Here is a 58076-nt window from a genome sequence, read left to right on the forward strand (position 1 = left end):
ATTCTGGAGCTTGACCCTAATCCGCATCCCTAAGCATGTGTAGGCCTAACCTTCCACGAGATGGTCAATATCTCCTCCCCCAAGTAAACTGACTGATCCTCCGTCTCCTAGCTTGCCAAGTTTCAGATGAAGAATGTTGCATTTTGAATGTTGTCGAATCAAAAGGACATGCCGATATCATCAGAAAAGGACTCGACAAGGTCATCCGTGTAAAGGAGGTGAGTAAGGGGTGCTGGGAATTTGTGCTGAGGAGGTGCTGGTTGTTAACCTTCCTCTTTGCTGAGCAAAAAGCTATTATTATTATTATTATTATTATTATTAAGGTTGATATCAGTGCTATGATTTTTGCATTCCTAAATAGTTCTACATCAAAACACAAAACAAATTAAAATAATGATATTGTTTAATGTGACGTCCTTACTTCCAGGTACAATGGCGTCTTCAGGAGTTCTTTGGGTAGCCATTATTTTAAGCAGCGCCTTCATTGCGGTTCAAATGATTCACCGGCCAGTGGAAACAAGAGATATTACAACGTCCATTACATGTGAACTCAAAAGGAACACAAAGGAAATGTTTGTTGGGAAATCATTTGATGAAACTCCCTTTTCAATGTACATTCGAGATACCGACCTAACACCAAATGTGCCTGACAATCTGGTTCAATTTCGTCATGAGTTCTTAAAATTGCGATTGTACAACAACTCTCTAAAGACAAACATACTCTCACCACATTTAACTACTTCTGTTGATGTCATAAAGGAATCACAACGAATACAATTTAACATATTCTCTGATCTCCTAGCAACCTATAGATATGCCATATTATTTGACGTGGCTGTATATGAAAACAAAGGAGACCCGGCAATTAGTGCAGGTGAAATGTATCTTTTACGTAGGCTGGGCATTACTGTTTTACATTATTGTCTAACAGGATTATGTAAGGATATTGATTTTCAATATGCCAAGAAACTCGCATCACTTCATTCCAAAAATAAAGTGGTGATTTTGATGAGTGGTGGAGGAAATCTTGTCGGGTATGCTTACAATGATTATCTCAGAAAAACTATTCTCAAAAGATTCCCTGAATACCACAAAGTATTGTTTCCACAAAGCATCCTCCTGAGAAAAGGTCAAGAAAAGCATTTGCAGTTTTGCCAAAGTTTGTACGGGAAGAAGTCAGATTTTACCATGATACTCAGGGATCGTCTTTCACTCAGATATGCGCTGGACAATTTCAAGGGTCCAAGTCGGTTCATCCTAATGCCTGATATGTCGTTTCAAATAGGGGCAATCCAAAGATTTATGTCGCCAGTGTTTGACATTCTTTGGCTAAAACGTGAAGACGAGGAGGCACCAGGCTATGTGGTGCCGGACGCTCCGCTAGATGTTACTATGCACTGTGCTGATTGGCGGGCCTGGCCAACACCTAAAGGTTCTACTGGCATGGAGACAGCTTTCCTGATGGCCTACAACGGACTGATCTTTCTCCAACGTGGTCGTGTTGTCATCACGGACAGATTACACGGACATATTCTCTGCACTTTACTGGACATACCTCACGTGTTGATTGACAACTCATACCGGAAGTTGTCGTCATATCACAACACATGGACAAGTGGTCTGGCTAACGCGGTGATTACAGACAACGCCACACACGCTTTGGAACTGGCTGTACAATTATTGAAGAAATATGGCGACATTCTGCCACCCATTGGTCCGTTTGTGGAAGAAGAGTTTATTTACGGAAACAAACAATGATGTCTTCCAAAGCGTGAAGGAAACGAATGAACACCCCAATTTTCTGTCTAAATTCGTTTCATGATAATGATTTTCACTGATCTATTCACATAATTTTCGCTACTATTTTGTCTTTTACGCCCAATGTTTCTGCAAATAATCTAGACTGACGTTTCACATTAAAGGACATTTCTTAAAAAGTTTCAGATCAAATTGAAAAATAAAAATCATGGGCCGTGTTCGATTTTGGACCTATACAATTTCAACGAATTCGATTTAAGATATTTCCAATGATGCAAAGTTATGTGCAGTGGCCTTGCACAAATATATTAAAAGACCAGTTCTACATTGCCGATTTTCATTCTGTAACCAAGTGTGTAATTGTTTTGTTGCTGGAGCGGTATTAATATAAGCATGGTGTGCTTGTTTACCAAAATGTTGTTTACTGAAAATAAACGTTTGAGCCAATTGCGTCCAATGTACATGCATGTCTGAAATGTATGTTTATAATAAATCATTTTAACAACCTGATACTGTCCCAGTCGACATCTTTTGTTCTTCCACTCAGCACGCCTGACTGCACCCACCCTGAACAACAGATGGTTGCAAATCGAGGAGTGAGTGAGTTTGGCTTTACGCCGCTTTTAGCAATGTTCCAGCAATATCACGGCGGGGGACACCAGAAATGGTCTGCACACTTTGTACCCATGTCGGGAATCGAACCCGGGTCTTCGGCGTTACAAGCGAACGCTTTAAGCACTAGGTTACCCGACCGTCCCTGCAAACTCGCATATATACCACAACCTATTTGCCTCTGAAGCAGAGACTGTGTACATTAGGTGATAAGTAAGAATGAAAGATGAACATAATTTCCTACTGGATTGTTCATTTTAATAATGATCTGATCCGTCTTTGTTTACTGAAACCAAATTTACTTTAACAGTCGGCACAAAATAATATTCCGACGCATCGGTGACGAAAAATACGTCCGATGCAATTCACAGTTTGACTTCTAACAACTATTCCCATGCTTTTTTCAGGGGAACAGTTGACTTGCCTTTGCATGTGCTTGTGGCGGGTGGCACCAATGGGGCAAGTTACGCCCAACATTTCGCAAACACTGGTATCATCACTATTTGAAAGAGATTTATAAACACATGCTTATGATAAAGTCGGAATCGTACAATCAACTCTGGTTTCAGCAGAGATTTCCTATCACAATGGAAAGGGTTCAGTCGCTTTTATTTCCATATCCAATAATTATCAACTCGAGAGCTCTATAAAAAATATTCATTCAATAGCTTCATTGATACATAAGTCGAACATATATATGCGGAAACCTGAGGACGGACACCAAGAGATCATTACCATGTACATTTGGCAAATGATATTGCAAACAAATATTGGTTGACATGCATATATTCTCAAAGTACGTCATCAATGTTCATACCACCCATTCTGACTCTAAAAATCATAACCAAGGTATCGTACATTTGGCAAAAAATATTGCAAATAATTATTCGTAGACATGCCGTAACATATATTCTCAAAACACGCAATCAGTTTTCATCCCACCCTTACAGACTCTAGTCATCATACACTGACCGCAGCTCGGGTATCGTGTAATGGTCAGTCCATGCTGTCCGCGTGGAAGGGGCAGTGCTGACCCTTCGTGGCCGCTGGATTCCAATGTTACTACCAGATAAGGGTCGAGACCCAGGGGGTCGGGATATGGGTTTCACCCATGATTTGTTGTATTTAGTATTCATATACAAAGCCTCGCCCATAGGGCGCCATGTTTCCTCGCCTTCAGTGTGTGGGTGTTTTCCACAGAACGTGTCAACCTTATTTGATATATCTTGGAAACGGTCTTGTTCTTGCTTTTTCCGAAGGTGCAGGAGCTGTGAATAAAAGGTTGCTCGATCCCTTATTTCTTCATCTTCGTAATAGCGAACTTCTTTCTGACCCGTCGATATGCTCGCCCCACGCTTCGATTGCTGACGGATGCTCAACCTAGACGGACACGTGACCGCAGTACTGGGTCGAAGGTCAATTTTGGTCCGACGTCTGTCTGTAAAAGCATCCATGTTGAATTGTTCGTCGTCTTTTTCCAATTCTGCTTCATTTATTAATTTGCTCATGCGCTGAATTAGGGGCGATGAAAGTGGACGACAGGTGATTGAAGTTTTTAATTTCTGTAGTCTCATTTGTCTTTCGAGAAATTCTTCCATTGTGATCGCCAGTGGACCGTCTTTCTTCTCGCTTATCTCCCTTTGTCTGTCTCTGTATTTCTGGAGGCGACGTCGCATTTCATTCTGTCCTTTGCGCATGTCCGCGGCGACGACTTTGCTGGCAGCGTTGAGAGTAGACACCTGCATTGCACATCTTCGTCTTTCGAGAAAGTTTTCACGAATGGATTTCTTTTCGAATTCATTGTCCATTTCTGAGATATGCAAATGATTTGAATTCCTGTAACATAGAGAATAGATCATACCATTGAGGCAGTGAACTCATAAAAGAAAGTTCAGGCATTACATGAATAAACACATGTAGATGCATAAACAGAATAATTGAGTACAGTGTCAATAGTAACAAAACCAGTGGACATCCTTTTGAAAAAATAATCATGTTATGTAAAATATTAGAATTCAATGGGTCTTTCCTATGTATTACAGCTGCAAAACCAAATATATTTTACATCAAACCTTGAGCCTAAATGAAAAAAAACAATTCCCGAAAAGCAACTTGAAAGGCACCCTGAAACAATGTCTTTGTGGTGGCAGACATTACACATTCACCGGTCTGAAACATAATCATATTTTCAAGCAATTTCGATGACCATATCTCAGGATATATTGTGTTCACTTAAGGGCCTGATTTAGCTTATTTACCCAGAGAAACATCACAATATAACCAAATCCACACAATACAACACATACAAAATATATGTCTGGTACAAATTGGTATCGAGTGGGATCCGATGGGTATCGAGTGAGTTCAGATAGGTATCAAGTGTGTTCGGATAGGTTTCAAATGAGTTCAGATAGGTATCAAGTGAGTTCAGACAGGTATCAAGTGAGTTCAGATAGGTAGCAAATGATATCAGATAGGTATCAATTGGGTTCACATAGATATCAAATGAGTTCAGATAGGTATCAAATGAGTTCAGATAGGTATCGAGTGAGTTCAGATAGGTATCGGGTGAGTTCAGAAAGGTATCAAATGAGTTCAAATAGGTACCGAGTGAGTTCAGATAGGTATCAAATGAGTTCACATAGGTATCAAATGAGTTCAGATAGGTACCGGGTGAGTTGGGTAGGTATTACGCCTCATTTAACACTTTTCCAGGCATATATTCTTCTCAAGGTTTCATAGTGTTCCCATGTTGGGACTCGAAATCAGTCTCCTGCTTGACAAGTCAACGTTTTAACCACTAGGCCACCCCACCCCTGGTATTAAGGTTGCTTTTAACAGTGTTTCAAATGTTAATTAACGAAAACCTGCAAAAAGATTTGCACGTGTTCCATCCGACAAAAGACACTTTTCAGGTGATTTACATTTTAATCCAATAAATCTTCATATTTCTTCCCTGGAAATGAAGTGCATCTCTTGCAATTGTGGATTGTGTGAATGAATTGTGTGAATCAACTTGACATGGTCATACTTATACCAACACATACGTATAACAGTCCTAGCGCTGAGAATATTTTGTGAAAAGGGACCCTGTGTTTAAGGTTTATTGCTTGGATATTTCCTTATTACTTTGGAATATACATGTTAATGAGACAAAATCTAAAGTATAATTTCATATTATTTCCTCCAATGTATAATGTCTCATAATCACGTTATACATAACATATTGATAAATAAATGTCAAGATCTAAGTTCAACATTGGTCTGCTAAACTTTATGGCATAAAAAATGAAATTGCGACCCCCATGTTTCTTGAGACGTCACCTGTTCTAGAATACTCATTGATAAGATGCATGTAATATCGCCTATCAAAAACATCACCATCGAATAACCATTTCTTGTGTTCGTTCCATGTTTTACCACCATCAAACATGGATGTGTACCTTCTTTTGCCCGGCAGTGTATTATCTAGTAGTGTAACTAGTAGTTTGCTCTGAAATATTCGATCCCCAAGGGCTACTAGGGCCATTGTGGCATTACTAGCAAGTTTGATTGAAATTTAATCTTTATTTAGTCTTTAATTTAGTCTGTAAAATTTAGTCTTTAATTCAAGATTTCTTACATATAATCAAAACCTTAATTTTAAAATAATCACGATCATAATGTATCAGTTGCACAAATGTCTTTAATAACTAGACTGCAAATGGGTACCAACTTGTGAGTCATAGCCCCTCTTAAAATACACCCATAGATCCAGATATACATGTACATCCAACTTACGTGACAGCTCAGTACATAACCATCCTAGCAGGAAGACGTCCAACAAACTTCAAAAATACAAATCCGTGCGTCACTAGAGGCGGAGTACGTGACTTCCTCTTGCACATGTTCGCCGGGGATTTACCCCTGTGGGGGAAACTAAGCGTTAATCAGATTTCCTTCACAGCAATCCTCTCATGAAGAGTCGGATCTGGCCATATTATACGGCAAACATCTTAACAATAACGCTCTAACAGCTTCGGGCGACGTTTCTGCAATACGAACAATCATAACATATTGTTCGGATTACTTCAACTTGCATTTCGTCATGCCCTAATGCTATTAGTCTGGTTTAAAGATTCCAGTAGTTAATGTGTTAATCCCCTAGCTGTAGCCCAAGGCTAGCGGGGTAGGGCGTGCTTGGTTTATTCAGTGGTTACTAGACGATGCATGACCTAGTAAAAGGACCCTTGCGGTGTGTACACGCACGGACGGAGCATGTTCGTATGGTCATTCAATATAACATTGATTTCAACTATCGGAATATGAAATCAAACATCACCATTCACCATATGTTGTGTTGTATTGATACGTCAGGGTCGTTGTTAAAGGGATGTTTTGCTCGTTACTGGCGAGGGTGCTTTGTTGTAGTCACGCCTTGGGGTGCTTGTGGAAATGTGCTGTCAGATAGACTTAACTCTCAACTTAAGTTAACCATTAACTAGTTTTCACTTAATGATGTGAATGATTACAAACACTTTACATAACATTTGCGCTTTTATCCACATACAATTGGTGTTATGCCTTGGTTCAACGTTGCTGAGATCAGTTAAATAATATGTCTAAGAGGTGTAGGTTTATTGAACTGGAGAACTAATTTTGCCTGTTGGTATCCAGTTGATCCAGATATGAAGGATAAAGATCGTGTATGGTGTCCTAGTTTTGTTTGGTTTGGTTTTTTCTTGTTCAACGCCGCAATATTCCTTCTATAGGACGGTCTGTAAATAATCGAGACTAGGCAATACAGTGATTGACATCATGAGCATCGATCCATGCAATTGGGATACGATTACATGATCAAACAAGTCACCGAGCCTACCACCCATTCCATATGATCGCCTCTTACGACAAGCATGGGTTGCTCAGGACCTATATTATTACCAGGAATCCCCACGGGTCTGTTGTTTAAGACATCCTACTAATTTTGGAGGTTTCTTTGTTTGTTTTACGCCACTATGCCAGCTTTATGTCGGCGACCGGGAACAAATCAGTAAACTAGTGGTTAATATCATGAGTAAAGTCCCACGCTGTTGGGGTACGATGACACACAGACAACCGCTGTCACCGAGCCTGACACCCGATCCACACGTCTCTTACTACACAACTTTGAGTTATGTCAGCTGTCCCCTGCACATAGAAGCGCTGTGGCCAAGTTTAGATGTGGAGTGGCACCCCTCCGAATTGAAACCGGACGATATGAAAACATTCCTTTAGAGAACAGACTGTGTTTTAACTGTATGAATACCATTGAAGATGAGAACAACGTCCTCTTAACACGTCCTCTTCATACAGATCAGTGCAGGGGTCTCATCAAGGTTAGCAGGGAAGTGTGGCCAGATTTTGACATTTTAACAAACAGAGTAATATTTAACTGTATTTAGCCCACCATGATCTTAACTTTCACACTGCCATGACATTTTAACTAAACGCAGAGGCATTTTATACTGTTAAACTTTGCTGACTTTTATATATGTACATATGTACTTTTTCGCACATTTTGTATGTTGTAATTAATGTCTCATAAATCGCTGAGCGATTGGTTGTTTTACATGTTACATAATGAGTATGCATACACTGTGGTATATGCCCATGTAAAACAAGTGAGACAGCAATAAACTTTCTTCTTCTTCCTCTTACGACAAACACCAGAACCCATGGATCCTTGTCGTGAGATGATCGGGGTATTATAACTGTAAGAGGCAGTAATTGGAGATCTACCCCTTTCCAATCGTTCATTTATTGCTGTTGAATAGAACTTAAAGAATATTGACACGTCATTTACTGAAAACAGTCTTTCAGTTTGTTTTCTGTTTCTCAGTTTTTTTATGATATATTTCTCAACGATGACTGCATTTTCGCAATAAAGTCCAAGTCCGTAACACAAAATACACACAAGTTGTTTTCAACGAGAATGCATCTTGAGCGAGAGGAGCCTTGGTGGTTGCTGGTTGTGTGATAATTGACTCCTCACTGTCGTCAACTTCATCTTCTGTGTTATCGTCAGGCTGCCCGCGAACGAGGTCAACGATGGTGTCGGTATAGTCAATTCTTCTTCGCATGGGGGGCGGTCGCGTAGCCTAGTGGTTAAAGCGTTCGCTCGTCATGCTGAATGCCCGGGTTCGATTCCCGACATGGATACAATGTGTGAAGCCCATTTCTGGTGTCGCCCGCCGTGATAAAAGCGGCGTAAAACCATACTCACTCACTCTTCGCATGGGATGGTGTAATGTCTGATTTTCAGTGGTCCATTCATATAATTTTCTCCGCTATTTTGCCCTTTTCGCTCAATGAAATCTGTTTCGGCGGATAATCAAGACTGGTTATTTTCTGGCGTTGACGTTTTATATTCTACCAGGGGTCAACATGGATGTTTGTCAGTTTGATGTAATATACACAATACAACACATAGACATGCGCATACTTCTGATACACGTGGTCTCGTGGATAGAGCGTCTGCCCAGAGAGCGGAAGGTCAGGGGTTCAATCCCCGGTCGCGTCATACCAAAAGACGTTAAAAGATGGTACATGTTGTCATCCTGTCTGACGCTCGGGGTTAAGGGGCTAAAACAATTACTAGTTGACTCGGAGTCTGTGTCTTAGTGAAGTATTAATGTTAAACAGCGGCATGGTATCTCATTGGGTTAGTACTATAAAATCGACATTGGTCCGGACCCCCCATTCACTGATACACGTGAGATGCAACAGCTGCTCAGCATTCGTGACGACTCGTATCATTCCGGGACAAGCTGATTGCAGATGACGGAAGGGCCAAAAGATAACGAGTGTGCACGCCATCCTAAAATCATGCATTGTGCACATAAACCATGCAAAAAAGTAGGGAATATTTTTATTTTGAGGTGAAACTACAGGAAAATACACCAGCGACAATGAAAGTAAGTGATTTATGGGGCAAGAACATTTCCGATCAGTTGTCAAGGCGCTCAAAAACGACAGTGTGTATAAACTAAGTTGATATGGTAAATACTGATGGTATGACAAATTCTCAATAACTTTTTATCAACCTAAATTTACTCAAATGTTGAAGCATATATGTGCCACAATGATGAATAGATTTAAAAGAAATACGTCTTTCTAATTGCTGATCATTTTACCCAAATTAAACTCCGTAATACACATTGGATCGGGGCGGTCGGGATGATTAGCGGTGAGCGTTCACCCGTCACGCCGAAGACCAAACTTCGATTCCCCACATGGGTACATTGTAAAACAAACCATTTCTGATGAGCGAGTGAGTGAGTGAGTGAGTGAGTTTGATTTTACGGCGCTTTTAGCAATATTCCAGCAATATGTAGGCGATGGACACACTTTGGGGGGACATAAATGGGCTTCACACTATATACCCATGTGGGGAATCGAACCCGGGTCTTCGACGTGACGAGCTAACGCTTTAACTACACCACTAGATTAACATTGCGAAACATAGAATGTTTATTTCTGAAAGGTTACCGTGAGAGTAATCTATGTATATATCAACTGCAATTGTTAAATTCGTTGTGTTTATTGTGCATTAGTTGTTTTCGTTGTTGTGTTCGTTGTCGTATTGCATTCGTTTATTTATTGCTATATTTGTTGTTAATCTATACTAGCATTCGTTGTTGTATTTAGTGTCTTAGTCGACATTGCCTTAAACTTCGTAACTTGACATAAGCCAGACTGGGTCTGTTAATTACCCGGCATAGGTAACTATCATGGGTCGGGCTCGTCTCCCCTCCCGTAATTGCATTAAATATTAAGGTGAGTTTTGATCTAATTTGGTTACCCACGCAAGCCGTATCATCACAAGCAGGGTAGAAACAACAGGTAAATATACGATATTGCCTGGACACACACAAACATTGCCCTGCAACAAGGGGAGGAACGCCTCACACATCGCATCAAGAAGTCGACATGGATGAAGGTCCAATTTGACCGTCTACATCTGACAGGTTAGAAACTGTGCTGTTTCCTTATTTTACAAAAAAAAATTTTTTGTTGATTTGGTTACGAATTTTAGTACAACATTATTTTCCGTTTTAATACATATCTGAAATTAAATGTCGAAAACAGACAGTTCAAGTATGCACGTAAGCACAATTAAGCATATAATAAGCATAAAATACGTATAATTATTTTGTATTAACATTTTATTCTGGCATTTGTTGGGGTTTTCGTCGGGTTTTTTTGTCTTTGGAAATACACAAGTTATTTATTTCTATATGTTTCCACCTATATACGGGGCGGTCGGGTAGCCTAGTGGTTAAAGCGTTCGCTTGTCACGCCGAAGACCCGGGTTCGATTACCGACATGGGTACAATGTGTGAAGCCCATTTCTGGTGTCCCCCGCCGTGATATTGCTGGAATATTGCTAAAAACGGCGTAAAACCATACTCCATCACTCACTAACTCCATCTATATACACATGTGTATGGTTCACGATCGGTTCATAAACGCTAAGATTGACAAGAAATATACATAAACGCACCAAACATGTTACTGTTTACATTATGTGAAGTTTGTAGTTATTATTAGTTACAGCAGTTTTGTTTAGTTCGTTTCACAGAGATGAACCTTTGCCTCTGAATATAATATTCTCACAGGATATAGTCACCAGTTCTAAATTTTACTTGAATTTTTGGGACGTTAAATGTACTGAACAAAAGACTAAAAAACATGCATGGTGTATACTGTACAAAACAAGTCAGGGATTATAAATAAAAAAATGATCCCTAACTTGTTTTGTACAGTATATACCATGCATGTTTTATTGTTATATTTAATGAGTCAGTCAATACCGTTATTGCACTGCAGAACAGTTGCCCGTGTCCACGTGCACAGAAGGCCTTCCCCCAGAACAACATAAACTGAACATTCCAGTGTAAAAAGTAATCAGTGTTTGTTTGTGGCGGTCATTGTACAGCAAGCTACTAAAAATTCCGATCAGCTTTGTCTGGTACATTTATTGCCAGGATTGTTGTATATCATAACATAATCACTGCCGAATGTGTTTGTTTTGTAATTAAAGCCACAGTAAGAAACTAATTCTGTTGTGGTTTGGTTGTAAATAAGTCTGAAACGTCCTTTGAGTACATTATTCAACAAATCCACGTTAATATTGACATAGGATAATACGAATATCGGCTGTATCTACTTTTCACAGCCTTTGATGCAGTATGGAGACGGGGTATGAAGACCCGAGAGTCCCACCCCTCGACATATCTGATGATGTGGGGGAGGAGTTTTATCAAAGTGACGAGGGAGAGGGGCAACTCAAGATCCTCTCAACCATCCCAGATATCAGGAAAGAGGCAGGTATTTTCATCAGCCCAGATGGACATAAAAAGAGTGCAAAAGTTCGGAAAAAGAGTTCACGGGTTCATTTAAGGAGTCCGGATTTAACTCAGGACCCGGATGGAATGACAAATAATCAAACTGAGTTTCCACTTATCGAAGGAAAGAATGTGACCAAGAGACCGAATGTGGGCGGGGCATCTGATCCCGATGTGGGGTTTTGTGGGATGGGTGACCCCAAAAAAGGAAAGGTTGTTGATCAAGAGGAACCGTCTGATGACGTGTACATATCGGTGCCATCAACGGCAGGACACACCTCAGTCAACGAGGATGACGGCTACGACACTGATCTGGGGGACAGTAAGTACGGAGTGAGAGAGTGAGTGAGTGAAGGAATGGCTGAATGAATGGAGATTAACGCCACTTTACATACTGACGCGTTACAAAAATCCAAACCGGATTTCCAGCAAGTTTGATATTCGTTTATCCGCTGTGTTGTATCATATCTTCCTGTGTTTTAGGTGAACAATAGACTTGCCTTTGTATGTGTTTGTGACGGGTGCCACCGGTGGGGCAGGATACACCTTGTGTCATCATTATTTGATAGTGATTCATGAACACATGCTCATGATATAGTCGGAATCGTACAATGTAGTCAGAAAAGGTTTCTTATGATTTTGGAAGACTCCCTCCGTTGTCTAGTTGAAGAGCGTCCGCCCGTAGAGCGAATGGTCCGGGGTTTGATCCCTTGCCGCGTCATACCAAAAGACTTTAGAAGATGGTACTTGTTGTTACCCTGCCAGGCGCTCGGCATTAAGAGGTTTAATTCAGGACTGGTCGGCTCGGAGTCAGTATACTGTGTCTGAGTGGGGTATTCATGTTAGACTGTGGCATGGTATCTCAGCGGGCTAGCAGTATAAAATCGGCATTGGTCCGCGGACTAGTACAAGCAGCCACACACACACTCACACGTGCATGCACATCGCTATATCAGTGCAATAATTTTGGACGCGACGTTAAACCATATTTCACCTCACCTCACCCATGAATATGGAAATGGTGTTCGCTTTCACTGACATGTTCTACTGAGATTGAACAGCTTGCATACCTATGTTTGTTTGTTGTTTAACACTGCACTTAGCAATATTCCAGTTTTATGACCCCGGTCTGTACATAATCGAGTCTGGACAAGACAATCCAGTGCTGGACATCATGAGCATGGATCTAGGCAATTGGGATACGATGACATGCATCAACCAAGTCAGTGAGCCTGACCACCCGATCCCGTTCGTCACCTCCCCGCCTTTTACGACAAGCATGGGATGCTGAAGACCTATTCTAACCCGGATCTTCACGGGCGGGATGTATATGCAATCAATGAAATTTTACACGTTGACAAGATGCTGACCTATACCATTTTCATCAAACGTAGTTTTATCATCACATTATATATGAAACCATCACATTAAATATGAAACGTACTCCCTGGTACTCTTTGAGCTGTTATTCTTTGTTGCACCAAACGCTCTCAATTCAATATATTTCACCTCACACGCCGGTGTGAAATGTAACCGGTCATGTTCTGAACTGAAATGAACTTTATTTACACTCAGGGCTACATAACATAGCAAATTGAGGTTAACAGAGAACATAACCACATTATAAGTACAATGATGATCTATGCTTATTATATATATACAATCATAGGACCGCCTCCGTGGTCTAGTGGTAGAGCGTCCGCCCGGAGAGCGGAAGGTTCGGGGTTCGATCCCAGGCCGCGTCATACCAAAAGACGTAAAAGATAGTACTTGTTGTACTGTCTGGCGCTGGCATTAAGGGGCTAAAACAAGGACTGGTCGGCTCGGAGTCAGTATACTGTGTCTGAGTGGGATATTTATGTTAAACTGCGGCATGGTATCTCAGTGAGCTAGCACTATAAATCGGCATCAGTCCGGACTAGTACAAGCAGCCACACAAGTGCAATAATCTTGGACGCGACGTTAAACCCCATTTCACCTCACCTATATACAATCATAGGTGGGAAAGAGCATTTCATATATCACTTAAATGTCTTAATCATGATTTTGCAGAATTTTGGAAATTCTCAACATGTGCTGATCAAGTAGGTGAACATAATTCCAGTACAGTTTCCTCCTGCCCCTGCTCCCTGGGACTCGAAATCCAGTCTCTGGTAGCCGTGACGCCCTGCCCAACCCTCCATTCATTCCTTATCTTACTCCAATGCGGTGTTGAAACTGGAAGCCCTTGTGCTACTAAACCCACGACTGTGTCATTAATAATGAACGAGCCTGGTTAGCGTTTTCTGATTAACTTGCTTACTTAAAAGTTAATTAGTGCGTGATGTGACTGAACAAGAAGCTAATCACACCATATAGCCACACCACATCATAGACTTTGAAATGAATTTGAAGAAGACATAATTGGAAGGAAATATATATAATTTGCTGTTTTCTACCTATACCTATTTGTATCTGCAGTGTTGCTTGGATGTCGCGAACATTACGTAGTAATGGTTAACTTCGGTGTAAAGGTTAGCGATTATTATGACAATTGGGAAACAGTATGAAACCATTCAGTAACATTTTTCTTTGATAAAATGACGTCTCAATTAATTCAGCACAGTTATTTTGTAGAACGAAGTTGATAGTGACAAGCAAATTGTTCTATTTCTTTAACAGAATAACAATGCAACAAAGATACGGTGGAAGGTATTGCGTTAAGAAGTAGGAAGTGATATTCAGTTTCAATTACACCCATAGATGACATAATCTCCTTGCATAAGGGAGTCGTTCCCACCGTCATGTATTTATTGTGTTAAGACCTGTTATATCCTGCAGATGAAACAAATTCACAGATTAAGATTGAAACTTCGGTGATTGGTCTTTTCTGAGCCCTCTTATCTCTGATCGTACTATAGGATTGGTTTTATCTGTACATTGAATATCTTAATTAGTATGTTTGGCTGGATGTACTTGAAGCTTCTTTGTCACGATTTAATCGTGAAGATTGTTTACCTTCAATGCTATAATGTTGACAGCTTTGATAGTCGCGGCGAGAAAAAAACCCATCTAAATCATTGTAATAAGTGAAAACCTTCATGTTAATACCGCCGTATTTCCATTTTTCCGTTCTTTTCACGATTCACTTTTTTGTATAAGTTGATTTCTAGTCCCCATTTTTTAAGAGAGATATTTCTGCACAAGGCTTTGTACAAATATGTTGTCAATAGTATTATTTAAGTTGAAGGTGAATTATTTTGACAGGTATGTCTATCAAAGGACTACCTCTATACGTGATCCTTTCTTGTGTGGAGGTTTGATGAGTTTAGATGATCATTCCTCGGGGAAACACCCAGCACTGAATAGTCCCCTAGTCTGTCACCAGACCCAAGAGAACAAATTAAGGATTTCAAATCAAGTCTAGAATCTAATTTGCCTCAGCTCTAGGAATTAAGGATTGTTTTGGGCTCCATTTGAATTGTATTCTCTTTATTAGTTATATATATTTAAATAAGATAACTTTATTTCTGGGACTAAATGTCAGTCTAGCCGACATGAGTTGTTGAAGACCAATTCTAAGCGGCATTTAGGGAATTAAGCAGATAATTCTCCTTAACTTGTGCAAACAAATCTTTACAAAGCTTATTGGCATTACCTTCAGCCTGATTAAACACCTGTCACTTCGACGAGGAGTTTCCATTCATGTGCTTCTGAGAGAGGTGAGGTGAAAGGGGTTGAACGTCCGGAGTAATGCCGACTTTATGGGGCTAACCCACTGAGATACCATGCCGCAGTTTAACATGAATACCCAACCCAGACACAGTATACTGACTACGAGCCGATCAGTCCTTGTTTTTTGTCCCTTAAAACCAGGGCACCATCTTTTTGTATGACGCAGTCGGGGATCGAATCCCGAGCCGACCGGTCCTTGTTTTAGCCACTTAATGCCGAGCGTCAAGAAGGGTAACAACAAGTAGCATCGTTTAGCGTCTTTAGGTGTGACGTGGTCGGGGATTGAACTCCCGACCTTCCGCCCTCCGGACAGACGCTCTAAAAGAAGATAACGGCTTCTGAGAGAATCACAAAGTATTAAATAAGACCATAATCATAGCTGATGAGAGTAGAGAAACAAATAAAAGAAATCAATATAATTAGTAAAACAAGGAATAATAAGGGAGAACAGCATGTGAGGATTGAAGTAAGGTACCGATATTCGGAGGATGGAGGTTTTTAATGGTATTTGCATCTTTTAAGCTACGACTGCAAAACCACATATATTTTTATTAAAACTATGAATGTTAGGCTTTTCATGTAAAACAATTATTATTATCATATGGTTTTGGTTCTGTCTGGTGTAATCAAGATGTTTCAAATGAAAATAAGTTTATTGTTTGTTTTAAGCAAAGATGTATAGATATAAATCAGCAAACTTGGTTAAGTTATTAAAAACATTTTCCAAATTACAATGTATTTACAAATTAAACCATGCATTGTATTAGAAAGATATTTAACATCAATACCTGTTAGAGTATATCAATTTGCTCCTAGTTCTTTCCGTTGTTCTAGCCATAACCTAATGCTTGAAGAAGGTAGAAAAATTGGTCTTTCAAGTGATGAACGCTTATGTCCATTTTGTGTAGTCCGTGTAATTGAAACTGAGTATCATTTCTGCATTTAATGTCAATTTTACTCAGATATGAGAAATAGCCTCATACCTAAGTATTACCATTCACAACCTTCATTTGATAAATTTTGCACTCTTATGTCTTGCCAAACTGGACATGTTGTTAATAAATTAGCTAAATATATTCTTCTTGCTTTCAAGAAACGACAACAGTTTTTCAAATGTATGCAATAATTCAATTGTTTCACTATGTATATCACTTATATTATCTGGCGCCTGTTATTGTTGTAATCCACTGTATCCATATTGTATAATGGGCCGGTGGCCTCTTTACTTAAGTAAACTCACTCTCTTACTCAAATTAAAACTATGAGCCTGAATATCTGTTTAAGAAAAACACACTTCATCAAAGCAGCAATGTCATTTGTATGGCACAAGAGGGTCATATGATGTTGACCTATGAATCAGCGTCCTGTTCTCGAGCATTGGCTTGTAAGGAGGAGATACCACACTGCTGGTGTCAAGCTTTAAAAACACATTGAATTGTCTTGTAAACAGAAAGAGCAGTCGCGTGGACCAAGCAGCTTCAGCGGCTCAAGAGAGTTGATTGATTTATCTCCCTCTTTAGAAAATTATCTGACGTCCCTACCCCTAAATAAAGCTATCCCTCTACTTTTATTTCGTACTTCATGCCACCACTTACCAATTGAAAAAGGAAGATGGAATGGGATACCTATTTGTGAAAGAAAATGTAAACTGTGTTTTATTGATGATATTGGAGATGAATTTCACTATATTTTTAAATGTCCATATTTTACTAAAGAAAGAATTTTGTATATCCCACCTACATATTCTAAAAGACCTAATATGATTAAATTTCAAAGACTTTTCACTTGTAAAGAGATATCTGTTTTAAAAAAACCTTAGTAAATTCTGTAAATATGTAATGCAAATTGTAAAATCTTCCGGCTAACCACATATCCGCTATTATAATGTGTATTTTGCTGTCATTTTGTACCTCATATGCCGAGGATCTCGGCCTGAGCTTAATAAAGTTCTGATCTGTTCTGTTCTTTTAGAGGACGAGTTCCGCCACAAGGAGTTGGAACAACAGCTCCTGATCTGTCGAGAGAACACAGACATCGGCCACCTCTCATACGAGGAAGCATGCAAGACTCATGGGGCCACGCCCCTCAGGAGGGTCGTGTCACAGCTATGGCTTACGAAAATGCAACTGCAGCACGTGGGACTAAACGTCAAACAGGTCAAGGCCATATGCGCGGGACTCGTGGTAAGGTGTTAACGGTTAAAGACTGTCTGACTCCAAGTTTGAACAAGATTTGGCTAAACAGGTTTATGCGTTTATAAACATTGATAATAAAGAGTTGGTTAATGAGTATTTATGTGCTTTTAGCAATGTGTCCCGCCTTACCACGGCGGGGATTACCTCGGATGAGCTTCTCACGTAGTACTACTAGCGGTTTACTGACGCTGTAACTTCAGGGGACCATGACTCCCTACTTTAGAGAGTGAATGACGTTTTACGAACCTACATCAACTGACAATTCCCGACCCTATTTCACATCCAGTAATTGAAACAAAATGCCTGTGTTAAAAACATTTCGGGAATAGCAAAAGCATTTGTGGGCCTTTTGGTGATTTTTGGAGCTGGCTGAAACCAGATACATTAGAAGCGAAAAGTGTCAACGGATATATGTACTTAACGTGATGGATGTTACATTTTTACATGTTTAAAAGCTACGTGATGATATAACAATGGTACAAGATATATGTCTACATATTTATTTATCATACCTCCATGTCAGAATGATGACATCTGATTGGTTCAGTTGATCTTGATAAAATATTATGTATCCCGAAATAAATTTCTCAGCGGGAGAATAAATCCCTTATACCCCGCCACGAACAAGACAAGCTGCGCGTGGACTTCTGAGTGGCAGAATAAATCCCTTATACCCCACTTTGAAAAAAAAGCCTCACGCTTGTTTCAAGTCAATGAAAGTCACGTGACATAGCACAAGTTAACCTCAGCTCAATCGAACAGCAGTATTCTTTCAATTTTGAATTTGTTTTAATTCATTTAGATTGTCCCATTGAAACATGTCAGTAAGATAAATTCGTTGTAGCAGAATCACTCGGGGTACACGCGATTTTAGGTGTTCGAGGCGAGTGGTATAAAACCTACGAGGGACGCACAAAACCCAATGTACCCCGGGTGATCCTGCTACAACTTACAATGTACTCGGGGTGCCTGTTTGACACAAACTCGTCCTCTTCCATCCAGGAAAACACAAAAGTAGAGGACCTTGACCTTGAAGGTAATGGTATGGACGGCGCGGGCATCGCTCTCATCTCGGACCTCCTGAAAAAGAACACGTTCATCTCCCGAGTGGTGAGACAGAGGACCCAGTTTCAGCCCTATTACAATGTTCAAACATGTACAGTGAGTGAGTGAGTATGGTTTTGCGCCGCTTTTAGCAATATTCTAGCAATATCACGGCGGAGGACAACATGAATGGGCTTCACACATTGAACCCATGTCGGGAATCGAACCGGGGTCTTCGGCGTGACTAACGAACATTTTAACCACTAGGCTACCCGACCGACCCTCAAACATGTACTGAACAGATTTGAGATCATTGACGTTAACCCGTATCTTCAGTATGTTAAAGAAAAGTTTTGTATTAAACCAAATCTGTATAATTTCAATACGTTTTAATAGAAAAAAATTATCATATGGGTAATTTATGCAATATTATTGCATTGTATAATCATAATATTTACACTGTTGAAATTATAGATCTGGATGTCAAACCGACATTGTGATACTGTTTCTCTGTCACGAAAGTCAAACAAGGAACCGTAAAAAATAACATTGCTTAATACTGTCCACGCCTTGATATCCTGATACAAAGAGCCTGTTCATCTCAACAAGCATGGAATGTTGTGTTTCCCAGAGTCTGAAGGCCAACACATTGGAAAACAAGGGTTCAGTGGCGCTTTCAGATCTGCTACAGTTGACAACTACCATCACACAGCTTAACTTGCACAGTAAGTAAATAGTTCATGCTATATATTTCAGATATTTTTTTCTACGAAGGGCAATTTTGTGTTTGAATTTGTCATTTGGGACAACACATGAAGTACTAGACAACCGACAATTTGAAGTCAAATAACCATTGGTGGAATTCGCCGGGACCTCGCAATCAGTTCGACATTACCGAAAATTTGACTTATCACATTTCGACACAAAGGTGTCCAGCTGTTGCACGTTCTCAGTGGACTTACGAAAAATATAATTTAAAAAATTCATGATGTCCGCATCACTCATTCAAATCTTAATCCCATGTCATGTTAATGCACAACTGCGTGTGTTAGATTAGCCAGGACCCGTGTTCTTTGTGAGTTCGAATCCAATATTCATACTGACTATGGTTCTTGGTTTGTCGTACCAAACTAGGTGACCCGTGAAGGTCCTTGGTAGAATTGGTCTTCAGCGACCCATCCTTACCGTTAAACCGACTATGCTTGTCGTAAGAGGCGACTAACGGGATCGGGTGGCCAGATTCGCTGACTTGGTTGATGCATGTCACCGTTTCCCAATTGCGTGGAACGATGCTCATGATATCAATAACTTTATTGTCTGGTCCACACTCGATTATTTACAGACCGCCGTCATATAGATGAAATATTGCTGAGTGTGGCGTAAAACAATAAACAATCAAACCAACTCAAAATAGGCCATAGATTTCAGCAAAGTGGTAAATAAACGTCTATAAACTGAGCCAATTGGGTTCTCTTCCAACATGCTACCTCAACGTAAGGTCATGCGCGAGGATGACTGCTCACGATCTCTGCTAGTATGTATTCTTTGCTATTCACAGGTTGCCAGATAGGTGACCACGAGATACTCCACCTGGCAACAGGCATACAGGTAAGTGATGACACGTGGTCCCATGTACACGTTGGCCCCATGTGGCACAGGTCATAAATCAGGCCAGTTAAGCAGAGTTGGTGGCGGAGAGTAGGTGGATGGGTGACCGTGTTTCGCAGGTTTGACTCCTGGGAGCTTATAGGGATTCGGTGGTGTCACCTTAGACATGCCCTAGCAATATGCCTCTGTTCACCCAGCAGTAAATAGGTACCCGATAGAATGAGATGAGATGTGACTGTTAATTTATTGCGTCCCAGAAGGCAGCTAGGATTGTATACTCACTAGGAAGAAAGAAATTCGAGTGCACACTGATAATGTAGCCTTTTGAGCATACGGGGTGAAGTTTACGTCTTTTAACGCCTGATTGACGTGAGGTCCCAGTCATTGTCTTATACCCTACCTTAATACCCTCTATTGAGCTGCGACTGAGCCACATTGTGATGTGACAGGTGAGGTGAAATGGGGTTTAACGTCGCGTCCAAGATTCTTGCAGTTATATAGCGACGTGTATGTACGTGTGTGTGTTTGTGTGGCTGCTAGTACTAGTCCGAACTGATGCCGATTTATAGTGCTAGCTCACTGAGATACCATGCCGCAGTTTAACATGAATACCTCACTCAGACACAGTATACTGACTCCGAGCCGACCAGTCCTTGTTTTAGCCCCTTAATGCCGAGCTCCAGACAGGGTAACAACAAGTACCATCTTTTAACGTCTTTTGGTATGACGCGGCCGGGGATCAAACCCCGGACCTTCCGCGCTCCGGGCGGACGCTCTACCACTAGACCACGGAGGCGGTTGTGATGAGACAGTGTAGTAGCGCGATGAATAGTCGTGTAAGGGTCGACTAATATTATGATAGGGTGGTTGCAATGAAATCTGCGTCATTGATCCATTGGTCATACTGGTTTGTCTGGACTCTACAGGCCGCCGTGATATAGACGGAACATTGCTGATGCGACGTAAAACAACATCAACTCACTCACCATAGACGTTCAGTAAATTGGATCATGATGTAAATATAAAAATTACTTCGGAGTTATGGTTAAGTACAGATGGCTGAATGTATTATGTTGTTTGGTGTGGTGTTTTTCATATTAGAACAACGAGTGTATTAAATGGCTGCATGTTCCATGGTGTACGATGGTGTTTTTTAATCAATTTCAGAACAACGAGAGTATGAATTGGCTGTCTTTGAGTCACAACAAGATCGGCATCCTTGGAGGTATTCAACTTGGAAGAGCGTTGGGTATGTATGGAAGACCAGATAGATGACACCCAAAAACATGTATGAAAACATTGAAGTTCATTGTTCGTGGTGGAATACATTCGCCGTAATCAATTTCTCTGTTTCACACTTATGCATATCAAAAGGCTGGTAAATAAACATGATGTAAGCTGACCTAACACTGGCCTGAATAAGGTTCCCTTCAGGTTCATTGAGAGAACTGACATGTTTTTGTTTTGTTTGTGTGTTGTTTAACGCCGCACTCCAGCAATATTCCAGCTATATGACGGCGGTCTGTAATAATCGAGTCTGGACCAGACAATCCAGTGATTGACATCATGAGCATCGATCTAGGCAAATGGGATACAATGACATGCATCAACAAAGTCAGGGAGCCTGACCACCAGATCCCGTTAGTTGCTTCTTACGAAACGCATAGTCGCCTTTTACGTCAAAAAGGGTTGCCAAAGACCTATTCTAAATAGGATCTTCACGGATAAAGTGACAACGTATACCTGAATATAGCAAACTAACATTGGCATACTGTTAATCATGATGGATGATGAAAGTTGAAAGTCTAAAACTCAATAGAAATGTCGGGGCGGTCAGCATGATTAAACATTTATAACGACGCCACGATCCATCAAATTAATCTAATTGAGAGAAAAATACAATTTGTGATACGCTGTTGGGAATATAATTCCTGAATCGTGATTAAACAAACATTTGCCTGTAAGTGTTTTAATACGACTTTGTGATGACCACATTGAACATTCCGACTACTTGTAAATGACCAGTACATTCCAACACTCAGAGAGTGGAATTAAAACACGTCCAGCCAATCTTACCTTATTCAAATATTCTTTTGATTACCAGGTGTGAACAACTACCTGGAGTATGTTGACGTCAGTTGGAACCAGATCAGAACAAGCGGTGCCGTGTCCGTCTGTAAGAGTCTGCAGGTACGCCATCGTCTTCACGAACAACTTCATCAACGTTCCATCAGTGATAATCCTTTCTATAATATATCCTTTGTATGCCATCACGCCAGTGTTGTCTATCTATTCCTGTTGATTTACATAGTGTTCACAAAAATATGTAACCAATGTTTGAGCAGAAAAATCACACTATTCGGAAACTGGACGTATCGTGGAATGGTTTTGGATTTGAAGGCAGTCTGGCCATAGGGGAATCCCTGAAGATGAACAGAACCCTGAAGGTGCTGGATATGGCTAACAACAGGATCAACTGGGACTGTGTGCCTTACATCGGCAGGGGGATCCGAGCAAACAGGTGTCTCGAGGTGCTTGACGTGAGTAGACTCTTGTGGCACAAGATCACTTCAGAGGAAAATAAATCCGATGTTCAATTCTGGTTTTGCTGTGTCGGTGTAAGACAACTCGTTAATGACAATGGGGAGTAACAGGATGCCTCAATAACTGCCGTGTTGTGCTGCAATAGCCGCATCTTGCTAAGAATGACAAATAAAACTACGGCAATGGTAATATTTTGTATGATCTGTTCATTGTGCTAAGATAAGACTACTGCGCTATGTACGATAAATCTGATAAAGTCATGGATTTGGAGAGGAATAGTCAATCACACTCAATCACCGTCTTGCTGTGCCAGCACAGTCGAGGTTGGGCCAATCATGTGCCCCATATGCATAGTCTTGCTGTGCCAGTATTAGACAACTGTCAAACGCCATGGACATTACTGGGTTAATCATATGCTCCAGGCATCGTTTTGTAGTGTCAGTATTGTTACGAGTGAAACAGTGTCTCAAGTAACTAAAGGAAGAAAGAACTTAGTTACACTATTAAGAATAGTTATTATTACCAAAACCAACAATTATGGCATGGCATGAGGACGAGAGCGAGGTCAAGCATGTGCTGCAATTGTCACTTTGCGGTGCTAGTATCAGGAAATGCGTGAAGCTTGATTAAGAGAATTTGGTCAAGTGTGTGCCGCAATCATCAAATTGCAGTGTCGAGTTCAGCTATCAGGATAAAGTTTCATAGGGCAGCTTTTTTAAGACTATTGCAGCCAGCAAGGTCATGAGTGTACGATTGTTGTTCCAGCTCGGCCATAACCCGCTGTCGATGGAGGGGTGTGACGAGCTCCTAGATGCAATAGCTAAACCAACCTGTTGTCTCAGACATCTAGGATTAGAGGTAAATACGCTCTTCTGTAAAATAATCGTACGTAAGTCTAAATGAAGCTTCATCAAAGAACACATATAATCTTCGCATGTACACTTGTGAATACATTTCACAGCCTTTTAACAATGACCTAGTCAGGCAACCTGTCCATACAATGACATAGTCAGGCAACCTGCCCATACAATGACATAGTCAGGCAACCTGCCCATACAATGGCATAGTCAGGCAACCTGCCCATACAATGACATAGTCAGGCAAAGTACCCAAACAATGACCTAGTCAGGCAACCTGCCCATACAATGACATAGTCAGGCAACCTGCCCAAACAATGACCTAGTCAGGCAACCTGCCCATACAATGACATAGTCAGGCAACCTGCCCATACAATGACCTAGTCAGACAACCTGCCCATACAATGACCCAGTCAGGCAACCTGCCCATACAATGACCCAGTCAGGCAACCTGCCCATACAATGACATAGTCAGGCAACCTGCCCATACAATGACATAGTCAGGCAACCTGCCCATACAATGACATAGTCAGGCAACCTGCCCATACAATGACCAAGTCAGGCAACCTGCCCATACAATGATCTAGTCAGGCAACCTGCCCATACAATGACATAGTCAGGCAACCTGCCCATACAATGACCTAGTCAGGCAACCTGCCCATACAATGACCTAGTCAGGCAACCTGCCCATACAATGACCTAGTCAGGCAACCTGCCCATACAATGACATAGTCAGGCAACCTGCCCATACAATGACCTAGTCAGGCAACCTGCCCATACAATGATCTAGTCAGGCAACCTGCCCATACAATGACATAGTCAGGCAACCTGCCCATACAATGACCTAGTCAGGCAACCTGCCCATACAATGACCTAGTCAGGCAACCTGCCCATACAATGACCTAGTCAGGCAACCTGCCTATACAATGACATAGTCAGGCAACCTGCCCATACAATGACCCAGTCAGGCAACCTGCCCATACAATGACATAGTCAGGCAACCTGCCCATACAATGACCTAGCCAGGCAACCTGCCCATACAATGACATAGTCAGGCAACCTGCCCATACAATGACCTAGTCAGGCAACCTGCCCATACAATGACCCAGTCAGGCAACCTGCCCATACAATGACCTAGTCAGGCAACCTGCCCATACAATGACATAGTCAGGCAACCTGCCCATACAATGACCTAGTCAGGCAACCTGCCCATACAATGACCTAGCCAGGCAACCTGCCCATACAATGACATAGCCAGGCAACCAGCCCATACAATGACCTAGTCAGGCAACCTGCCCATACAATGACCCAGTCAGGCAACCTGCCCATACAATGACCCAGTCAGGCAACCTGCCCATACAATGACCCAGTCAGGCAACCTGCCCATACAATGACCTAGTCAGGCAACCTGCCCATACAATGACCTAGTCAGGCAACCTGCCCATACAATGACCTAGTCAGGCAACCTGCCCATACAATGACCTAGTCAGGCAACCTGCCCATACAATGACCTAGTCAGGCAACCTGCCCATACAATGACATAGTCAGGCAACCTGCCCATACAATGACATAGTCAGGCAACCTGCCCATACAATGACATAGTCAGGCAACCTGCCCATACAATGACCTAGCCAGGCAACCTGCCCATACAATGACATAGTCAGGCAACCTGCCCATACAATGACCTAGTCAGGCAACCTGCCCATACAATGACCTAGCCAGGCAACCTGCCCATACAATGATCTAGTCAGGCAACCTGCCCATACAATGACCTAGTCAGGCAACCTGCCCATACAATGACCTAGTCAGGCAACCTGCCCATACAATGACCCAGTCAGGCAACCTGCCCATACAATGACCCAGTCAGGCAACCTGCCCATACAATGACATAGATAGGCAACCTGCCCATACAATGACCCAGTCAGGCAACCTGCCCATACAATGACATAGTCAGGCAACCTGCCCATACAATGACCTAGTCAGGCAACCTGCCCATACAATGACCCAGTCAGGCAACCTGCCCATACAATGACCTAGTCAGGCAACCTGCCCATACAATGACCTAGTCAGGCAACCTGCCCATACAATGACATAGTCAGGCAACCTGCCCATACAATGACCCAGTCAGGCAACCTGCCCATACAATGACCCAGTCAGGCAACCTGCCCATACAATGACCCAGTCAGGCAACCTGCCCATACAATGACCTAGTCAGGCAACCTGCCCATACAATGACCTAGTCAGGCAACCTGCCCATACAATGACCTAGTCAGGCAACCTGCCCATACAATGACCTAGTCAGGCAACCTGCCCATACAATGACATAGTCAGGCAACCTGCCCATACAATTACCTAGTCAGGCAACCTGCCCATACAATTACCTAGTCAGGCAACCTGCCCATACAATGAGTATATCAGGTCCATAACCAGGGTCACATCGCGTGAGTCAGTTGGGTTTAACGCCACTTTGATCAGTATTTAATTAATATCACGGAATATCGGTGAAATCGGGAGACGCCTAAAGTGACGCTGGTATGGACCGTTATAATACTCCTTTGTGATATCCACGATCGCAGCCATAGGACTAACATAAAAGGGATCATAATCACGGCGAAGATTGGATTCGAACCCACTACTAAACGGATCCTAACAGTCACGCACGACTAAGGGAAGCAACTCTGCACCGCGAATTTCGGCTCCTTAGACCTGCTGGCAAGCCGTATACCATGATCTGGTTGAGACAAAACATAAACTTGTCAGCTGGCAACGTTTGAGTCATCTTATTCTACCCAAAGTTTAGAAGAAAAAGAAAATTCCGATAAGTTACCCGATATGATAGACGGGCTCTTTTAAAGAAAATGTAGTTATTATAGTCGTTGCCGTTGTTTTTCAGAACATACCAATCAACTCCAAGGTTGCCTTCAGTGCAACGGAGATCTCCCGCACCCGGAAGTTCACTCTCCATCACGGGGGCATCCTCAGCACTCACGACATCATCGGCATTCAGAGAGGTGAGGGTTGTTGTCACCGTCATCGTTAAGCTCAAATATAGCCATTTATCATGTATTTGTGAACGCTTTCCTTTGTAATATTTATCGTTCGCCATAAGGTTAGAAATTTTAACATTAGAATTATTCTTACAGTACTGATAAATTGTTAAAACTGCACAAGAATATCAAAAATGTTACTGTAAATGAGTTATGATCAACATTTTGTCTCATTTTAAAAATCTAATATATGACTAATGATATCAGTTTGTTAACAAAGATGCATACATGTCGGATCCATTAACAAGCATTATCATTGCTACGAGCTGGTATATAGCGCACAACAGAGAGCCCTACACTTCTCATAAGGCCATGGACACATTAAGTGTGGTGGGGTTGGGTGAGGTGGAATATATTTTAAATGGCTTTGTGAAGGCTCCACATTGTTAATCTACAAATGGAAAATGTCACTGATACAGAAGCTTTCTATATACGCTGTAATGAGTGTGTGTTACATGAACCGACCAATACTTAACTGCAAAACTACTATTTTTATGACCAATATTGATAATGTCTTCTTTCCTACTACAAAAAGACCTGAAGGAAGGTATGTTTGGATTTGTTAACAATAGATGTGACAGGAATGATATTATTTATATTAATATTATTATGAATTGTGATTTGGATCCATCCTTCATCGCACATATCGATACTCCAATCAGAGAACGTTTCACAAAATCCTCGACTGATACACCTTCGGATGAAAGTGATTTACCACTGCCTGTCTTTGTTGACACGAATGTGTCTCTTTCATCTTTTAACATCTTTTTGTGGCTGCTTGTACTAGTCCGAACTAATCCCGATTTTATAGTGCCACACCACTGAGATACATGAATACTCCACTCAGACATAGTATATTGACTCCGAGACGATCAGTCCTTGTTTTAGCCCCTTAATGCCGAGCGCCATGCTAGGTAACAACAAGTACCAGCTTTTAGTGGTTTTTGACGCGGCCGGGGATTGAACCCCCGACCTTCCGCTGTCCAGGCGGACGCTCTATCACTTGACCAAAGAGGCGGTCTAAAAGTTTATGGAGAGTCTGTAACAATATTACGGCAAGGCGATGCTTATGAAAAAAAGGGGATCGGACCCCCAACCCCCCGCCGTCCAGGCAGACGCTCTACCACTAGACCACAGAGGCGGTATCAAAGTTTATGAAGAGACTTTAACAATATTACGTCAAGGCGATGCTTATGAAAATAAATTGCATGATTTTAAGGGTTCTGTGATCGAGTAGCTTGTGTTGATCAAACAGGAATAAAGAATTACATGTTCACATCATGTTGTGAGTGAGTGAGTATGGTTTCACGCCGTTCTAAGAAATAATCCCTCACTATGACTGCTGGAACACCAACAATAGGCTTCACGTATCATGTATCAAACTCGGATCTTCGGCGTGACAAGCCTACACTTGAACAACTAGACTACCCCATAGCCCGAGTTGATAAGTCAGGGAGAGTATGGTTTCACACCGAACTCAGCAATAAATTCCGGCACGGAAACGGGACGTTTTAAAGGATGTGGAAAGGTAGAATCATTGATAAATATGACAACAAAAACCTATTGTCTATAAAAAAAATAGCTGTAATTTATTTAAATTAAATAAATGATTAGATTTAATTGTTTTTAAAGGAGATAAATCAAATGTTTTGAGTTTGATTTTCAATTTCATATTTAAGAAAAGAAATGTCACTACTATGTACACTACAAAAATAATCTTTGATGTATAAACAACGTTGAATTGTAAACTACCATCTAAGGCAAAACGTAAACATGCGCTTAGCATATGGCATGGTATACATTTATATACGTACCAAATAACTGCGATGCTGTTTTCCACACAACTGAATGCAGTGAAGGAATGCTTGGTTGTCACTTGTGATTTTATCCCCATTTTATCTTGAGTGCAGTGTTTTTGGCATGGCAATGCATTTATTTTTCTTGGCGCTGTTTTTGATTGTTGTTGTTCAAATGCTTGTTTTTCCCCCGTAAAATCTTGTGTGAAATTATTTAATGCTTATAAATTTCTAAATTGTAATACTAACTGCCTTTCAGTGAAGCGCCAAGACCCCATGTCGCTGCTAACAAGATATTTAGGCACAATTGGGATCCGAGTCGTCGATCTGTTTCGAATGTTCGATACGGAAAATAGGTTTTACGTGTCGAAAGAAAAGTTTATCCGAGGGCTTAAGGTAAGCGCGTTGTTTCACTGCATTCTTTCATGACTAAAATATAGAGAAATAGTCTAATACAGTGGGTATTCTAACTTCACATATTATTGTTAATACAGTTAAGTTTGTCAAAGACATATATTGACATAAAAATGGGAGATAGTATACGTTATTTTCAAATATTTTCGTTGAAGTATTTTTTATATAAAGTTTGATTGGCTGCCTAGTACAATCTTTGATGTCTACTTTTTGTATTAAAATCATCAAAACACAAACATCTTGTAGCAGTAACAAAAAAGGTTTTGACATTTTAAAAACGTGTTGCCATTTAAATGTAACAGGATGTGTTAGGTTAGTGAGATTCGATAATGTATTGCCTACAAAAATCTAATTTTTCATAAACATCTAGCTCAATGATTAACGATAAAAATGAAAGGCGAATAGGACCTCCCCTATGTGTCTTTAGATACAAAATATACCAGAAAAGGGTACAAAAGTCTAAAACCTCCTCGTCTGGGTGAACATCCTCTAACACCATCTACATTTAGACTCCCTGACAAAGATCAGTTTCTATTCAGTGTGTTCTGGAATGCATTTGGGGGACAGGGTAAAATATAACGTGACACGTCCCAAGTTTCCGTGAACGCAGAGTAGTCAAGTTAACATGTGAGAAGATCTTATTAGGCCCAAGGAACTTAAATCAAACAAACATTACCCTAAAACGATCGTTGATGTTCCTGCAGGCACGGGTGGCCCAGTCGTGTAAGGCGCCGCAATTCGCTGTGCAGAGTTGCGTCCCTTGGACACGCCAGAAACCTATGATTGAGGGTTCGAATTTCTGTTCACCCCGATTATGTTTCTAGATTTGTCAGCACCATACCGTGCTCGTGGGTTTCACCAAAGAGGTAAACGTCTGAGACCTGCATCACTTCGGTGTTTTCCTCCCACATGATTCTGACATGCCGTGATATAACTGAAAAAAAATGTTGAAAGTGGCGTTAAAACCCAATTCACTCACTCGCCATTTTTAGCATTCAGTTGATTTGGAAAGTCTCTTTACATTCGTAATACCCATACGTTGACGTTTTGGTAAAGTATAGTATAGATACTATATAATGCACAATAATTGGGTGTCAAAAGATGTCAATGTTCTTGAAGATGAGGTAAAATGGGGTTTTACGTCTCGTTCAAGATTATTGGACTGAAATGGCGACGTGCATGCACGTATGTGTAGCTGCAGCTGCTTGTACTTGCCCTGACTAATTCCGATTTTGTGATGATAGCCAATTGAGATGCCGTGCCGCAGTTTAACATGGATACCCCATTGTTGTTTAACAGGGCACCCAGCAATAGTCCAGACTAAAGCCCGTTTTAAGTGCTAGCCCGCTGACATACCATGTCTCAGTGTAACATTAATACCCCACTCTGACAGTATACTGAATCCGAGCCGACAAATCCTCGTTTAAGCCCCATATTTTAACGTCTTTTGGCATGACCGCGGACGGGGATCGAACTACCGACCTTCCGCTCTCCGGTGAGACGCTCTATCCGCTAGATTGGGGGCGGTCCTCTATTCTTGAAAGCATAGTTCTATTCTCTTTAACCTCGTAAAGACGTTGCACAATAATTGGGATTCATTATACCAAGATAGTGAACGTAATCAGGTTTACACGACCTTTCAAAAAGCGTGGCGAATATGTTGTATAGTTTGTATTGGTGAGATGAGGTGAAATTGGGTTTAACGTCGCGTCCAAGATTATTGCACTTATATAGCGACGTGCATGCACGTGTGTGTGTAGCTGCTTGTACTGGTCCGGACTGATGCCGATTTATAGTGCTAGCACACTGAGATACCATGCCGCAGTTTAACATGAATACCCCACTCAGACACAGTATACTGACTCCGAGCCGACCAGTCCTTGTTTTAGCCCTTTAATGCCGAGCGCCAGACAGGGCAACAACAAGTACCATCTTTTAGCGTCTTTTGGTATGACGCGGCCGGGGATTGAACCCCGGACCTTCCGCTCTCCGGGCGGACGCTCTACCACTAGACCACGGAGGCGGTCAGTTTGTATTGGACTTTGTTACATCAAGATGGAGACTGTAGTCTAGTTTTGCTTTATGTTCTTTCTAGTGAATAGGACAGCACCCAGACAGACTTTCAGTAAGAATTATGTTGCGTAATAAATGGATTGGGCAGAGATACATTTATACACATGCCGAGTGTATTTGGGTTGTTCTATCTTTTCTATATCGCGTTTTAAGCATGTTGCATAAACACTGGGTACCGTTATATACAGTTGGTAGATGTGTATTGAAGTTCTACTATCTATTCCCTATAGACGTAAGATAGTCATTGAATAGCGTTTTACCTAGATGGTGACTATTCGGCTTATAAATCATCATCATCATCAACATCACCACCACCATCATCATTATCATACTCAGGTTTTACGTTCTGTTCAATGGGAGGAAATGATTTACATTCATGGCACTAAACATGGTCATGGTTGAAATATTTGTCGTTCAATTGCAAAAGTTTGTGACTTTGTCTTTGATTTCTGACACACTCGGTAATAGCTCGATTACAATTTGAAGGGATGGGTGGTGGCATCGGATTTCTGTTTCTGCACAAAGTGTCTGTTCCGCACACCTTCCAACAAAGAGCGTCTCACTGTCTTGCCAGGATGAGCGTTGATGGTTCGTGTGGTATCAACAAAATCGCTGGACAGTTCATTATTACTCGAGAAAGTGTATTTGTATCGAGCCATTATACTGTGGTTGAAATCACACAACCCAACACAAGTTGACTATTCTATTGCAGCGTGTACGAGCGCCCTTAGACGAAGAAGAAATGCAGGCAGTTGTGAAGAGGATCGGGATGAGCAAGGGAGGGCAGATAAACTACCAGTACGTACACCAGTGTCCCAGTTTAAGACACCACTAAAAACCCATCGGTTCCACCAAGCATTTGACAACGTACTCTGACTTTTAACATGTGTTTATTATATTTACAGCGCGACTTAGTACCTATTGATGGTTATTCGGAGCTATATAAACTCAGTAGTAGTAGTAGTAGTAGTAGTAGTAGTAGTAGTTAGTTAGTTGTTAAACGCCGCTCTCAGCAATATTCCGGTCGATCCACGCAATTGGGATACGATGACATGCATCAACCAAGTCAGCGAGGCTGTCCACCCGATCCCGTTAGTCGCCTCTTACGACAAGCACAGTCGCCTTTTACGGCAAGCATGGGTTGCTGAAGACCTATTCTACCCTGGATCTGTAGTAGTAGTAGTAGTGGTAGTAGTAGTAGTAGTAGTAGTAGTAGTAGTAGTATGTTGTTAAACGCCGCTCTCAGCAATATTCCAGTCGATCCACGCCTTTTACGGCATGGATGGGTTGCTGAAGACCTGTTTTACCCCGGATCTGTAGTAGTAGTAGTGGTAGTAGTAGTGCAAGGCACTAATTACGACAGTGAGTTGGGTTTGACCCCGCTTTTAACAGTATTCCAGTTACATCACGGCGTGTCAGCTCAATGTGGGATGAACGCCTGAAGTGATGCAGGTCTTAGACATTTTCCACTATGGTGAAAACTACGGGTATTGTGCTGACAAACCTAGAAAGATAATCGGGGCGAAGCTGGATTCAAACCAACTATCACAGATTTCTGGCGTGCCCAAGGGACGCAACTGTACATAGCGAATTGCCGCGCCTCAGACAACTGGGCCACCGGTGCCCCTAGACATGTCTGGGTATGGCAGCTCACCGCAGAGCCTATAGTCTTCCTTTAAAGGGACAATGGCTCGGGTCAATTGGCAGTTTTATCAAGTTTGATTGCGGCTATTTCTGTTGGTTTGCCTGATTTATTATTTACAGGCCGCGGTGATATATCTGGATTTTTTAGTACTGCGGAGTGAAACATGAATTAACCAATCACTTACTCACCTGTCTGTCTGTTGAAGGTTACTCGCTGCAGGTGTAAGGAAGCACATTCGTGACGAGCGAAAGGAAGATATGAGACAGGAAGCGTTGGAACGGAAACGCCGTGAGGATCGACGGCGCATCTTACAGTCAGATGCCATCATTTCCGCGCCTGAGTCTGGCTACTACTTCCCTTCAATGTACAACATCTATGGCACGCGGTTTATTGGACGCCCTACGGAGGGCACTTCCAGCCTCAGCAGACAGAACTCCTTTGCTAACGTTACAACCCCTGGAAGCTTCTTGCCCAAAATCTTCTCTGAAAGTCCTCGAAGTCTGATCGCTGTGAGCGAGACCGAATCTCTCCGCCAAACACCTGCAGAGACAATGAGGATAAACAAGAAAAAGAGGACCCGGTCGAAGTCGGTGACAAGTCAGAAATCAACCAAGTCAGAAATGAGTGGAAGTAGTGGTGGTGGATACCTGCCGCCATTGTCTAGTCTCAATCTCAGACATGATAGTCCCTGAATGTCTCGTACCTGCTACTGGACCAAGAGTCTTTGAGAACAACCTGATCAACACTGAACCTTCCCAGCTATCGCCTCTGTCATGGTATATTCCGTCTGGGGTGAACTAGAACCGTTTTTATTCAACTGTACAGACCTTGATCTGACTCAGGACAGGTGCTTCCGGTAAAGCAAGATGAGCTCTCCATTTTTCGCAGACACCTGGTGTCATTGTTGGACAATGATTCTTGGGTTTGGGGCTAAATATGTGACTCTATTTAGACATGTGGCAGGATTACAAACATGAATACCACAGAGACTTTGATGTTTAGATTTTCTATTACTGTCTGTGATCAGCATTAATAAACTTCTTTTGACTAAGGAGAGGTTATGAACTGTATATGTGATATTCATATTATAATAATTGTTCAACAGAAACTGTTCATGTTTTTTTATAGTTTTAAGAGTATATTGTTTGTTTGTTGTTAAGCAGGGCACTCAGCAGTAGTGCACCTTTTAGACAGTGACCTGTTAATAATCAAGTCTGGACCAGACACTCTTATTCAATGAGATACCATCCATCATCTATCAATCTAACTTAATAAGGGGGAACACTCATTGTAAGAATGAGTTTAGGTCACCTTTCCAGTATAAAAGACACACCAGGATTGGGATTAGCAATGTAGGTGAGGTGTAATTGTGGTTTGAGGGCTTGTTTATTGCACTCATAATCAGTGTTTGTGGGGGGTGGGGGTGTTGGGGGGTGTTACTAGTCCAGACTAATGCACGTATTAAGTGATAGCCCCCTGAGACACCATGCCGCATTTTAACATGTATTGTACACGCCACTCAAACACGGTGTTCTTTGAGCCGACCAGTCCTTGTACTCTCATCTCAATGTTTAGCACTAGTCAGGGAAATGAAAAGTCTTTTAACTCTTTTGTTATGAAGCGACCAGGGAACACACCACTGGTCCTGCTCTCAAAGCAGAAACAACAGCACGGATGTGGTCCCACACATTGTATCTCTCTAGGGGTTCGATCAGACTTTCACATGATGAGTCACCCTTATCACTTGGTTGCCTCACCATCCCTCATTCTCCTTGACTGGTAGGTACCCAAAACTATAGGAAATAGGGAGTAGTGAGTGAGTGAATGTGAATGTAAGCAAGACAGTAATAATCCAGTCATAGTAACAACACTAGCCAGTAACTTATCGCAGGCTCGCTGACTTGGTTGATGCATGTCATCACATCCCAATTGCGTGGATCAATGCTCATGATGTCAATCACTGGATTGTCTGGTCCAGACTCGATTATTTACAGACCGCTGTCATATAGCTGGAATATTGCTGTGTGCGGCGTTAAACAACAAACAAAGTAACTTATCGGCCTGTAAATAAATAAGGCAACAAAGGCAAGTAACTTATCAAGTCTAGACAAAGCAAACCGTTGGTCGACAGCATGAGCCAAGATCTGCAATCACAGACACACAAGCATCCAGTCCCACATCTTACGCATCCAATCCTCATTACTTGGATCTTGAGACAAGGTGTGAGGTGAGGTGAAATGGGGTTTAACTTTGCATCAAAGATTATTGCACTTATATAGCGACGTGCATGCACGTGTATGTGTGTGTGTGTTGCTGCTTGTACTAGTCCGGACTGATGTCGATTTATAGTGCTAGCACACTGAGATACCATGCCGCAGTTTAATATAAATACCCCACTCAGACACAGTATACTAACTCCGAGCCGACCAATCCTTGTTTTAGCCCCTAAATGCCTAGCGCCAGACGGGGTAACAACAAGTACCATCTTTTAACGTCTTTTGATATGACGCGGCTGGGGATCGAACCCCAGACCTTCCGCTCTCCGGGCGGATGCGCCACCATAAGACCACGGAGGAGGTCGATCTTGAGACAAGAGTGGGCTACTAACTGATCATTCAGCCCCTGTGTCTCAATGGGGCTTACAAACACACCAAGGCAATGTACGATAAACATCAATTTATTGCATTGCAAGTATCATCCAACTTGCTTGACAAGTCCAGCTACAAATACCACAAGAACATAAGTGTCAAACATGTTATAAATAGACAATTTGGGTTTAAAAATAAATATTTCCATCTCAACATATACTTCACAAAAACACAACATCGACAGTGTTTTAAATATATAATCTCTTTCACAACTTGTCTGTATACATGTAAGAAACAGCTTTCTAAAGCCTACACTTCCAAGGTCATCTGAAACATTTTTGCCAGCAATGCTAGAAAATATTACAACTGGTTACAAGTGTAAACACTCTTCCTAAACTCGAGTCTTAACCGTGCAAAAAAACAGTTTTATCAAGTTTCTAAAACTGTGGTAATGTTTTACCGTATATTCTCATTCACATCTCCAGAACAATACAAACTAAAAGTTTCTTCAATTATCACTAAATGTTATCAAAGATCACAGAACTTATTATTTGAATTCTTCCAACAGTTTTCTCTCATCATGAACTAAAAAACAATGTTGCTGTGTCAGAGGCAGATCACGTTTTTTTTAAACAATAGTCATCAGGAGATGATATATCTTCCAGGTCTGGTGCAATTCAGAAATGGAGTTTGGCTACTTTTTTGGCTACCCCACTTTTGGTTCATTGCCACTGGATACCATCAGTTCAGTGAAGAAAAAAATAATGCTGTAAAGTATTTTTCTAAATCCAAAATCATCAAAAGGCACCAGTTCACCACTAGACCTATCTGTATTGCAAGTTTCAGCAACGGGTTTGGAGTTCTGCTCGGGAAAGAAGCACTACCCTTATTTTTAGTCCAACTTATTATCATGAAAACATAAAAAATATATATACAATTTACATCCCAAATCATGAAAAAGACACCAGTTCACCGCTAGACTGATCTGTGTAGCAAGTTTCGTCTGGAATTGTTGAATGGTTTTGGAGTTCTGCTCCAGAAACGAGCACTACCCTCATTTTCAGTTTAAGTCCATCCTGTCATGCCCCCCCAAAAAGCCCAAATCATCAAAAGGCACCAGTTCCCCACCAATAGGACTGACCTTTAAAGAGAGTTTCAATTTTTTCACTTTTGTCTAAACCTACTGATTAGGATAATTTAACAAAAAAAATCTTTAAACCAAGGTCTGGACCTATCCCAAATTTCTTCGACCCATTGTCTTTCCAGTTTTTCCTGGTCATTTATGAAAGAAAGTGAACACCGGTAAGTTGTCAGACTTAACTTAAAGCTTATTTTCCACTTGAAATTAAAGTTAAAAGAGCATTTCATTTACCAGTATTATTATTATTTTACTTGTGTAATATTTTGGCTGGCTAATCCGTGAGCTGAGTAAAATATTGTTCTGGCCTAATATGCATGTTAGAATGTTGTTTCCTACAACAATAATGAGCATCAACAAAACAAATAATAAAATATTCAAAAATGTCATATTGTCATGATCACAACAGAGTTAACTTGATAGTCATTTCAACATAATTATAAACAATAGTTATCAACAGGAAGTGGTTGTTTTATATAGAAGCATTTATATTCCAAAATTGTCAAAGAGATTAACACAATTATAAGACTTTATTGTGAACAAAGTGCTTCCATTATCCAATATGCAAAGCATAACATACACTTGCTCCAAGACCTATACTGCTGACTTACAGTCAGTGACCTGGCCTTGACCATGACATAATGGTCAGGGAGGTGGCCTTGACCTTGACATTAACAACAAATCAACCAATCACAGAACAGTGTGCATAAAGGGAGGTTCCCAATGACCTCATTATTAAACATGTGACAAGGACAAATACACCACGCTACTCGAAACACTAAGTGATTGTGGCCGATTCAAACACCTCTGTGTCGTGTAGTTGTATATTGACATGTTGCCAGCGTATATTTTAGCATTGGGATACTGCTTGGTAAATATATGTATGGTCTGTATCATGATATTCAAAGCTCGAATATGATACAAATATTTGTTATTGCTAAAAATTCATTGTGAAAGCAGAATTTTTTTCTTCCATTCATGTGAAACAAATTCACAAATTACAACCATAAAAAGGTGAAAACTTTATGATATATTCTCCCATAAAAAATTAAGATACTTAAATGACATTACAAACTGGTACTGAATACAAAAAAACTTAAGCCATACCCTAACATATCTTTGTTAGACTGATTTTGTCTTCTGGATCTTTTTGCCCAAAATACCTGAAAAGGGTAAGGGAAAACAATCTCCTTCAAAAATAAGAAAACCAATAAAGCATACCTGAATTAATTGTGCCTATTACAGTATTTTATATATAAAACCACCAATATTTTAGGGTGAAAAATGCTGTTGATTGTCTAAAGGTGAAATATTTGTTCGAGCAAGTGGCAGAGAACAAACATTGTCTAACTATCAATCTAACAACCTTTTCAATATTAAAAATAAATTTAATACTTCCTGTTACACGTTTTCTTATTTTATATATGTTTTTTTAAATGGTAAAAGCTTAAAACAAGTATTTAAAATGGTCTGGCCAAATAAAAAATCTGATAATATTTTGGTGAAATAACTTTTTTCACGATTAAAATATCTTCTGAAACCTACAAGCTGACGAGTCTGTCCTTGTCACATGTCACAACTGGAGGTTATTAACACATGACTAGTATTCAAAAGCAACCACTACAACACCTTAGGCTACAAGCTTTAGTCACATTAATATTGTTGTTATTTTATCAAAATTTATGCATATAAAATCATGTGTCATCTCACAGTACTCAAAACATTAATTTGTAAAATGGGGAGAATTTTGGCACAAGACCTCTGTCACTACAATTAAAAGTGTGTGTATATAAATATCACTTTCCCGTCCACACATATCACCATATGTACCAAGATCAAAACTGAGTCATTAAGAATTGAACATTCTCACAAAGCACAAAGTATATTTAAAAAAACTCTTCAAATACTACTCTTGAGATTTCACAGATGATCACATTCACACTGAAATGTATCCCATTAATATGGGATCATTCAAAAGCACAATTACAAAAATTATTTCTCATGTACAAATGTCCAAACTTCAGAAGAAATTAGAGAATATCAACAGTGTTGAATTCCATCATTAGAAAACAAGTCTAATGAAATTAATATACTACATGGTATGGAAGTTTTTCGTACACATAATATCTGGATTTGACTGTTTCTCCAAGAACAATAGCTGATCAATTCATATTAACAGGAAAAATATTTATTCATTAGCTGTATTTGTAATTTACAAATAAAAAACAGAAAAAAACTGATACAGATGGTCTTTTCTTAAATCTAAACATTGGAAGAATGTATTATTCATGTACAGCATACCATTTAATCATAACTTAAAAATTCATATTTTATAGAAATAAATTATAAAATATCACAATACTTTTAAACTGATTCTTCTCAAAAGTGTATAGAAATCCAATCGACAATGTCATTCATAGGAAATAATTAAATATTCTTAAGTATTTATATGTATATGAAATAATACAAAAAATGCTATTGGTTACACCAACACAGATCACAGAGCATTCGGACCCAACAACCACACTATATCAGATACATGTACACAATTCATGTAACAGAACACTCACCATGTACACACAACAGTGATCATATATATTTCACATTCACTTATAATTTGCTTATTTTCATTCACACAAATTATATCAGTCCCTAAATGTCACACCTGAAATACACTTCTTCACAAAGTAACAATTTTTGGCATAAGATATTCTTATTGTTAACATATCGCACATATTGATAGTAACCCTCAGAGATATTTCACGAAACAGACAGATGTCCCGATTATACATGCTTCAATTCAGTTTTTTTGCTGTAAGAACCTGTAAGAACCTGATCACATGAACAAGAAGGGCCCAATGACACCAGATACTGACATACATTATAGAATTGTACTAATGTTTTCACTAATACATGATGGTGGAAATAAATACTGAGCTGTAACTGAAAGATACGAGAAACATGAAGCCATGCGTATACCTCATAATATCTACTCAAAACAAAAACAAAAAAGATTTCCAAATCTGTTAACAAATGGCCAAATTCCCAAAACAAATGCTAATTATTAACTGGGAAAGGTGCTCTTCTTAAACTGCCGACAAAATGGTAAAAGCATTAAATAGGTACAGCGACAAAGACTTTTGAAAAATATTCATGTCTGCTGTTACAGTTTACAAAATATGTGATACATGGGGGTCATATTTTTCCTTTTTTTTCTGGAAAGATAAAAATACTTTCATGATTTTTTATTCTGAATAAAATTATTTTTCTAAGTAATAGTGCACAATTTACTGGCCAAAGACAATTCAAAATATTATTAAGTCAGTTAGGGATAAAGTTGGATTATTACCAGCCTTTATTCAAGTGTGAATTGTTATAACAAAACAAAATATATAAAAAGTCATACATAACATGCTAAAAAAGCTAATATATAATCTGCCAATTTTTCAGCAAAACTAACTGTAAACTGTGAACATATGACAACAAATCATAAACACATTGACAAAACAGGCCAGATGCAATATCATGAAATGCAAAACAAAAACAATTCATATCAAAATCATTGAGCAATTTATGAGACATGGGGATGTCATTGTAAAAAGTGTTTTCTTTTCAAGGAATCCACATGCTGCAAAAATAATGTGCAATCCACTGCAAAAGTTCAATCTCATTTAAAATCAGATCTTAGCATGCTTAGTTCTCACTATCGCTAAACAGAGATCTGAGGACATCCCATTATGGGTCACGTCAGAACGACGTTCGATCCGACCAATCAAAGCGTCGCTTACCAGATCGTGAAAGTGACAGTCAGAATGTGTTTCCTAATCTTGCAACCACGAAAGCGTTAACACGGGGTATTCCGAACAACAGTAACGGCCCGTGAGACTGATTCCGTCAAAATTATCGTCTGTCTCTCGCTACCGTGGGATAAACATTTCAACGGAGGAGGTGTTGCAAAGTACGTGGGAAGCACTGCCATACATCTCAACCATATATTAGACATTCCAGAATGTTCGTTTGTTCAGTTTTCAAAATTTTAATCGAGAACTGTGTCAACATATTTTTCAAGCGTAGGCTGAAATGGAAGTCGCCAGGTTGAAACGAGTGCCGTAAAGCTCGAGAAAACTGCTTTCTAATTGGCTGATGTGGACTTCTTGTTAGTCATTTCAGTAGTCAGTCAAAGTTCACAAAAGGTCGTTCTGACGTGACCTGTAATGGGATGTCCTCAGATCTTTGTTCAGCAGCAGTGAGAACTCAGATCTGATTTTAATGAGATTGTGCAAAAGTTTAACCAAACAGCCAATAATTGTAAAAATGTGTGACTATAACCCATCTGAAACAACCAATGTTGTATAATACCATCAAATATGTATTGAATTTGAGATTTCAAATACAGTGAATCCAAATACGAATTTGGCCCAAATGTACACAATATAAAATCTCATATCAGGGTGTTCTCGTGTATATCTGTATATAGTATATATTCTTAGCAAAAGAATTCAAAGACCACCCAATTTATTCATATTACAACATTAAAATGAAAGAATCAAGTGGTCCTTAACTTATTTTGAGTTGTATATTTCAAAATTATGAAACCTTGAGCCTCAGTACGAAAGTATCCCAGAACAAATGCCATTTAATCAATGTGACACACACTGAGGTCGCCATTTGATGTAGGAAGTTTCAGTGAACTCAAGCTGAGGTAATCAGTCATCATCCATGACCCAGATATACAAATTGTGTCAACCATCTGTCAACCATCTGTCATTCATCTCTCACACATCCACTGCTCATAGACCTGCACAACCACACACCAGTAATATCAAAAGCAGATACGTTATCACAAAATAGCACTGTGCAACCTTCATATCAGCCTTAATACCCCATGATGGTAAAATGTGTAAGTGTGACGACCATATTGTGTTACCATGGTAACAATATGCTGCATAATCAGGGGCAACATACAGCATCTTCCTTTCCAACTGTGCGACAACCGGGTTCAGTTTGAACTAGATTTTAGTTCGATCTTCAGATCTTATGACCCAATCAACACATTTTTCAGTGTAGTGTAACATGAAAATTCATTGTCAAGAAACGAGCCACGAAGAACTCAGCATACATTTCAAATTACCCATGAATGTCTTCTTATGAAATTACTGCAAAACCGACTTGACAGATAAAAGCAAGTGATTCATTTTGGCTGTTTTGCCACAGCAATTAGGCATGGTAGCTAGCCAAAAGCTGTGTCTGAAATAAAACTTCTCCTCTGAGGAAGTGCTGAAATACACAGAAAATATTACCGGGTTCAATCTCGTAACAATATCCATGGTATATTTCTCCATAATCAACCGACGTCTGGTCCCAACATTGTACCCAATCAATCTGTCGTAGCCCTAAGAATTCGTCTTCAGTGTCATGAGCCTTAAACTTCTAATTTTCTGATCATGTTTTGACTGAGAACCAAAAAGTGACTGAGAGACTCTAGTGTTGTCCGCCTGTAACCGCTGACACTTGATCTAGACTTGATCGTGACAAATGATGCAAACAGTAAGTTCAAAGGCCATTTTTCAAAATGGTTGAAAGATTTCAAATGGCAAATAGTAAAAAATTCTATCAGTTTATGGAACTTTTTATACATACTGCTTAGCATTAGGGCACATACATTTACTAAAAAATAACAAAATGTTATCTCATTGGCGCCTAATCAAACCTCAGACAAACTGCTGATGAAGACAATAATTTGGAGTTACTTCCCTTTGAAGGTGCCCTGAAGCAGTTCTTATGATGTTTCTGTGCTAGATACAGGATATGTAGGTGATGCATTTCCATGGTGTTATTCACATTTCTGATGACCAAAGTTACTACACCTCACATACAACAGGTTACATAGTCAACATACTTGGCACTCAAATTGCTCTTATCATACAAAGGTGCTTGTTAGAATGCCATGTCACAGGTTGTGTCACTGGCGGTTCCAGCTTTTTTTCAGACACCTTACTGGTAATCCAGGATAAGTTGAACCAACTCACAAAAAATGTGTTTGAGACAAAAAGCAGAGAGCAGAATTTTGGCAAACATATTTGGTCTGTTACAGGTAGAGAAGGTGTACGCATGTAGTGCACGTGCAGGTCATAGCAATGAAATTGACAATGCTCCCATGGACACACGAGACTACTAAGAGGTCGGTGTGACAAACTGATACCAGAATTCGCTAAAAGTTGTTTGATAGAAGTTACTTAGAAACAAATAAACATGTCACAGCTAGGTAAGATTGACCAAATCATACATTATCAGGCTCGGGAATTGGCCTATAATGTCATAAATTACATGGAGAAAGAATGTAAACATATATCTCAAGCATTGTCAGAAGCTAGCATTGTCACTGCTCTGTATCTATGCTCTATCAGGGCAGAAATTATCGCTCATGACCCTTTCTTCACAATGGTACGTGCTAGTGGCAGGACCTCATACGTAGTCATACAGGGTTAATTGTCGGTCACAATTCAACTTATTCTGGCATACCAGTACATGTTATCTGCTCCCTCGGACAAGTCACTTTGTGACTTGGGTACAATGTGCATCCCCCTTTGTCAAAATCTTGGATCCGCCCTTGTGTGTGAATTGGTGCTGAATTTGATTACAACTCTCCAATGTCTAAAAGAAACCATCTGTCTACAGCATTTATCTCAGTAGGAAAACATGGGCACAAAGTCACTGTGGGAAGCAATAACTGAGCTTGCTGAGGATGTATCAAGAACATGGTAGGAAAATCCCCTAAGGGTCACTTATCTTCATAAGGTTGGGACTAAATCAAGCATTCAAAAAGTCCAGTTACCACCCTTGCCTAACTAGGCTGGAATTTCTGGGATTGATTGTAGCAGCACCAGTGGATATTACGAGTTATGTCCCTTCTATGTTCCTCCTATTGACCAATCAGATTCACTTCTGACATCGCATGCTATTGCTTCAAATGGCCACGCCCAGTCAAGACGGTCAGATCGATAATCAAAACCTATGATGTAATGAAACGGGTCTTACTTAGCGAGCACCTTGATCAAAACATGAAAATTTGGAAAATATCTGTTGACGCTAAGTAGACGGTACACATGCATTGCAAATCCTTCAAACGACCGAAATCTGCATGGCAGACTATGAACCGGATGTTGATTGCATTACGCGATTTTGATTGGACTATGCATCGTCAGTACAACCAAAATATAACTCCATCATTGCAGCCTAGTTATGCAAGGGCGGAAACAGGACTTGGGAAGATGTAGAAATACAATTTACATGTCCCAAACCCCCAACGCTATAAAATGCAAGAGTTGGCTATGACTCATATTAACCACGTTCTGAGTGTATACATCTGTGATGTAAAACTACATGGGGCGCCATACGATATATACGATATTCTTAAATTATTTATGATATATATGTCACAATACACTATGTATAGATATTTAAGGGTTTACAAAATTACTTTTGAATTTGAATTGCTCATTGAATAACTCTTGTAAATTTGTTTGATTGGGTGACTATTTTCTGTTTCATGCACATTATCTGGCTGTCCGAAATTCCAAAGTAATTAAAGCAGGATATTTGTTCATATCAGTTTGATATTATTTTATAAAACAAATTCCACATAATAGAGCAAGACCAACTTAATTACTTGGTTTACAGACCTGTGTGACCTTTTAGCTATTTCCCCAAAATGTCCATAAAGAAAACAATTGTGTCAGTAACTTCTTTATCTCAAAACTCCTATTTACACTGACATTAAATTATATGTGTTCTCTCCCACCTGTTCCAGAAAAAATAGACTCTTTACCTGAAGCTAAAACATAGCATTATTTACCAAAATAATTAACCCAAAAGGAAATATGGTAATCATAGGCAATAGGCACAATATAGTCACCATTTGGTAACAAATTCAGTAATTGATATGTTAAATAAAAAATATGATTTTTTCCATATTTTTTTCCCTCCTGCTTCAGATATTTTTTATAATAGGTCATCAAAACAAGTAATTATATTGGTCTGGCCTTGATATACATTCAGTAAAAAAGATAAAAATTATTTGTACATATCATTTGTATCACAACTCAACCCCAACTTATCAATGTTTGACATGAGCAGCTGTGTTCTGCAATACAACATCATACCTCCTGTATCATAACATAACTAGCATACATGTGCAATGCAGCTGTGCCCTACGACTATACCACCTCTTCTAGTTCATCTATGATGGGAGAGTTGGGGTTGCGTGGAGCCTGCAGGAAGCGTGCTGCAGCAGAGGGGCTGGTGGTGCTGCTGGGATGGCTGCTCACTCCTCCGTGATGAACCCTGGGAGGAGAATTGCAGCCCGCAATAGTAGGCATGGGTGTGGTGGAGGTCTTCATATTCGAACCTGTGACACCAATACCCGTCAGACTGGAGGCCGCCATGCTGGAGTTGGGCAGACTGGATGACGTCACGCAGCAGACTTGACTTGATGGTGTCTCAGCAGAGCCAGGGAGACTGCAGGTGGTGAGACTGGAGTTTGGGAAGCTGGAGTGTGGGACCACTCCCTGTTGGTTGCTCTCCATAGGAGGCAGATGGTAGGTATCGACAGGGTGGTCTGGTACCATTGGATGAGCAAGAGAGCGGGACTCATGGGGACTCTGTACCCCTAGGTGATCTTGTGGGGGACCAGGCTGGTTGCCTACACTCATGGCTTGAAGGTAGGTGAGAGGGGAGCTACCGGTTGTGTCCACTGCCTGGTAGGCTGGGGGTAGCTCCCCAGTCATACTTGCTGCAGGGTCTCCTCTCCTATTGGCTAAAACTCCTAGAAAATGTGGAATTAGAAAAAACCTTCCTGAAGAAGACCAAGGTCCATTAGCGCCCTGAGTGAGCTCTGCTGTAGTAAGTGTCTGGCCTGTTGCGAGAGATGTGAGCTGGTGTCCTCCACCACTGGTTTCTATTCCGGGCTGTGTAGGGAATGTGCAGCGACGGTAACACTGGGCCACCTGCCCTGGGATAGTCAGTGTATTGCTGGGGGTGTCTACGTTACAGCCTGTTGGGGAACCAAAAATGTTTGTTAATTGGGTTTAATGTCACAGTTAGCAATCCTACAGCAAGAAAGTGTAATCAAACTGGAACATAAGTAATTAGTGGCTCATTGTGATAAAGTAGTTGATGCAGGATAAATTTTTGATATTTGGCCTATCTTGTCCCTTTGATGTATACAAGATATATGGTCTACCTGGTGCTCATGATGTATACAAGATATATGATCTACCTGGTGCTCATGATGTATACAAGATATATAGCCTACCTTGGGCCCATGATGTATACAAGCAATATAGCCTACCTGGTGCCCATGATGTATACAAGATATATGGTCTACCTGGTGCCCATGATGTATACAAGATATATGGTCTACCTGGGGCCCATGATGTATACAAGATATATAGCCTACCTGGTGCCCATGATGTATACAAGCAATATAGCCTACCTGGTGCCCATGATGTGCCCATGATGTATACAAGATATATAGCCTACCTGGTGTCCATGATGTATACAAGATATATAGTCTACCTGGTGTCCATGATGTATACTAGATATATGGTCTACCTGGGGCCCATGATGTATACAAGATATATAGCCTACCTGGTGCCCATGATGTATACAAGCAATATAGCCTACCTGGTGCCCATGATGTATACAAGATATATAGCCTACCTGGTGCCCATGATGTAAATAAGCAATATAGCCTACCTGGTGTCCATGATGTATAAGCTGGCAGTGTAGTTTCGTCAGTGTGATTGTGAAGAGAAGAGCGATTGAGTGTGGATGAGGACAATTCTACCCCAACAGCCTCCTCGTATGGAGGTGGTGGTTCATCCTGATCCGGGTGATGGTGGCCAGGGGGGATTGTACTGGTATTTTCCTGTGTAACCTCACTATATGATGGAGGTGCACAGTCTTCCCCTGTGGACGATGCATAGCTTCTGCAACATAAAGGAACAATGTGAGTATAATGACCTTTAGAAGCCTTTTTCATTCAATAGTGTGTGCGTTTAACACCACTTTAAACAGTGTCTCGGTTCACAGGGCTTCACAGATTGTACTCGTGTGGAGAATCGAACCCCAGGCATGAGTCATAATTACACCTAGCCATTCTTAGGGAAAAACTTACATAGCTCTTGCCTGCTAGCCAAGAATTATCCTAATCATACTCATGTCAAAGGTATTGTGTCGATGTTTCCTTCAAGGGTGGTAGTATCAATATCCAATGTCAATGTGGTTAATATGGTTTAAAAAAGAAATCAAATACTGGACACTTTTTTGTAACAAAGCTTATCAATCAGAAATGCACTGTGATGTGTTGCAATGGTTTTGGTCTATGTTCAAGGCAACTTAAACTATTAAATTGTCACAGGCGTAAGCATGTCAAGAATGTTTCTTTATGTGTGACCCACCAGGAGAAGGGGACCTTGTGGGTGCTAGAATATAATTGTGCTGTGGCATCATAAAGACAGATGTTTGATGTCAACCTACTTCCGTAAAAATTGCCATGTGTGCAGACTGTACAAAAATATCCTATTTTTCTCCCATTAGTTCATGATGTAATAAAACCATTTCAAAACATTTCAGTATACATGTCTACTTTCAATTACGCAGACATATTAAGAAACTGCTACCATTACACAAACAGTTATCTGGTTATAATTCTGAAAATGAGTCCAAATGTTTAATGACATGCATCAAGATGCATCTAAGTAATACAGATGAGCCGAAGCTTGTGAATTGTATTTTAATGGTCCTAAGATACATATACTGTAGTTTCAATTCAAGATATGTGAAGAAGTCAAAATGTGAGCTTTCAACCATTAGGTCCCTTATCTCATGGTTGGTCATCACATTTGTTGATTTTCTTATGCTTTAAGCTTGTGAAGTATTGTATTGATTATGTTAAGCAAAAACATGTTTTACCTATGTGATAACTGATCTGCTGATAGATTCCCTATATGTTATCATTTAACAAGTGAGTGTTAACACATTACAGCAGTTTTTAATGGATGCAGACAGAAAATACTTCATGCAAATTTTGATACCTATTTAAATAGGTCCATAGTATATGATTTAACAGATGCTTCCATCAGTGATAAACCATCATGTTGGTTTAACGGAACCTCATTACACCTATTTGATAACACTGCAACTTAAACATTGTTAAAAGATCTAATTAACAGTAAAACAATAAACTAAGAAATAAGTCTGGTGTCCGTCATATTACTACACCCTTCAGTGTAGCCTCACAACTATATTCCCAAGGCAAAGCGTCCACTGGCCTTTTTATCAAAGTCGTTTCCACCCTTGCCACATTAAGCTGACTTTCCTGCGCTTAATATGATTGGACTATTGCACATATCAATAATCCAATCAGAGAACGTTTCACAAAATCAACATCCACGACTGGTACACCTTCATTTGAAAGTTATTTTACCGCTTCCTGTCTTTGCTGACACAAATCTTTCATCCTTAAACCACCCAACAATTGCCTATGTTTTTGTGTCGGGGATGAAATTGTGAATTTTTTGTTATCTGATCGCCTATAGTTGTCACCATCTTTGTGGAGCTATACAAGATGAGAACAGCGAGCTGATTGGCTATCGCGTTTTCATTACAAGGGGCACAACTCGGGATCTACGTGAAGTGGCACCAGGGTCGAGAAAAGAAAAGTCGACTTGATGTGGCAAGGGTAGAAACTAGGCTTTGAAATAGGCTAGTGGACACGCTTGCCTCGGGAAGATGTAGAAACTAGGCTTTGATATAGGCTAGTGGACACGCTTGCCCTGGGAAGATGTAGAAACTAGGCTTTGATATAGGCTAGTGGACACGCTTGCCCTGGGAAGATGTAGAAACTAGGCTTTGATATAGGCTAGTGACACGCTTGCCCTGGGAAGATGTAGAAACTAGGCTTTGATATAGGCTAGTGGACACGCTTGCCCTGGGAAGATGTAGAAACTAGGCTTTGATATAGGCTAGTGGACACGCTTGCCTCGGGAAGATGTAGAAACTAGGCTTTGATATAGGCTAGTGGTCACGCTTGCCCTGGGAAGATGTAGAAACTAGGCTTTGATATAGGCTAGTGACACACTTGCCTTGGGAAGATGTAGAAACTAGGCTTTGATATAGGCTAGTGGACACGCTTGCCTCAGAAGATGTAGAAACTAGGCTTTGATATAGGCTAGTGGACACGCTTGCCCTGGGAAGATGTAGAAACTAGGCTTTGATATAGGCTAGTGGACACGCTTGCCCTGGGAAGATGTAGAAACTAGGCTTTGATATAGGCTAGTGACACGCTTGCCTTTGGAAGATGTAGAAACTAGGCTTTGATATAGGCTAGTGGTCACGCTTGCCCTGGGAAGATGTAGAAACTAGGCTTTGATATAGGCTAGTGGACACGCTTGCCTCGGGAAGATGTAGAAACTAGGCTTTGATATAGGCTAGTGGACACGCTTGCCTCGGGAAGATGTAGAAACTAGGCTTTGATATAGGCTAGTGGACACGCTTGCCCTGGGAAGATGTAGAAACTAGGCTTTGATATAGGCTAGTGGACACGCTTGCCTCGGGAAGATGTAGAAACTAGGCTTTGATATAGGCTAGTGACACGCTTGCCCTGGGAAGATGTAGAAACTAGACTTTGATATAGGCTAGTGGACACGCTTGCCTCGGGAAGATGTAGAAACTAGGCTTTGATATAGGCTAGTGACACGCTTGCCCTGGAAAGATGTAGAAACTAGGCTTTGATATAGGCTAGTGGACACGCTTGCCTCGGGAAGATGTAGAAACTAGGCTTTGATATAGGCTAGTGGACACGCTTGCCTCGGGAAGATGTAGAAACTAGGCTTTGATATAGGCTAGTGGACACGCTTGCCTCGGGAAGATGTAGAAACTAGGCTTTGATATAGGCTAGTGGACACGCTTGCCTCGGGAAGATGTAGAAACTAGGCTTTGATATAGGCTAGTGACACGCTTGCCCTGGAAAGATGTAGAAACTAGGCTTTGATATAGGCTAGTGGACACGCTTGCCCTGGGAAGATGTAGAAACTAGGCTTTGATATAGGCTAGTGACACGCTTGCCCTGGGAAGATGTAGAAACTAGACTTTGATATAGGCTACTGGACACGCTTGCCTCGGGAAGATGTAGAAACTAGGCTTTGATATAGGCTAGTGGACACGCTTGCCCTGGGAAGATGCCTCACAACATGATGATCCTAGCAATGTTAAAGAGGTATGATGCAAAATAGTCCAATGCCATTTCCAGACGAGAACTAGACCTTGTTATGTGTGACTTGCAAGTGAAATGTGACACTGTCTCTATCATCTATGTAGGGATTTGGTGTTAGGCTGAGTGGAAAAGAGTGAATGTTACCCTACACTATATATATGCTGACCTTCCTGATGTAATAATACATAGATAATGCAATAATGGGTACTGGGTACCTATTCTGACCTGGCTAATGAGCTAACAAATCCTACCTCATTTGTGTGTCAGGGGTGACATTCAGAGCATCCATGATGACAGTGACAGCACCCAGGCCATCATTGCGATCCACTACCACTGCTGTTACCGTGCCACGCCCCATCTGTCCAAGCTAGTGGAAATAATAGCTGATTAAATCATCAATAACTGTATAACTCTTGAAAAAATGTACCATTGCTGACTTAGTATACAAAGCAAGACGCTAAGTGAGTGAGTGGGTTTAACATGTTTAACGCCGTTCTGAACAGTATTTCAGCGATATCATGGTATGTCAGCTTGATGTGGGAGGAAAGCCCAAAGTGATGTAGGTCTAGCATTCAGCATGTTTAGTTGTTTACCACTAAGGTGAAACCCACAAGCACAAACACAGGTACGGTTCCAAAAAACTAAGATACATAATCAGAACAAATCAGGATTTGAAGATATTAGGCTAAAAAAATATTAGTCTTGGTTCTCAGGCTCTGTCAGCATCATCATAAAGTCCACTGCCATTTCGTTTTTATTTCCATTTTCAAATTGTATAAAAAAAAACTAATACTTAAAAACAATGCAATCCAATATAGCACACAGTTACTTCCCTTTACATGAGCACTGATTAACTGCGCATCTCGTGTTATGGTCATGGCAACAATAGGAGTTCGTAATGTATGCTTCTTTATGTAGGGAGGCCCTTTCCCAGGTTGATGATACACAACTGTTTAACTGGTTACAAACTAATTTGAACAAGCAAAGAAAAACAAACCAACGCCCGCCCACACTATATTTTGAAAAGTCATTGCCTGAGAACCAATTCTTTAATTTTTTTAAGCTGATGAACCGGGTAAAGTCAACCCACAATAGAATGACTTCTCTAATGTCTCTTATCATTGCTTAATGTGACCAGCAAACTTTACTTTTTTCGTATTCTTACACAGTAAAAAGACTATCGGTAATACACTCCTAACTATGTTAATGATAATTTCCCTTGTGAACTCATTGGAGACACAATCTTTCATTCTGATAACTATGTGAATAGTTCTCTATTTGCACAGACCTGTAGTCCATTCCTGGTGGAATTATTCCGTTTCCGAGCTATAACAAACTGCCTCATAGACAACAGAAGAAGTAGGAGAGCCAACGCTATCAGCAGTGGTCCTGTCATGGACACCTTGTCACCAAACACATCACTGAACCCTGAAAGAACAAATATCAAATAGCATCCCATCCAGTATTATGGTCTCTGTTCACAAAATCTGCCAACCTTAAAAATCGAAAAATAGGTATTGTTGCAAGTTTTTAATGCCACTGACAGAAAATACTCATTTTGATAATTGATATAATCTTAAAAATTTTGGCATCAACTAAACTGTACTGTAACAGAATAGAAATATATAGCGCTGGTAACAAATAAAAGCTGTAAATTTTACATCAAATTGTATATTTATCATGTTTATATACTAATCCTATGTCACACAATGCATTTCTTCTTTTTTCTTTTTATCCTTATGTGTAAATGTGCTTGAACAAAGTTTCCTGCTTCTAAAAACATATCACCTAAACACATCCCAGCATCACCATGGTCACTACCCAAATAAATGGGTAACACACTGTAATCCCGTGCATGTGATCTCACCTGACTACCCCTGCCACATCAATCTCTTTCATTGACAGAGTAGAGGAGCTGTGATGCGGGGATGGCTGGGAGGGCATGATGATATAGCATGTGAGATAGGATAAGTGTATACATCAATATATAATTTCATGTAAAACTTAAAAATGTTTAAACTTATCCTATCTGACACTATGCATTTATTCCACCATGTGGAGCACAGGTACCCAGGCCTGTGTAGACTACAACCATGAGCTATACACCACAAGGAAGCTGCATTCGTGACCAATTCGTGTTATTCTGGGACAAGCCGAATAGCGACGCGTGCCCCTCTCGTGGCCATTTTTGCAACCGGGTTGTCTTAGCGCAAACGGGCATACCTAAAACAATTGTCAACTCATTGCACAATGGTTCACATATGTTTCCCCATATATTATTTATACTTCAGATGCAATTTAAAGCACATCAGGACATGCAAAATTATACAGTATGATTGAACACATTTAACTGTGTCTTGGGTATATTTTTAGATACAAGACATATGTAAAAACAGAAATTATTTCTGAGGGATTCTTTGATGAAGAACTTGAAATCATAGGCGCATTCTGATTGGTTTGTCGTATTTTCGCACATAACATTCATCGATAAGGGGACGAGTCTTCTTGCAGGTTACGGGATGGGGCGAGTGGGGACAAATGAAGAAAGCTGGTGCTAAACAGTTATATAAACAATAAGCTATAACACTGCCTAGTGTCATTATGACATGAACTTGTAAATGGGTAAAGCTAGGGCTGGCACAGGTAACTCGGGTGCTCGGGTAGGGTCTGTACTGAGAAGGACCCGGGTACCCACAGGACCCGAGGTTTGTCACATGATATATAGTTTAATGACAAAAATTATCTAGAATTCTATGGTTACACTACAAGTCACTAATGTTGGTATTTCTTTTTGACTTGAGACCTTAAAAGGTTTAAATAAAGATAAAACTTCAGTCAAAGTGTATGCATGACCAGATCGTTTTATACTTGTATCTAAATACATTTTGTCAGGGCTACAGTCAAACTATTCTCAATCGGACATTTTATACTCAACTCTTGAGACCTACCGCAGACACCCGGGTAGTAAAGTTGGACATGTCCCAGCCCTAGTAAAAACACCATAATAGGCGATGTGACCCCCTTTACATGCTTTACACTATTCGGATGTAATATAATGAAATCGTGTAGAAGAGGAATGATCCACAAAATCCATAGGAGGGTCTTCAAACCAATACGAAGACATCATATGCACAAGGTAGAGGTGAGCAGGTAACAAGCTTGGAACTACATATGGTGACCATGGTGACAGTCTCACCTACCAAGATTCACACTTTAGCCCTTTAAAGCATTGTTACGTTTTCGAGAAGATTTTGAATATATGTTCCATAAATCATTACATCAAAGATGGCTGCCTACCTGAGGCCATGTTGAAAATTCAATTTTGATGCCTCGAACAAACTTGAACCCCCTTAAACATGTTAAAGTAACAGACATCCACACAAAATTTCAGCTCTGGACAACTTACATCAACATAAGCTCACATAGCATTTCAGGAGATGAGCCAAAAAGGTCTAGCCATAACTGTTTCAGCTTAATCATGTTTATGTAGGAGAAACACCTTGTCAGGTACACAGGGCAAATACTTCTTAAAGCTTGGTGAAAGTGAAACCAAGGAGAAATGACATGGTGCTGACACAGCAAGGGTCCTGACCATTTCCCCTTCCTCTGTGTAATGTATTTATTATATACTTCAGTGTGAAAGACTTGAGTTTTCCAAAGTTAAGAAGAGAGATATTGTCATTGCAGTGAACATAACACTTTAACTGAACTATTGTCATACAAGAATGACCTCCCCTTAAATTGTCTACCTATATCCTAAGTCTTTGGCCTGTACACAAACTGTTGACTACCTTTTAACATTAATTCCACATTGACAAGGCTAAATAATGACAGATGGTCATTTCTGGAGTTAATATCGCTTTATGCTGTTTGTTATTCTCTTGACAATGTTTCGTTATACACTGTAGATTTCTCTTCAATCAAGACCGTTCATTTCGCAAAGTGCTATTTTTGTAACTTGACCAGCATGTATTCTTTCGCTTCCAACAGCGATCTCGAAATTTTCAAGAATATTTTTGGCTAAAGTTGATTTTGTATATAATCATATCTATATGTATGATACAGAAGTTTTGTGACGCTAAATATTTTTGTTACTTTCGTTTATATTTTTGAAGATTTTGCAAACAGGAAACTACCTTTGAAGTCGCAAAATACAAGGGTTGGTGAATCAATCCTGTGTATTAGGTAGGGAGAATTTACGTTTCAAGGTTTTACATTTGTAATGATATAACTAGATTTTCTGGTAGACAACTACACTACAAAGTATATAATAAATAGGATTTTTTATGTGTCGAGTGAAATATGTTTCTCTCAACTTATGGCGGGGGAAAGGAGAGATTTTAACTCGTGGCATAGCTATATATTGAGAGACGGAATAATGCTAGTTACCATTGTTACCATGGTTACTGAGGTGGATTTAGTACTAAATGAAATCTCATCCTCTCGAAGACATTACTGAGATTTGAGAACTAGCTCACTTTTTGCCACTTTTAGCATTAATACAGCCATATGGAAGCACTGAACATCATGGATTTCACATATTGTAACCAGATGGGGAATCAAACCTGGACTTTGACGCACTGACTCAACACCTCAAACATTAGCCTACCCTGCTGCACCAGTGTGTGATGTGTAATGTCTTACCCAGCCATGTGAGGATGCTCCCCACAAGTAGGAGAACACTGGCGACCGTTGTGAACATAATCCCCCGCCTCAGTGGCTCCTTGGTCTCAGTGGGCCCAAATGATGAGGATGTGACAAATGTCCGAAGTGCATTGGGTCGCCGACTGCGAGGCACGTGGATGTGAGACGAATGGAACATGGTGCTCATCGGTGAGTCAGAGGGGTAACATTCTACACCAAGGTGGTCTCAGACTGCAACATGACAAGAGGATAAAGAACATGTAGTTTGTTTGTTTGTTGTTTAACGCCGCACTCAACAATATTCCAGCTACATGACGATGGTCTGTAAATAATCGAAGCTGGACCAGACAATCCAGTGATTGACAGCATGAGCATCGATCCACGCAATTGGGATCGATGACATGTATCAACCAAGTCAGCGAGCCTGACCACACGATCATGTTAGTCGCCTTTTACGACAAGCATAGTCGCCTTTTACAGCAAGTATGGGTTGCTGAAGACCTATTCTAGCCCGGAATCTTCATGGGTCAAAGAACATGTAAGGGGAACTAAGATAAGCTTTTAAATCTTCTTTCCCATGTGATTGTTTGTTGTTTAACACAGCACTCAGCATGCTCAGCAATATTCCAAAGACATGACATGACATGTCTGAACCAGACAATCCAGTGATTGACATCATGATCATCAATACCATAGGGATACAATAACATGCATCAACCAAGTCAGGAAGTCTGACCACCTGATCCCGTTAGTCGCCTAACATAGTCTTCGTGGGTGTTCCTTTGGATTGAACAATATTAAACAGGTCTGCAGGGACAGTGAATCTCTACAGTGTGCTGCACCTAGACTATCCTGTTTACCTGAGGCTAAAAAACATTTCACTGGGACTAGTCAAGCAGCAGTAGAAATTGCCACGATTCCTGTAGTCCTTGCCAAACTGCCCAATAGTTAAGGTATCCTAAGGACTAGTAGAAATTTGCCTTTTTTAATGGTTTGCTGTATGTTATCATCATAAGGACTAGTGGACTAAACATGTTAGTTTCTACCCGTCAAGTTAGTTAACTCATTGCAAAAGTCCAGTTTCCACCCTTGCCGAACTAGGCTGGAATTATAGAGTTATATTTTGGCTGGACTAACGAGTCTAGGCATAGTGCAATCAAAACCGCATAACGAAATCAACATCAGGTTCAACGTCGATTTCAATGTGCAGATTTCGGTCAACTGCAGGATTTGCAAAAGATGTGTACAGCCAACGTCAACAGATATTTTCCAAATCTTTTCTTGTTTATAATCAAGACACTCACATGATTTCATGCACTTCACGAGGTAAGACCTGTTTTATTACATAAAATATGTCTTGACCATCGATCAGATGGTCTTGACTGGGAGCCGACATTTTGTTTGAAGCAAATGCAAGTGATATGAGAAGTGGGATCTGATTGGTCAAAAGGAGGGGCATAGAAAGGACATGCATAGAAAGGACATAACTTGTAATAGCCACTGGTGGCACTACGATCAAGCCCAGAAATTCCAGCCTAGTTCAGCAAGGGTGGAAACTGGACTTTTAGAGTCAGTTAACTCCCTTGGCTCGGGAAGATGGCTAAAAATGGCTAATGTATTTTGGTATTTTTGCAGGGAAATATAGTAAGAGCTAGTTGTGTCAAAGCAGTAAGAATGAAAGCACAAGGCATAAAATTAGTTTAATTTACACTTAGCTGTCAGGCAACTCTAGTACTTTTCTGCATTCCCCATGCTCCAGTTGACCTTAACATGCGTAATAATGTTACCAAGGTTACTAGTAATCAGTAACCAGTGACATGGAAGTCAAGAGGTCCTTTCCCTAATGTTAAATGTTAAGGATTTAGGGGGTCCCTAGACTCCAATACTACAGGAACAAACCTCAACATGCTCAAGGACCTCAGGACAATCCTTAACTTTGAATACTTTACGAACATGATCACAGATGATAGATTTAAACACTGTCAATTTGCAATCATGTGCAATACTATGTACAACATTCTAATTATCACGATAACATTATCTAAATTTGCATATACATAAGCTATATATATACATTCACACACACAACTGCTGTGTAACATTCATATATACTCTAATCATGCAGATACAGCTAATTTGGCCATAATAGGCCAGACAATCAATCGGGGCCATCTTGTTACATCACCTGATTTCAAGCCTGTCCATGACAGTCAAGTTAAAAATAGATTCACAACATGATCAGTCACATGACATTACAGTTTCGGTGCATACAATTGTTCTGATGCAAACTTATCATCAGATCAAGTTTGATTAAAATGTGCATAAGTTATGAAGTAAGTTTTGAGGTAAGTTTTAATTACTTATTAGTCAGAGGCAGCAAATCACAAACACATCTCTGACTGAACAGGCAATTGGATGGCCGGCTCACAGCTGAAGCTAATAATTATAGAAAAATACTTCTTTCTCAGCCAGTGTCAGTTGGCATTTTAAAATAATTATATTTACAATTACAGGTTAGAAAATGTAAGGTTGCAATTACTGCAATATTTAAAGTATGCATGCGTGAGAATTTATTTTGGACAGAAAACATAATCTGATAATAGAAATCGAATGAGAGAACAAAACATTGTTTACAGATTATTTAATATAAGTGTTTCCTTAATTCAGATAGACAATCCACAGAAAACATTGGACCTGACCCATGCTGCTTCACTCTATATCTCAACTTACACCAAAGAGTTAACATTTAATTTTGTCATGGTAGAATGGAGATTAACATACTGTGACTGTGTTTCAATGTAGAGCTTGGTACCTGTAGATTTAAACATGATAAATTTATTATTTCAAACATGTTCAATTCAAAATTTAAATCAAGAGAGTTAAAAAGATACATATAACCTAGTTCTGCTTTGAAAACACAGTGTGTTTATCTCCAAATGAGCTAATTTTGAGCTTTCTACAAATAAATGTATTCCTTATAAGGTCATTTCAATGTTTGCAGGATGTCTGTTTATTATCATGATAATGCATAGGTAATGATTTTGGTTTTTATTCACTGAAATTTGTGAGTTTAAATTTGTATTGTTTAGAATCAAACTGCATCCATGCCTTTCTACTTTCAGTGTTTTACTGACAAGTGACAGCTCTGTGATGTGCCACCAAGCTGTCAGTCGCCTGAAGTGTGCTTGTCAGTGGGTGAAACAGGTGATCTTGTGCATGTTTTATAAGATTATCATATGGATTTCACTTAAGAGTGAACCAATGAACCTGATATAAGTAAGCATGAACATGATGAAATAACAAATGTTGAAAGTGAATAGTTTTACACCACGAATAAATGCTTGAACTACAACTGGTTTTCCTTTCCTACAAGTGGATTTCTTGCAACATTTCCAGTTATCCATACACACACATCAATAGTTAACGTTACCTGCATTCCACGTAATCACTAACTTAACATATTTCACATATAATTGCCTCCGAATACACAGCTCCATTCCATGTTTACTTTAGCAGCTCTCAACATACAGGAAGTAGCAATGCACGGATGTAGAAACTGCCACCTGTTGGAGAAGTAAGGGAAACAACTCTTGCCATCAAGTTGCTTTCTAGACTTAATCATGTCTTCAGGGACGGGACGTCGACTGTCCTGAAGCTTTGTTTGTAAACAATAGCCAATAACCCCCGAACTTACTTTGCTCTGGGCGCCTTTTTTCCGCGACAGAATGTTCTACTCCAGTGACATACTGGGTTTTTTT

The 58076-nt window shown here is 40.2% G+C and overlaps 3 protein-coding genes across 5 annotated transcripts; 1 reads left to right on the forward strand and 2 right to left on the reverse strand.

Annotated features, from left to right (window-relative positions):
- Nucleotides 1–2627: 2627 nt before the first annotated feature.
- LOC124120474 lies at nucleotides 2628–6441 on the reverse strand. Its single transcript, XM_046483310.2, has 2 exons — nucleotides 6151–6441; nucleotides 2628–4206 (listed from the first exon to the last, which is right to left on the reverse strand). Exon 2 carries the CDS (start codon nucleotides 4176–4178, stop codon nucleotides 3324–3326), a length of 855 nt encoding a protein of 284 aa, XP_046339266.1. The 5' UTR covers nucleotides 4179–4206; nucleotides 6151–6441; the 3' UTR covers nucleotides 2628–3323.
- Nucleotides 6442–10305: 3864 nt separating this feature from the next.
- LOC124119291 (leucine-rich repeat-containing protein 74B-like) lies at nucleotides 10306–33767 on the forward strand. 3 transcript variants are annotated; one of them, XM_046481755.2, is made up of 15 exons: nucleotides 10306–10355; nucleotides 11567–12057; nucleotides 17421–17632; nucleotides 18647–18754; nucleotides 19320–19413; nucleotides 20247–20296; nucleotides 21464–21545; nucleotides 22401–22486; nucleotides 22642–22836; nucleotides 23606–23698; nucleotides 26591–26708; nucleotides 27280–27291; nucleotides 28800–28936; nucleotides 31740–31825; nucleotides 32878–33767. In XM_046481755.2, the coding sequence occupies exons 2-15, from the start codon at nucleotides 11580–11582 to the stop codon at nucleotides 33362–33364; spliced, it is 2238 nt and encodes a 745-aa protein (XP_046337711.2). In that variant the 5' UTR covers nucleotides 10306–10355; nucleotides 11567–11579; the 3' UTR covers nucleotides 33365–33767. The 3 variants fall into 3 exon arrangements, with proteins under 3 accessions (XP_046337711.2, XP_046337719.2, XP_046337725.2); XM_046481763.2 differs by lacking the exons at nucleotides 10306–10355; nucleotides 27280–27291 and having other exon boundaries at nucleotides 11363–12057; XM_046481769.2 differs by lacking the exons at nucleotides 10306–10355; nucleotides 27280–27291; nucleotides 28800–28936 and having other exon boundaries at nucleotides 11363–12057; nucleotides 32878–33057.
- A 10612-nt stretch (nucleotides 33768–44379) lies between these two features.
- Nucleotides 44380–57872, reverse strand: LOC124119282. The gene is made up of 6 exons (XM_048402901.1): nucleotides 57749–57872; nucleotides 54319–54549; nucleotides 50963–51102; nucleotides 49926–50041; nucleotides 46155–46387; nucleotides 44380–45450 (listed from the first exon to the last, which is right to left on the reverse strand). The coding sequence occupies exons 2-6, from the start codon at nucleotides 54503–54505 to the stop codon at nucleotides 44615–44617; spliced, it is 1512 nt and encodes a 503-aa protein (XP_048258858.1). The 5' UTR covers nucleotides 54506–54549; nucleotides 57749–57872; the 3' UTR covers nucleotides 44380–44614.
- Nucleotides 57873–58076: the final 204 nt, after the last annotated feature.

The sequence above is a fragment of the Haliotis rufescens genome, unplaced genomic scaffold, assembly GCF_023055435.1.
Source record: "Haliotis rufescens isolate VD_foot unplaced genomic scaffold, xgHalRufe1.0.p SCAF_3, whole genome shotgun sequence".
Lineage (NCBI taxonomy): Eukaryota > Metazoa > Mollusca > Gastropoda > Lepetellida > Haliotidae > Haliotis > Haliotis rufescens.

Coding starts and splice junctions, on each gene's coding strand:
- LOC124120474 (XM_046483310.2), bottom strand. CDS start 4,178: ATGGACAATGAATTCGAAAAGAAATCCATTCGTGAAAACTTTCTCGAA.
- LOC124119291 (XM_046481755.2), top strand. CDS start 11,580: ATGGAGACGGGGTATGAAGACCCGAGAGTCCCACCCCTCGACATATCT. Junction 12,058..17,420: donor CGACACTGATCTGGGGGACA/GTAAGTACGGAG, acceptor CTGTTCTTTTAG/AGGACGAGTTCCGCCACAAG. Junction 31,826..32,877: donor GGAGGGCAGATAAACTACCA/GTACGTACACCA, acceptor TGTCTGTTGAAG/GTTACTCGCTGCAGGTGTAA.
- LOC124119282 (XM_048402901.1), bottom strand. CDS start 54,505: ATGAGCACCATGTTCCATTCGTCTCACATCCACGTGCCTCGCAGTCGG. Junction 50,042..50,962: donor CCACCAGGAATGGACTACAG/GTCTGTGCAAAT, acceptor TATTTCCACTAG/CTTGGACAGATGGGGCGTGG. Junction 46,388..49,925: donor ACCCCTGACACACAAATGAG/GTAGGATTTGTT, acceptor TTTATGTTGCAG/AAGCTATGCATCGTCCACAG.